The 72,089-nt window shown below is 44.0% G+C and overlaps 1 protein-coding gene across 1 annotated transcript; it reads left to right on the top strand.

The window, feature by feature from the left end:
- Window positions 1-32,348: 32,348 nt before the first annotated feature.
- Window positions 32,349-53,727, top strand: TMEM50B (transmembrane protein 50B). The gene is made up of 7 exons (XM_073670828.1): window positions 32,349-32,492; window positions 35,473-35,606; window positions 36,926-37,038; window positions 41,156-41,223; window positions 44,834-44,926; window positions 45,383-45,440; window positions 53,218-53,727. The coding sequence occupies exons 2-7, from the start codon at window positions 35,508-35,510 to the stop codon at window positions 53,261-53,263; spliced, it is 477 nt and encodes a 158-aa protein (XP_073526929.1). The 5' UTR covers window positions 32,349-32,492; window positions 35,473-35,507; the 3' UTR covers window positions 53,264-53,727.
- The last annotated feature ends 18,362 nt before the right edge of the window (window positions 53,728-72,089 follow it).

The following is a 72,089-nucleotide window of genomic DNA, read 5'->3' as shown; positions in this document are numbered from 1 at the left end:
GCACCTGGGGGTTCCAAGTGCTCACTATGCATCTAGATAGGTGCCTTGGGGGTCTAGTTTCCAAAATGGGTTCACTTGTGGGGAAGCTCCAATGTTTGGGCACACAGGGACTCTCCAAATGCAACATGGTATCCGCTAATAAATTGTCGGCTCAAATTGTTAGCGGACACCATGTTGCGTTTGGAGAGCCCCTGTGTGCCCAAACATTGGAGCTCCCCCACAAGCGACCCCATTTTGGAAACTAGACTCCCCAAGACACTTATCTAGATGCATAGTGAGCACTTGGAACCCCCAGGTGGTTCACAAATTGATTCATAAAAATGAAAAAGTGAAAAAAAAACTACTTTTTCATTTTTATGAATCAATTTGTGAAGCACCTGGGGGTTCCAAGTGCTCAATATGCATCTAGATAGGTGCCTTGGGGGGTCTAGTTTTCAAAATGGGGTCACTTGTGGGGGAGCTCCAATGTTTGGGCACACAGGGACTCTCCAAATGCAACATGGTATCCGCTAACAAATTGTCGGCTCAAATTGTTAGCGGACACCATGTTGCGTTTGGAGAGCCCCTGTGTGCCCAAACATTGGAGCTCCCCCACAAGTGACCCCATTTTGGAAACTAGACCCCCCAAGGCACCTATCTAGATGCATTGTGAGCACTTGGAACCCCCAGGTGCTTCACAAATTGATTCATAAAAATGAAAAAGTGAAAAAAAAAACACTTTTTAATTTTTATGAATCAATTTGTGAAGCACCTGGGGGTTCCAAGTGCTCACTATGCATCTAGATAGGTGCCTTGGGGGCTCTAGTTTCCAAAATGGGGTCACTTGTGGGGGAGCTCCAATGTTTGGGCACACAGGGACTCTTCAAATGCAACATGGTATCCGCTAACAAATTGTCGGCTCAAATTGTTAGCGGACACCATGTTGCGTTTGGAGAGCCCCTGTGTGCCCAAACATTGGAGCTCCCCCACAAGTGACCCCATTTTGGAAACTAGACTCCCCAAGACACTTATCTAGATGCATAGTGAGCACTTGGAACCCCCAGGTGCTTCACAAATTGATTCCTAAAAATGAAAAAGTGAAAAAAAAACTACTTTTTCATTTTTATGAATCAATTTGTGAAGCACCTGGGGGTTCCAAGTGCTCACTATGCATCTAGATAGGTGCCTTGGGGGGTCTAATTTCCAAAATGGGGTCACTTGTGGGGGAACTCCAATGTTTGGGCACACAGGGACTCTCCAAATGCAACATGGTATCCGCTAACAAATTGTCGGCTCAAATTGTTAGCGGACACCATGTTGCGTTTGGAGAGCCCCTGTGTGCCCAAACATTGGTGCTCCCCCACAAGTGACCCCATTTTGGAAACTAGACCCCCCAAGGCACCTATCTAGATGCATAGTGAGCACTTGGAACCCCCAGGTGCTTCACAAATTGATTCATAAAAATGAAAAAGTGAAAAAAAAAACACTTTTTCATTTTTATGAATCAATTTGTGAAGACCTGGGGGTTCCAAGTGCTCACTATGCATCTAGATAGGTGCCTTGGGGGGTCTAGTTTCCAAAATGGGGTCACTTATGGGGGAGCTCCAATGTTTTGGCACACAGGGACTCTCAAAATGCAACATGGTATCCGCTAACAAATTGTCGGCTCAAATTGTTAGCGGACACCATGTTGCGTTTGGAGAGCCCCTGTGTGCCCAAACATTGGAGCTCCCCCACAAGTGACCCCATTTTGGAAACTAGACTCCCCAAGACACTTATCTAGATGCATAGTGAGCACTTGGAACCACCAGGTGCTTCACAAATTGATTCATAAAAATGAAAAAGTGAAAAAAAAACTACTTTTTCATTTTTATGAATCAATTTGTGAAGCACCTGGGGGTTCCAAGTGCTCACTATGCATCTAGATAGGTGCCTTGGGGGCTCTAGTTTCCAAAATGGGGTCACTTGTGGGGGAGCTCCAATGTTTGGGCACACAGGGACTCTCCAAATGCAACATGGTATCCGCTAACAAATTGTCGGCTCAAATTGTTAGCGGACACCATGTTGCATTTGGAGAGCCCCTGTGTGCCCAAACATTGGAGCTCCCCTACAAGTGACCCCATTATGGAAACTAGACCCATCAAGGCACCTATCTAGATGCATAGTGAGCACTTGGAACCCCCAGGCGCTTCACAAATTGATTCATAAAAATGAAAAAGTGAAAAAAAAACTACTTTTTTATTTTTATGAATCAATTTGTGAAGCACCTGGGGGTTCCAAGTGCTCACTATGCATCTAGATAGGTGCCTTGTGGGGTCTAGTTTCCAAAATGGGGTCACTTGTGGGGGAGCGCCAATGTTTGGGCACACAGGGACTCTCCAAATGCAACATGGTATCCGCTAACAAATTGTCGGCTCAAATTGTTAGCGGACACCATGTTGCGTTTGGAGAGCCCCTGTGTGCCCAAACATTGGAGCTCCCCCAAAAGTGACCCCATTTTGGAAACTAGACCCCCCAAAGCACCTATCTAGATGCATAGTGAGCACTTGGAACCCCCAGGTGCTTCACAAATTGATTCATAAAAATGAAAAAGTGAAAAAAAAAACACTTTTTCATTTTTATGAATCAATTTGTGAAGCACCTGGGGGTTCCAAGTGCTCACTATGCATCTAGATTGGTGCCTTGGGGGGTCTAGTTTCCAAAATGGGGTCACTTGTGGGGGAGCTCCAATGTTTGGGCACCCAGGGGCTCTCCAAACGCAACATGGCGTCCGCTAACAATTTGAGCTGATTTTCCATTCAATTTGTTAGCGGACACCATGTCGCGTTTGGAGAGCCCGTGATGTGTCTAAACAGTGGAGCTCCCCCACAAGTGACCCCATCTTGGAAACTATACCCCTCAAGGATTTTATTAAGGTGTATAGTGAACATTTTGAACCCAGAGGTACGACACAGAATTTGTTTACATTAGGTCATCATATTGAATAAGTTGTCATTAGTCTTGAGCGCAAGTGCTCGCTACTTGAGTTTGCATCGGGTACTCAGGTATGCACCATGTACAGCGTGTGCTCGAGTGACATGCTTGAGTCCCTGCGCCGCATGTTTCACGGTTATTAGACACCCAAAAAAAAACATGCGGGGATCGCTCGTGCATTGGCAGGCAATCCCCGTAAAGTTTTTTTGGCCGCGAAGCATATGGGGCAGAGACTCGAGCATGTCACTCAAATACCCACGATACTCAATGCATACCAGAGCACCCAATGCAAACTCAAGTAGCGAGCACTTGCGCTCAACACTAGTCGCCATATCGTCATATTTTTTTCTTACTTTTGAAAAAAATCCCAACCCCATCACAACCCTAACCCCAACCCTAACCCCAACCCTAACCCCAACCCCAGCCCTAACCGTAGCGCAACCCTAACCCTAGCACAACCCTAACCCTAGCACAACCCTAACCCTAGCACAACCCCAACCCTAAACCCAGCCCTAACCCTAGCCCAATCCTAACCCAAGAGTTTATTTTTGACGCCGTTCCTCGTGCGGTATAAGTTATTAGACGACTTTATTCTTCGGGTCGGTGTGATTACAGCAATACCAGAATCATATGGGGTTTTTATGACTGACAGCTGTCACACACTAAAAGACGCATTTTTTGTAAATTTAGTTTTTGCATCGCCATATTTTGAGAGCTATAATTTTTCCAGATTTTGGCAGACAGTCATGTGACGGCTCGTTTTTTGCGGGATGAGTTGACGTTGTTATTGGTGCCATTTTCAGGCACGTGACATTTTTTGATCGCTTTCTATTCCGATTTTTGGGAGGCAGAATAAACAAAAACCAACAATTCAGGAATTGTTTTTTTTTTTTTTTTTTTATTCTGTTCCGCGTGTGGTAAATTTGATAAGGCAGCTTTATTCTTCGGGTCAGTACGTTTACAGCGGTACCATATTTATATCGTTTTTCTAAGTTTTGCACTTTTACATAATAAAAGCAATTTTATAGAAAAAAATATTTTTTAGCATAGCTTTATTCTGAGAGCTGTAACTTTTTTATTTTTTCGGCTGATGGAGCTGTATGTCGGCTTCTTTTTTGCGGAACGAGATGACGTTTTCAGCCGCACAATGTTTATTTATATTTGTCTTTTTGATCGCGTGTTATTCCATTTTTTGTTTGGCGGTATGGTGATAAAGCATTGTTTTTTGCTTAGTTTTTTTTTTTTTTTTTACCGTGTTCACTGAAGAGGTTAACTAGTGGGACAGTTTGATAGGTCAGGTTGTTCCGGACGCGACGATACCAAATATGTGTACTCTTATTGTTTTTTGCTTGTTTTTTTTTATAATAATATTTATTGATGGGTACATTATATTTTTATTTTTGGAGGATTTTTATTTTTATTTTTTTTTTAATATTTTTGCAATTTTTTTTTTTTCCACTTTCTGAAAGTTTATATACTTTTTTACTTTGTCCCACTGTGGGACTTTCACTTTTTTTATTGTGATCGCCTGCATGGCACAGAAATGCAGCACCATCCCTGTGCCATGCAGGCTGTCAGCGCTGGAAAGGGAGAAGATTGTTTGGAGATGCACTGCGCATGTCCAAACAATCTTCCTGCTGTCTGGTGACCCGGATGTTGTCATGACGACATCGGGTCGTCATGGCAACACCCGGGAAGCCTTTGCAGACAGCGCTGGAAGCCGGAAGAGGAGGTGAGTATCTGCGATCACCTCCCCTTGCTGTTATGTTCTGCTACCAGAGCTAAGGAAAGAGAGGAGATCTGTCCCTACGATAGAACTCAGCTGAATCCCTACGATGTAACAGGGGACCTGATCCTGCGATCAGACCTGCTAAAGTCCTAAGCTAGTCTGTACGGAGACCTATAGATGTGGGGAAGGAATCCCTACAAGTACTAAGGACTGGGAGGAAAATGGACACCTCCTAACAGAAATAGTAGCAGACAGACGAACAAACAAAATATATAGAACATAGAGGTCCGTAGACCAAGCAAACTAACAGAGTTAGATACAGAGCACAGGCTAGCTAGAAAGTAGTAATACAATGAAGTCCAGCAAAGCCAGAAGGGCGGAGCAGGATTAAATAGGCCAACAAGGTCATGTGACCAGTAAAGGAAAAAAAACCTAAGAGCAAGGTTCTAACAGTACCCCCCCTTCTAAGAGGATCCTCCGGATCCCCTAGGACCAGGCTTATCAGGAAATCTCCTGTGAAACGCTCTGATAAGTCTGGACGCGGAAACATCATCCGACCTCACCCAAGAGTTATCCTCGGGACCGAAACCTTTCCAGGCCACAAGATACTGCAAACTACCTCTATACCGTCTAGAGTTAAGGATGCGAGAAATTTCATATTCCCCGTCCTCCACCACCGGAGGAACAGAGGCAGAGGCGTCACAATCCGATACAACAGCTTTTTTCAACAGAGAGACATGAAATACCGGATTAATTCTCCAGGAGGTAGGAACCTCCAACCTAACAGCAGATTGGTTGACAACCTGAAGCACCTTAAAGGGCCCTACAAACTTGGGACCCAATTTCTTTGAAGGAATCCTCAACCGCAGATTCCTAGAGGACAACCAAACCATGTCACCAACAGCGAACAAAACCTCCTGTCATTTCCTATCAAAGTAGTCTTTAGATTTTCTGTTGGCCTCCTGAAGATTACCACGCACATCCGTCCAAACTCTCTCCAAATCACCGGAAAAATTCTCCTCCTCAGGCACGGCAGATCCCAACTTGGAGAACGACCCAAACGACGGATGTCTCCCAGAACAACAAAAAAAGGCGAACAACCAGCAGAAGAAGATGTATGATTGTTCAGAGCAAATTCAGCAAGTGGCAGAAACTCAGTCCACCCCTCTTGATTGTCTGCCACAAAACAAACTGTTATGTTCTGCTACCAGAGCTAAGGAAAGAGAGGAGATCTGTCCCTACGATAGAACTCAGCTGAATCCCTACGATGTAACAGGGGACCTGATCCTGCGATCAGACCTGCTAAAGTCCTAAGCTAGTCTGTACGGAGACCTATAGATGTGGGGAAGGAATCCCTACAAGTACTAAGGACTGGGAGGAAAATGGACACCTCCTAACAGAAATAGTAGCAGACAGACGAACAAACAAAATATATAGAACATAGAGGTCCGTAGATACAGAGCACAGGCTAGCTAGAAAGTAGTAATACAATGAAGTCCAGCAAAGCCAGAAGGGCGGAGCAGGATTAAATAGGCCAACAAGGTCATGTGACCAGTAAAGGAAAAAAAAACCTAAGAGCAAGGTTCTAACACTTGCCCCCGCAATGCTGCGATCGACTTTGCGGGGGTTAATGTGCTGGGAGCGGCGCAGGACCGCTTCCTGCACATAGTATCGGGTGTCAGCTGTCACAATCAGCTGACACCCGGCGGCGATCACGCCCTTACAGCCTGTGAGCGCGCGCGATCGCCATGACGTACTAATACGGGTCTGGCTCTTAAGTCCCAGGGCACAGACGCGTATTAGTACGTCAGATGTTGTTAAGGGGTTACTATGCTTTATACACAATAGTAGAAAGTTTGCCGATTCTGTAAATGTGGATAAGATCCGACTACACTGTAATTTGCATTATGTATTTCTCCGACCTTTTTCGTCTAAGTGGTCTAAAAGATTACTTTCAAAGATACATATGATAGACTGATGTCTGAAGTAGCCATTGCAGAGCTGTGTACAACATTCTTCTACTTTTCCTAAATTACTACCAAAACGCTGTTTTTTTTCTACCAAAATGGTAGAAAACACACCTATATTGGCGATGGAAAGGAGGCTTTGAGGGGATATGGAGGAGGCCTATGTTTTTTAACTTTATTTTTAGGTGTGCAATAGTTTGTTTGCTGATAACTTTGGAAAAGTAACTACAAATCAATGAAACTATCTATCATAAATGTTAATTTTAAAGATGTGGAATGTGTGAAAAAATGTTTTTTTTGTCTGTAATATGCTTTATACACAATAGTAGAAAGTTTGCCGATTCTGTAAATGTGGATAAGATCCGACTACACTGTAATTTGCATTATGTATTTCTCCGACCTTTTATGTCTAAGTGGTCTAAAAGATTTCTTTCAAAGATACATATGCTAGACAGATGTCTGAAGTAGACATTGCAGAGCTGTGTACGACATTCTTCTACTTTTCCTAAATTACTACCAAATCGCTGTTTTCTTTCTGCCAAAATGGTATAAAACACACCTATATTGGCGATGGAAAGGAGACTTTGAGGGGATATGGAGGAGGCCTATGTTTTTTAACTTTATTTTTAGGTGTGCAATAGTTTGTTTGCTGATAACTTTGGAAAAGTAGCTACAAATCAATGAAACTATCTATCATAATTGTTAATTTTAAAGGTGTGGAATGTGTGAAAAAATGTTTTGTCTGTAATATGCTTTATACACAATAGTAGAAAGTTTGCCGATTCTGTAAATGTGGATAAGATCCGACTACACTGTAATTTGCATTATGTATTTCTCCGACCTTTTTCGTCTAAGTGGTCTAAAAGATTACTTTCAAAGATTCATATGCTAGACAGATGTCTGAAGTAGACATTGCAGAGCTGTGTACAACATTCTTCTACTTTTCCTAAATTACTACCAAATCGCTGGTTTTCTTCTACCAAAATGGTAGAAAACACACCTATATTGCCGATGGAAAGGAGGCTTTGAGGGGATATGGAGGAGGCCTTTGTTTTTTAACTTTATTTTTAGGTGTGCAATAGTTTGTTTGCTGATAACTTTGGAAAAGTAGCTACAAATCAATGAAACTATCTATCATAATTGTCAATTTTTAACATGTGGACTGTGTGAAGAAATGATTTTTTTTTTGTCTTTAATATGCTTTATACACAATAGTAGAAGGTTTGCCGATTCTGTAAATGTGGATAAGATCCGACTACACTGTAATTTGCATTATGTATTTCTCCGACCTTTTTCGTCTAAGTGGTCTAAAAGATTACTTTCAAAGATACATATGCTAGACAGATGTCTGAAGTAGACATTGCAGAGCTGTGTACAACATTCTTCTACTTTTCCTAAATTACTACCAAATCGCTGTTTTTTTTCTACCAAAATGGTAGAAAACACACCTATATTGGCGATGGAAAGGAGGCTTTGAGGGGATATGGAAGAGGCCTATGTTTTTTAACTTTATTTTTAGGTGTGCAATAATCTGTTTGCTGGCAATTTTGGAAAAGTAGTTACAAATCAATTAAACTATCATAATTGTTAATTTTAAGGATGTGTAATGTGTGAAAATATGTTTTTTTTTCTGTAATATGCTTTATACACAATAGAAGAAATTTTGCCGATTCTGTAAATGTGGATAAGATCCGACTACACTGTAATTTGCATTATGTATTTCTCTGACCTTTTACGTCTAAGTGGTCTAAAAGATTTCTTTCAAAGATACATATGCTAGACTGATGTCTGAAGTAGACATTGCAGAGCTGTGTACAACATTCTTCTACTTTTCCTAAAATACTACCAAATCGCTGTTTTTTTTCTACCAAAATGGTAGAAAACACACCTATATTGGCGATGGAAAGGAGGCTTTGATGGGATATGGAGGAGGCCTATGTTTTTTAACTTTATTTTTAGGTGTGCAATAATCTGTTTGCTGGCAATTTTGGAAAAGCAGTTACAAATCAATGAAACTATCATAATTGTTAATTTTAAGGATGTGGAATGTGTGAAAATATGGTTTTTTGTCTGTAATATGCTTTATACACAATAGAAGAAATTTTGCCGATTCTGTAAATGTGGATAAGATCCGACTACACTGTAATTTGCATTATGTATTTCTCCAACCTTTTTCGTCTAAGTGGTTTAAAAGATTACTTTCAAAGATACATATGCTAGACAGATGTCTGAAGTAGACATTGCAGAGATCTATACAACATTCTTCTACTTTTCCTAAATTACTACCAAATCGCTGTTTTTTTTCTACCAAAATGATAGAAAACACACCTATATTGGCGATTGAAAGGAGGCTTTGAGGGGATATGGAGGAGGCCTATGTTTTTTAACTTTATTTTTAGGTGTGCAATAATTTGTTTGCTGTCAATTTTGGAAAAGCAGTTACAAATCAATGAAACTATCATAATTGTTAATTTTAAGGATGTGGAATGTGTGAAAATATGTTTTTTTGTCTGTAATATGCTTTATACACAATAGAAGAAATTTTGCCGATTCTGTAAATGTGGGTAAGATCCGACTACACTGTAATTTGCATTATGAATTTCTCCGACCTTTTTCGACTAAGTGGTCTAAAAGATTACTTTCAAAGATACATATGCTAGACAGATGTCTGAAGTAGACATTGCAGAGCTGTGTACAACATTCTTCTACTTTTCCTAAATTACTACCAAATTGCTGTTTTTTTTCTACCAAAATGGTAGAAAACACACCTATATTGGCGATGGAAAGGAGGCTTTGAGGGGATATGGAGGAGGCCTATGTTTTTTAACTTTATTTTTAGGTGTGCAATAGTTTGTTTGCTGATAACTTTGCAAAAGTAGCTACAAATCAATGAAACTATCATAATTGTTAATTTTAAAGATGTGAATGTGTGAAAATATATTTTTTTGTCAGTAATATGCTTTATAAACAATAGAAGAAATTTTGCCGATTCTGTAAATGTGGATAAGATCCGACTACACTGTAATTTGCATTATGTATTTCTCCGACCTTTTACGTCTAAGTGGTCTAAAAGATTACTTTCAAAGATACATATGCTAGACAGATGTCTGAAGTAGACATTGCAGAGCTGTGTACAACATTCTTCTACTTTTCCTAAATTACTACCAAATCGCTGTTTTTTTTCTACCAAAATGGTAGAAAACACACCTATATTGGCGATGGAAAGGAGGCTTTGAGGGGATATGGAGAAGGCCTATGTTTTTTAACTTTATTTTTAGGTTTTCAATAGTCTGTTTGCTGATAACTTTGGAAAAGTAGCTACAAATCAATGAAACTATCATAATTGTTAATTTTAAGGATGTGGAATGTGTGAACATATGTTTTTTTTTGTCTGTAATATGTTTTGTACACAATAGAAGAAATTTTGCCAATTCTGTAAATGTGGATAAGATCCGACTACACTGTAATTTGCATTATGTATTTCTCTGACCTTTTACGTCTAAGTGGTCTAAAAGATTACTTTCAAAGATACATATGCTAGACAGATGTCTGAAGTAGACATTGCAGAGCTGTGTACAAAATTCTTCTACTTTTCCTAAATTACTACCAAATCGCTGTTTTTTTTCTACCAAAATGGTAGAAAACACACCTATATTGGCGATGGAAAGGAGGCTTTGAGTGGATATGGAGGAGGCCTATGTTTTTTAACTTTATTTTTAGGTGTGCAATAGTTTGTTTGCTGATAACTTTGGAAAAGTAGCTACAGTAGATGCCTCCTGCCCTGCACCTGTCATTGCACACTCTCAAGTAGCAGCATCAGGAAACACTTGCACGTCCTTGTCCCAGCGCAGTGTTCAGTTGTCCCTACCCCAATCCTTGGAACGCAAGCGCAGATACATAGCTAACTCTTATGATCTGCAACAAGTACTAAGGAAAGAAAGGGGAAAGCTATCCCTACAGTAAGACTAAGCTGAATCCCTATGATGTAGCGGGCTGCCTGTTCCTAGCGAACAGACCCGCCTTAGTCCTCGGCTAGTCTGAACGAAGACCTAAAGCATAAAGGGGAGGGGTCCCTAAAAGAACTAAGGACTGGAACAAAAATGGGACACCTCCTAAACAGAGAAGTTGTTGCAGAACACAAAAAGATAAACTGACAAAAAGGTACTAGAGGTCCCAGAAGGACAAAGCGAACTGACAGAGAAAGGCACAGAAGCACCTGGCTAGCAAAACAGTCAAACAACACTGAAGTCCAGCACAGCCAAAAGGGCGGAGCTGGAATATAAAGGCAGATGGTCACGTGACCGCAAAACACAAGATGGAAAAAAACAAACAGGAGGGTTCTAACACTAACGCTCCACAGGCCACACTACTAATTTCACACATTTCGCGAATGCTTGCGCTCGAAATATTGCCTTTTAGGCTCGTGGAGACGGAAGCTTTCCACAACCTGATAGTGGCAGCCATCCCTCGGCACTCATCCCCAGCCGCCACTATTTCTCCTGGTGTGCCGTCCCCTCATTACCCCACAACATTAGCCGTGCCCTCAACAATGCAGGTACTGGGAAAGTCCACTTAACCACAGACACGTGGACAAGTGCTTGTGGGCAGGGACGGTACAATTTTGCTGACGGCACACTGGGTTAACATAGTGGAAGTCGGGACCCAGTCGGACCTTGGGTCGGAACACGTCCTCCCGACGCTGAGGATTGTGGGCCCTAGGTTAATCAGGGTTGCCCCTAAATTCTACAGCTCCTGCACCTCATCTTCCTCCTCCTCTTCAGCCTCCATCTCCAAAATGACCACGTCAGTCACAAGCTGGAAGCACTGCAGCACTGCCTCAGCCAAGCGGCAACAGGCTGTGCTGAAACTAATATGCTTAGGTAACAAACCGCACAATGCTGAAGCGAGCTCACACACGTACCATGCCTTACCCATGTGCTTAACCTTGTGGTTCAGCGGTTTCTCAAAACCTACTCGGATCTGCTTGTCAAAGTATGCTGCCTGTGTGCCAATTTTAGAAAGTCTGCTACAGCTTCCACCGCCCTTGCCGTGCTTCAGCAGCATTTGCAGCTGTCGGCTCACCGACTGGTGTGTGATGTCCCCACGCATTGGAACTCTACATTGCAGATGTTGGGAAGAATTTGTGAGCAGAAGAGGGCAGTTGTTGACTACCAGCATCCACAAGGTCATCGGTATTCAGGTCAGACTCCACACAAAAGATCTCAGGACTTCACCAAGATGGTGAGCGGCAATGATGCCATAACTAGCGTCACCATCCCGCTTCTCTGTCTTCTGAAACGCTCTCTGCTCTCAATTAAAGAGGATGCATTGCAGGCGGAGCACGATGAGATGGAGCAAGGAACCATACAGGGTGATTCCACACAGCCAGCCTCATCTTATCCCAATGTGGATGGGTGACAATGACGAAGAGGAGGAGGAAGCACAGGAGCTAGTTTCCTGCGCTATAGACGGTACTACCTGCACAACTGTCATACCAACTGTTCAGCGTGGATGGCCTGAGGACAGGGAGGAGGAAGAAGAGGAGGAGGATGAGGAGGAGAGCATGGTCAGTCGTCCTCTTGGTGAGGACAGGGAAGACTTGCCTCTTTGCAGTTTGGCACACATGGCTGAGTTTACGTGACCCTCGCGAAGTCCAAATTTTGGGTGACAGTCATTATTGGCTGGTGACGCTTCTAGACGCATGCTACAGGGAGAACTTTATGTCTCTTATTCCCTTGCAAGACAGGCCTAATAAAATGGTGCAGTATGAGAAGGCCCTTGTTGTGGAATTATTAAAAAAATTTCCATCTGAAAACGCTGGAGGCAGAGGTCACAATTCGTTGAACAACCAAGGCGTACAGGCGAGAGAGCCACAAATGCAGTCCAGCAGAGGCAGGGGAACACTGTCAAAGTTCTGGGACAGTTTTCTCAGACCCTCCCATTGCACAGGCCCTGTGGCACAGGGTACTCTCCCAAGAAGTGCAAAGTTTCGGAAGATGGTGAGGGAGTACCTTGCCAACCGTACCAATGTCCTCCGTCATTCCTCTGTGCCTTATAATTATTGGGTATTCAAGCTGGACACGTGGCATGAACTGGCTCTCTACGCCTTGGAGGTCCTGGCCTGCCCTGCCGCTAGCGTTTTGTCAGAGCGTGTTTTTAGCGCTGCAAGTGGAATTATAACCAATAGGTGCATCTGCCTGTCAACTGAAAATGCTGACAGGCTGACTCTTATAAAAATGAACAAGGGCTGTATTGGGCCAGACTTCTCATCATCACCGAATGATAGCAGCATAACATAAACTCAAATACAGTGTCTTTTTTGGGGAGGTCTAACTCTATTCCCATGCACCTCTGTCTTCACACCCAGACATGGGTATACTGATTTTGTCTATTTGCTCTTGTCCTCCTCCTTCTCCACATCTTCATCCTCCACCACCATATCACCACTATATGTACCATATCAACATATCTACATCTTTTGCAAGGGGCATTGAAGTTCCTCCAAATTTTTGGCAGCCATTGCTTCACTGCATAGGCAAACAGTATGGGAGACACACTTCCTAATAATGGGAGCATTTTTTGCAGGAGGCCCTCCGACCTCTACGTCTCTTGCAAGGGGCATTGGAGTTCCTTCAAATTTTTGGCAGCCGTTGCTTCACTGCATAGGTAAACAGTATGGGAGACACACTTCCTAATAATGGAAGCTTTTTTTGCAGGAGGCCCTCCGACATCTACGTCTCTTGCAGGGGGCATTGGAGTGCCTCCAAATTTTTGGCAGCCGTTGCTTCACTGAATAGGCAAACAGTATGGGAGACACACTTCCTAATAATGGGAACATTGTTTTCAGGAGGCCCTCCGACCTCTACGTCTCTTGCAAGGGGTATTGGAGTTCCTCCAAATTTTTGGCAGCCATTGCAGTCACTGCATACGCAATAACAGTATAGGAGACCCACTCATTAATAATGGGAACAACGAAGCATAGCCCACTGATGGCTCTCTAACAATAGTGAGGGCCGACTTCTGGCCCTTTAAGAATAGTACGGGCCGCCTGATGGCCCTATAAAAATAGTCTTTGTGACTTTCAGAGTCCCTCCATCATAAATGAAACAGGATGTGTCTGATGATGTGTCACACACCACATGGCCAGATAAGGTAGTAAAATGTTAAAATGACATTTCCTGGTGAATGCATTTGTCTTGGTTGAAAGCAATTCAAAAGTGCAAAAACGCATCAAACACGCTACGTGTGAACATAGCCCAAGGTGTGGAGGAGCATTTTTGTTTTTGATTATTTATTTTGCCTTATATACAAGTCATTACCCTGGAAAGGATGTTCCTTAACATATTTCCCAGGAAAATCCATTTTGGTTTAGTTTTTGTATGTTTTATTGTGAGTCCGTAAAAGTGGTGTAATACCTCTGATATTGTTGTTGACAGCAGTGACCTGGGAGTCAGAAATGCTTCCTGGGGTCTTCCATATGCTGTCCCCATGTCATTTGAGCACAGTTCCCATCGATTTGGGCAATTTTTAGGCCCTCTGCAGACAGCCCGGGGGGAGCCACCGGAAAAATGCTCGAGCTTCCCATAGACTTACATTGGGCTCATTACTTGGATCGAGCACCCAAGTATTCCAATTTGCTCGACTTGAACAACGAGTACCTGAGCATTTTAGTGCTCGCTCATCACTAGTTGTAACACATGTATGCTAAATCTTCCGCACTGGCTAAAAGTATTTCACTGTCCTAAGTCATGGTATTTCAGAAATGCATTTTTTCTCCCATTGGCAACTATTTTTGCATTGTGTTTATATGCATATTTTATTAATATGTCTAAATTCTTGCCTTACAAACTAATGTGAATGTGGCAAACAATGTCTTGAATCAAAATAATTAAAAACTGCTTATTCTTAGGGAAAAACAGTAACTGATTTGTAAAAGGACACATCCTGGGGTCATAGTAAATGCTGTGGAAATGCTGCCTTGCCAGGAGTTTGTGTGCTACTTAGGGAATCTGCCAACGCTTCCGGGAATTTTATAGGACTTTCCTTTTTCCAAAAGCCTTTATTGTCAAGTTAGGTTAATATATAATTTTGCATTATAGATATATAAACATTATCAGAAGTTAGTCAATGTCACACATTATTTCTCTTAGGATAAGTTACATCAACAATGGGTTGAAACTAATATCTGTAGGGCCATGCACACCACCAGATAAAATATAGTATAAAATATATTATACGTGTACATAAACAGATGGAGAAAAGTGACCCGGCTTTCCTCTATTAATAATATCCTACTAATATACAGCTATAGAAGTTATTAGGGCTTTGAAGATGACCAATAACTTGCTGACTATGATACTCGTGAACTGACTAGTTAACGTGATTTATGAGGACTCATTTTACTATTGATGAGTGATTGTTACTTATAGACTTGGAAAATTTATGGTGCACATCAAAATCCTACTGAGAATATTTAATATAGAAAAGTGGACAATTATGGGATGCATGTGACAGAAAGTACAAACAGGTTACGCACAGATACCTGAACACATAACCCATCAAATATGAAGTTCACAAAGCAAAATGCCACCCTCTCCCAGTAAGAGCTGTTTCCCTGAGCATACAGGATCCAGGTAAACAACATTCGAGAGGGCCTCAGATAAATACTGCCCCAATGCAGCAACTAACACCACCGTAAAACCAAATGACATCACTATACTGCAGCCTGCTGCCACATTTGCTTTCGGGATGTGTACTTAGTTACCCACCTACCATTTCTTGCTACGTTCTTTTTGGCAAGCGGTCAATAATTGGAGTTGAAAAGATTGGCAAAAGTTAATTACAGTGTTGTACAAAATGTATGGTAAAATAAAAGTCATCTCTATAGCTAAATAATACTACCATACAGTAATTAAATAGCACCACCTTACCATGACTGAATAAGACTACTACAGTGCTGGCCAAAAGTATTGGCACCCCTGCAATTCTGTCAGATAATACTCAGTTTCTTGCTGAAAATGATTGCAATCACAAATTCTTTGGTATTATTATCTTCATTTAATTTGCTTGCAAGGAAAAAACACAAAAGAGAATGAAGCAAAAATCAAATCATTGATCATTTCACACAAAACTTCAAAAATGGGCCGGACAAAAGTATTGGCACCCTCAGCCTAATACTTGGTTGCACAACCTTTAGCCAAAATAACTGCGAACAACCGCTTCCGGTAACCATCAATGAGTTTCTTACAATGCTCTGCTGGAATTGTAGACCATTCTTCTTTGGCAAACTGCTCCAGGTCCCTGATATTTGAAGGGTGCCTTCTCCAAACTGCCATTTTGAGATCTCTCCACAGGTGTTCTATGGGATTCAGGTCTGGACTCATTGCTGGCCACCTTAGAAGTCTCCAGTGCTTTCTCTCAAACCATTTTATAGTGCTTTTGGAAGTGTGTTTTGGGTCATTGTCCTGCTGCAAGACCCATGACCTCTGAGGGAGACCCAGCTTTCTCACACTGGGCCCTACATTATGCTGCAAAATTTGTTGGTAGTCTTCAGACTTCATAATGCCATGCACACGGTCAAGCAGTCCAGTGCCAGAGGCAGCAAAGCAACCCCAAAACATCAGGGAACCTCCGCCATGTTTGACTGTAGGGACCGTGTTCTTTTCTTTGAATGCCTCTTTTTCTTTTCCTGTACACTCTATGTTGATGCTTTTTCCCAAAAAGCTCTACTTTTGTCTCATCTGACCAGAGAACATTCTTCCAAAATGTTTTAGGCTTTCTCAGGTAAGTTTTGGCAAACTCCAGTCTGGCTTTTTTATGTCTCGGGGTAAGAAGTGGGATCTTCCTGGGTATCCTACCATACAGTCCCTTTTCATTCAGACATCGACGGATAGTACGGGTTGACACTGTTGTACCCTCGGACTGCAGGGCAGCTTAAACTTGTTGGGATGTTAGTCGAGGTTCTTTATCCACCATCCGCACAATCTTGCGTTGAAATCTCTCGTCAATTTTTCTTTTCCGTCCACATCTAGGGAGGTTAGCCACAGTGCCATGGGCTTTAAACTTCTTGATGACACTGCGCACGGAAGACACAGGAACATTCAGGTCTTTGGAGATGGACTTGTAGCCTTGAGATTGCTCATGCTTCCTCACAATTTGGTTTCTCAAGTCCTCAGACAGTTCTTTGGTCTTCTTTCTTTTCTCCATGCTCAATGTGGTACACACAAGGACACAGGACAGAGGTTTAGTCAACTTTAATCCATGTTAACTGGCTGCAAGTGTGATTTAGTTATTGCCAACACCAGTTAGGTGCCACAGGTAAGTTACAGGTGCTGTTAATTACACGAATTAGAGAAGTAACACATGATTTTTCAAAGGGTGCCAATACTTTTGTCCACTCCCTTTTTTAGGTTTGGCGTGGAATTATATCCAATTTGGCTTTAGGACAATTCTTTTTGTGTTTTTTTCATTGAAGACAAATTAAATGAAGAGAATAATACCAAAGAATTTGTGATTGCAATCATTTTCAGGAAGAAACTGAGTATTATCTGACAGAATTGCAGGGGAGCCAACACTTTTAGCCAGCACTGTATATGTAACTTTGTAACTTTTCCCCTAAGATGTTGCTTTGGTAACGGTCAGGTGACCATCCTGAGCTGGATCTCTCCATGTATAGAGAAAGACATGCTGCAGTTGTAAAAGCCATTTAATCTGCCACCTCAAAATCATCTTTGCTTCTGTCAGCAGGCCTGCATTGACCTGCTGACACAAAGCATAATGAGACCAGAGGCGCTCCGATCCGATGTACCGTTCGGGTGCTACGGCCCCTGGAATGGAGCACGTGCTGGGCTGTCAGAGCGCTGGGACTAGTCCCATGATGCAGCTCCTCCATTGAACTCAATGGAGGAAACCATGTGACTGGACTAAACCCGGCTCTGACAGCCAGCGTGTGCTCCGTTCCAGGGGCCGTAGAACCGGAACGGTACATCGGATCGGAGCGCCGCTGGTCTCACTATGCTCTGCGTCAGCAGGCCAATACAGGCCTACTGAGCACAGCACAGTGATCCCAGCCGCGCTCTGATCCGATGAGCTGTTTGGGTGCTACGGCCCCTGGAATGGAGCACATGCTGGCTGTGAGAGCCGAGATTAGTCCCAGGGACGGGGTCTCCTCCCATTGACTTGAATGGGGGAGCTACGTCACAGGACTAGTCCCAGCGCTGTGACAGCCCAGCACGCGCTCCGTTCCGGGGGCTGTAGCACCTGAACGGCTCATCGGATCGGAGCGCGGCTGGGATCACTGTGCTGTGCGGCAGCAGGTCAATGCAGGCCTGCTGAGCACAACACACGTGATTTGGCAGAGGCAGTCCCTTTAACAAAAAAGAAATTATTTTCATTTTTTTTTTGTGTGTTGTTTTTGTTTTTTGGTGTGTCTGTGGGAAAAAGATGAGGGTAACGTATACAGCACTTTGCCAACCAATTTACTGCTTTATCCAAACATCAAGGCGGCTGCCCAGGGCTCCCCTTTTCGACACAAAAAAGGGACAAAAGAGGACAGTAGAACATAAAAGAGAGGTAGGATGACACAAAAGGAGGATACACAGAGGGACAGAAGGATACAAGAGGGACAGGAAGACCCAAAGTGGGACAGCATGATACAAAGGGGGGGCATTTTATTCAGTTGTTTGAGTTATCCAAGTTTTTCACTAATCCAAGCACCCTCTGCTCCCGTTTAGCTTGGATAAAAGAGACTCTACTGGATATTTCTATCAGGTAAAGGATAAATATGGGAGTTGGGATTTGTAGCCATGTTATCCAAATCATAATCCCCATATAAATAAATATTGATAATAATCAATAATATAATCATCCACATCTGATGATCATATAACATTACATTTTATGTGAAGTTAGTGGGGTAAGGGGTTTGTTGGTTGACAGCACACGCTATGCACGATTGAGCAGCTAAGCATAAAATCTCACCAGGAAAACACAGGCTATTTTCAACTCGACGCCTTAAAGAGGACCTATCATCCCATTCAATGCCACCAAGCCGCAGCTATGGTGGCATAGTTGACAGGTCCAGCAGTGTGGAGAGACCTTTGTCCACCTCCCTGGTGCCTCCTCACTGAAATACTAAGCTTTATTGCCCCCCTGACGCGCGTAACGGGAATCAGGAAGTGGTCCTGTTGGTGTTTTGGAGTGTGAGCCAATCAGTGCTTGAGCCCTGCGCTGTGTCGCGTCATCAGTCGCTGGGCAGAAAAAAAATTCCTGCCCAGCAACTGATGACGCAGTGCATTGTAGATAGCGCAGATTTGTTCACACTCCATCGGACCGATACAGACACTTCATGCTTCCAGTGGTGCCCGCCGAGGGCAATAAAGTGTAATATTTTAGTGAGGAGGCACCAGGGAGGCGGATAGAGGGCTGTCCACACTGCTGGACCTGTCAGCTATGCCACCATAGCTGCGGGTTGGTGGCATTGAATGTGATGACATGGTCAGCTTTAAGCCATTTTTTCAGTACTGAAGATAAACAGTCAAAAGTCTCTTAAATCAGCCTTCATTTGCTTATTTCAGCAACATTGACGTACAACCACAAAATATATCAATAAAGTCACAAAAGCCATTTTCAAGTCAATGCTTCAGACAGTTTTCACAATCTTGAAAAAAGAAAAAAGAAAAAACTTTGTTAAACCCGTCTTTCCAGGCCTGTTTCACCATCGCTGAGCGTATAAACCCTGCAGATGTCCAGGAAATCAATGCGGATATTTTCACATTAATAGTTCAAACTGTTTTCGAAATATTAATGAAAAGCCGTCATATAGAGACAATAAACAGCCTATACTGGCTTATTACAGCGCCATTGAATGCAGTATTACCAAGCTTTAAAAGGAAATTACTTCGCCTATTTGACACTGTAATACAAATGACATATAGGTATTCATTTATTATGGAGCTTAGGTGCCCACAAGTTATTAAATATATTTTTTCAAACAAAGCTGCAAAATTATTTGGCCTCTGTAAATATAATATTTCACATTGAATTACCATGTAGGTGAATAATTATATGCATATTATTATGGGAAATTCATCAAATGTGGTAACGGGCATGACTATTTGGGATAAATATATATATATATATATATATATATATATATATATATATACAGTACAGACCAAAAGTTTGGACACACCTTCTCATTTAAAGATTTTTCAGCATTTTCATGAAGGCATCAAAACTATGAATTAACACATGTGGAATTATATACTTAACAAAAGAGTGTGAAACAACTGAAAATATGTCTTATATTCTAGGTTCTTCAAAGTAGCCACCTTTTGCTTTGATGACTGCTTTGCACACTCTTGGCATTCTCTTGATGAGCTTCAAGAGGTAGTCACCGGAAATGGTCTTCCAACAATCTTGAAGGAGTTCCCAGAGATGCTTAGCACTTGTTGGCCCTTTTGCCTTCACTCTGCAGTCCAGCTCATCCCAAACCATCTCGATTGGGTTCAGGTCTGGTGACTGTGGAGGCCAGGTCATCTGGCGTAGCACCCCATCACTCTCCTTCTTGGTCAAATAGCCCTTACACAGCCTGGAGGTGTGTTTGGGGTCATTGTCCTGTTGAAAAATAAATGATGGTCCAACTAAACGCAAACCGGATGGAATAGCATGCCGCTGCAAGATGCTGTGGTAGCCATGCTGGTTCAGTATGCCTTCAATTTTGAATAAATCCCCAACAGTGTCACCAGCACAGCACCCCCACACCATCACACCTCCTCCTCCATGCTTCACGGTGGGAACCAGGCATGTAGAGTCCATCCGTTCACCTTTTCTGCGTCGCACAAAGACACGGTGGTTGGAACCAAAGATCTCAAATTTGGACTCATCAGACCAAAGCACAGATTTCCACTGGTCTAATGTCCATTCCTTGTGTTCTTTAGCCCAAACAAGTCTCTTCTGCTTGTTGCCTGTCCTTAGCAGTGGTTTCCTAGCAGCTATTTTACCATGAAGTCCTGCTGCACAAAGTCTCCTCTTAACAGTTGTTGTAGAGATGTGTCTGCTGCTAGAACTCTAAATGGCATTGACCTGGTCTCTAACCTGAGCTGCTGTTAACCTGCGATTTCTGACTCTTGGTCTTCCTTTCCTGGGGCGGTCCTCATGTGAAAAAGTTTCTTTGTAGCGCTTGATGGTTTTTGCAACTGCACTTGGGGACACTTTCAAATTTTGCCCAATTTTTCAGACTGACTGACCTTCATTTCTTAACCCCTTAAGCCCCGGAGCATTTTCATGTTTTGCATTTTCGTTTTTGCTCCCCTTGTTCCCAGAGCCACAGTGTTTTTATTTTTTGGTCAATATGGCCATGTGAGGGCTTATTTTTTGTGGGACGAGTTGTACTTTTCAACGCCATTACTAGTTTTACCATATCCTGTACGGGAAAACGGGGAAAAAATTCCAAGTGCGGTAAAATTGCAAAAAAAGTGCAATACCACAGTTGTTTTTTATTTATTTTTTTTACCACGTTCACTGAATGCTAAAACTGACCTGCCCTTCTTATTCTACAGGTCATTACGAGTTCATAGACACCAAACATGTATAGGTTCTTTTATATTTAAGTGGTGAAAAAAAATTCAAAAATTTGGTAAAAATAAAAATAAAAAAATAGCGCCATTTTCTAAGACCCGTAGCGTCTCCATTTTTCGTGATCTGGGGCTGGTTGATGACTTATTTTTTGCGCACCGGGCAAACGTTTTTATTGATAACAGTTGGGGTAGATCTGATGTTTTGATCGCCCGTTATTGCATTTTATTGCAATTTTGCGGCGACCAAAAAAAGTAATTCTGGCGTTTAGAATTTTTTTCTCGTTACGCCGTTTACCGATCGGATTAATTCTTTTTTTATATTGATAGATCGGGCGATTCTGAACGCGGCGATACCAAATATGTGTATGTGGGTTTTTTTTATATATATTTTATTTTGAATGGGGCGAAAGGGGGGTGATTTAAACTTTTATATTTTTTTTTTTTCTTTTTATATTTTTAAAAACTTTTTTTTTTTACTCTTTGCATGCTTCTATAGTCTCCATAGGAGACTAGAAGCAGCAACTATCCGATCGCCTCTGCTACATACAGGGGACGAGCAGGTCCCCTGCATGCAGCAGAAATGGTCCTGTGCTATGAGCGCCGACCACTAGGTGGCGCTCATAGCGACAAGATCATGACAACCACAGGCTGCAGACCCTGGGTTGTCATGCACGCCCATCGGCGACCCGCGATCACGTGACGGGGTCGCCGGTGGGCGGGGCTTATGACGCGCTACTCGGAAGCGCGCGTTAAATGCTGCTGTCGGAGATTGACAGCGGCATTTAACATGTTAACAGCCGCGCATGGATCGCGATTCCACCCGGGGCTGTTGCGGGCACATGTCAGCTGTAAGAATCAGCTGACATGTGCTCCGTTCAGTGAGGGCTCAGCGCAGCAGCCCTCACTGAACGGGCAGTACGCAAATATGCGTACTAATACGTCCCCGGTAAGTAAGGGGTTAAAGTAATGATGGCCACTCGTTTTTCTTTACTTAGTTGCTTTTTTCTTGCCATAATACAAATTCTAACAGTCTATTCAGTAGGACTATCAGCTGTGTATCCACCAGACTTCTGCACAACACAACTGATGGTCCCAACCCCATTTATAAGGCAAGAAATCCCACTTATTAAACCTGACAGGGCACACCTGTGAAGTGAAAACCATTTCCGGTGACTACCTCTTGAAGCTCATCAAGAGAATGCCAAGAGTGTGCAAAGCAGTCATCAAAGCAAAAGGTGGCTACTGTGAAGAACCTAGAATATAAGGAATATTTTCAGTTGTTTCACACTTTTTTGTTAAGTATATAATTCCACATGTGTTAATTCATAGTTTTGATGCCTTCAGTGTGAATGTACAATTTTCATAGTCATGAAAATACAGAAAAATCTTTAAATAATAGTTATACCCATATTCCTATGAGAAGTACATGAAATTTGTTCTTTGGCATGTGCATTTGTGATATTTCACCCATAATCCCCATACAGAACAACAGTTCTACTCATATTACTATCAGAAGTAGATGAAGTATGTTCCTGGGCAGGTGTATTTGTGATATTTCACCCATAATCCCCATACAGAACAATAGTTATACCCATATTCCTATGAGAAGTAGATGAAATATGTTCCTGGGCATGTGTATTTGTGATATTTCACCCATAATCCCCATACAGAACAATAGTTATACCCATATTCCTATGAGAAGTAGATGAAGTATGTTCCTGGGCATGTGTATTTGTGATATTTCACCCATAATCCCCATACATAACAATAGTTATACACATATTCCTATTGAATGTAGATGAAATATGTTCCTGGGTGTTATGCACACGCCCGGGCTAAGCGGCGTGTGCGTGGGATTGGTAGTGATTCCACTGGACCGTGCCGGAGAGTGAATGCCTGGAGGGGCGTGACTAAGTATTCACCCGATCCGACCAGGGTCGCACGACGGCATACGACGCCAGTGCACCAAGGAGGAACCGAGCAGAGGGACCAGGTGCTACTCCAGGACAGACCCCGGACACGGCTGTTGACCCACACAGGGGAATACAGGAACAGGCTGGTAGGCTGGCACACAGACTGGAGGGTATAGGCAGGCACGACTGGTATGCAGGCAGGCGGGTATGCAGGCAGGGGGGTAAAGGCAAGCACAGCTAGAGTGCAGACAGGGAGGCACTAGCAGGTAGGAACACAGGCGGGATAGGACCCAGTACACACCGGGACTCAGGAACAATACAGGCAGAGGGTTACAGGCAAGCACTGCTAGAGTGCAGACAAGGCTGAGCAGGGAGGACAGGGCTCTGTTCACACGGAACAGACAGGAAGGGAAAGACAGAGCCAGATACTCACACAGTACTTGCAGAGAAAACAAGCAGGAGTTAGGTACGAGTTCAGACTCTGCAGAAAAAGGAAGGGAACGGACATAGAGGCAAAACAGGTAAAGGACAGGAGAGTGTTCAGACTGGAACTGAGTGTACGGAGGAGACCGACACTGCAGCGGGATACAGGAGCGGGTCTGGGAATACGGCCCCCAGAGAGGCGGAACGAACAGGCAAGGAGCGTGTTTAGACAGGACAGACCAGAAACAGGAGCAGGTCTAGGAAATCGACCACTAGAAGGCGGAACGAACAGGCAAGGAGCGTGTTCAGACAGGACAGACAAGAGAACACAGAAAGGACTCAGTTCAGACACGGGAACTAATACCGCAAAGCAGGAGACATACAGGACTTAGTTCAGACACGGGAGCTGATACCGCAAAGCAGGAGACATACAGGACTCAGTTCAGACACGGGAACTGATACAAAAAGCAGGAGACATACAGGACTCAGTTCAGACACGGGAACTGAAACAAAAAGCAGGAGACATACAGGACTAAGTTCAGACAGGCCTGGAAATACAGCCTCCAGGAAAGGCAGACAAGGAAACAAAGACGGGACCTGGCACCTTCAGAGTGCAAGCACACACTGAAGGAAAACACTATGCTCAGGCAGGGATAGAAGGGAGCTGCTGAGCTATATACCAAGTGTCAGACAGCAATAGGCTGAGGACGCACAAGGGGTGTGACCCACAGCAGGTACAAAAAGCAGGAAGTGATCGGGCGCCGCCCTTAAGCAGCAGAGACAGACACAAACAGACAGCATGGAGGGAAGCCAGAGAGACATTCCGGACAGGAGATCAAGTGCGCGCTCCTGCACAGTGGGAAATGGACCACTATGCAAGGACGCCGCCAGGTATGTTACAGTACCTCCCCCCTTACGCCCCCTCTTCTTCAGGCCTGCCAGAATCTTCCGCAGGGAATTCGAGGGCCAGTCGTTCACTGGGTTGGAGGGGGACAGAGACTTAAGGGTAATCTCTGCTTCGAGGTACATCTTGTCAAGCTCACAGGAAGAAATAGACGGGTTATCACGTACATAATGAGGAAAAGTCACTGTCTCTTTGTTATCTGGTGGTATCCCGGAGGATTCAGGAAACAACTGGAGGTCCTCCGCCGGGTCAGAAGAGTGCAGAGGCTCAGAGAAAACAACTGCTTCAGAGTACACTAGGTCGGACTCACTGGAGGAAGCAGGCGAGGTATCGGGTACCGAGTATAGGAAAGTCTCTGTCCATTCACCACCAGGTGGCACCCCGAAGGGTTCTGGAGACAGCTGGCGGTCCTCCGCCTGGTCAGAGGGGTGTAGAGACTCACGGGTAACCTCTGCTTCAGAGTACACTAGGTCGGACTCACTGGAGGAAGCAGGCGAGGTATCGGGTACCGAGTATAGGAAAGTCTCTGTCCATTCACCACCAGGTGGCACCCCGAAGGGTTCTGAACACAACTGGAGGTCCTCCGCCTGGTCGGAGGGGTGTAGAGACTCGGGAGTAACCTCTGCTTCGGAGTACACTAGGTTGGACTCACTGGAGGAAGCAGGCGAGGTATCGGGTACCGAGTATAGGAAAGTCTCTGTCCATTCACCACCAGGTGGCACCCCGAAGGGTTCTGAACACAACTGGAGGTCCTCCGCCTGGTCGGAGGGGTGTAGAGACTCGGGAGTAACTTCTGCTTCGGAGTACACTAGGTTGGACTCACTGGACGAAGCGAGCGAGGTATCAGGTACAGAGTATAGGAGAGTCTCTGTCCTTTCGTTACCAGGTAGCACCCCGAAGGGTTCAGGAGACAACTGGAGATCCTCCGCCTGGTCGGAGGGGTGTAGAGACTCGGAGGTAACTACCACTTTGGGGTACTCATTGTCAGGCTCACAGGACGAAGCGGACAAAGTATTGAGTACCGGGTGTAGAGAAGTCTCTCTCCATTTGTCATCGAGTGGTATCCCGGAGGATTCAGGAGGCAACAGGGGATCCTCCGCCAGGTAGTAGAGGTGCACAGACTCAGAGGTAACCACAGCTTTGGAGCATCCTTGGACATGCACACCGGTTAAAGAGAGAGAAGCATCTGATGCCGGGTGCAGGAAGTTCTCCTGTGTGGAGTCTGGATGGGCAGAAGTCTCTTCGGGCAGGAGAACTGGTGCACTACCCACGCACATTACCCATTGGGGTTTCTCCGGGATACAGGGAGATGAAGCTTCAGTAGGGACTTCAAGGTTGGGGTCAGGAGGTCTCAGGGAGGACAGACCCTGGCGTGACGGCTTGCCTCTACGTCTAGCACGTCTGGACTGCCTCTTGAGGTTGAGAGAAGTATTCCGGAAAGCGTAGTCACCCTGTGAGGATTCTGGGTGGGCAGTAGTCTCATTGGGCTGGAGGACTATTGCGCTACCCACACACATTACCCATCGGGGCTGCTCCGGGATATTGGGAGGTGAAGCTTCAGCAGGAGCCTCCGGGTTAGGATCATCGAAGACCATTAGAAAGGCCACCAGGAAGGCCATTAGGTCCCGGAGGATCGGATCCTGTGTTTCATATAGGGGGTTGATCCATTCCAAGGCATCACCCGCCAGGTAAGACATCATAAAGGCCACTTTAGCCCAATCGGAAGGAAAGTAGAGAGGGTAGGCCTTAAAGTGTAGCATGCATTGCTCCACAAATGCACGACACTGTCTTGGATCCCCATAGTAACGTGGCGGATCCGCAGGAACGAGAGCTGATAGATCCATCTGGACGGTGCGTAATTCGCCTGGAACTCAGCTAAGGGAAAAAAAAATTATTTATTTATTTTAATGCATATATTCGCTGGAAAACTTCTCAGAGGGCGAAGGCCGTGGGGCTCAACGGGAACCATGGCCTGAGCATGCTGTTATGCACACGCCCGGGCTAAGCGGCGTGTGCGTGGGATTGGTAGTGATTCCACTGGACCGTGCCGGAGAGTGAATGCCTGGAGGGGCGTGACTAAGTATTCACCCGATCCGACCAGGGTCGCACGACGGCATACGACGCCAGTGCACCAAGGAGGAACCGAGCAGAGGGACCAGGTGCTACTCCAGGACAGACCCCGGACACGGCTGTTGACCCACACAGGGGAATACAGGAACAGGCTGGTAGGCTGGCACACAGACTGGAGGGTATAGGCAGGCACGACTGGTATGCAGGCAGGCGGGTATGCAGGCAGGGGGGTAAAGGCAAGCACAGCTAGAGTGCAGACAGGGAGGCACTAGCAGGTAGGAACACAGGCGGGATAGGACCCAGTACACACCGGGACTCAGGAACAATACAGGCAGAGGGTTACAGGCAAGCACTGCTAGAGTGCAGACAAGGCTGAGCAGGGAGGACAGGGCTCTGTTCACACGGAACAGACAGGAAGGGAAAGACAGAGCCAGATACTCACACAGTACTTGCAGAGAAAACAAGCAGGAGTTAGGTACGAGTTCAGACTCTGCAGAAAAAGGAAGGGAACGGACATAGAGGCAAAACAGGTAAAGGACAGGAGAGTGTTCAGACTGGAACTGAGTGTACGGAGGAGACCGACACTGCAGCGGGATACAGGAGCGGGTCTGGGAATACGGCCCCCAGAGAGGCGGAACGAACAGGCAAGGAGCGTGTTCAGACAGGACAGACCAGAAACAGGAGCAGGTCTAGGAAATCGGCCACTAGAAGGCGGAACGAACAGGCAAGGAGCGTGTTCAGACAGGACAGACAAGAGAACACAGAAAGGACTCAGTTCAGACACGGGAACTAATACCGCAAAGCAGGAGACATACAGGACTTAGTTCAGACACGGGAACTAATACCGCAAAGCAGGAGACATACAGGACACAGTTCAGACACGGGAGCTGATACCGCAAAGCAGGAGACATACAGGACTCAGTTCAGACACGGGAACTGATACAAAAAGCAGGAGACATACAGGACTCAGTTCAGACACGGGAACTGAAACAAAAAGCAGGAGACATACAGGACTAAGTTCAGACAGGCCTGGAAATACAGCCTCCAGGAAAGGCAGACAAGGAAACAAAGACGGGACCTGGCACCTTCAGAGTGCAAGCACACACTGAAGGAAAACACTATGCTCAGGCAGGGATAGAAGGGAGCTGCTGAGCTATATACCAAGTGTCAGACAGCAATAGGCTGAGGACGCACAAGGGGTGTGACCCACAGCAGGTACAAAAAGCAGGAAGTGATCGGGCGCCGCCCTTAAGCAGCAGAGACAGACACAAACAGACAGCATGGAGGGAAGCCAGAGAGACATTCCGGACAGGAGATCAAGTGCGCGCTCCTGCACAGTGGGAAATGGACCACTATGCAAGGACGCCGCCAGGTATGTTACACTGGGCATGTGTATTTGTGATATTTCACCCATAATCCCCATACATAACAATAGTTATACACATATTCCTATTGAATGTAGATGAAATATGTTCCTGGGCATGTGTATTTGTGATATTTCACCCATAATCCCCATACATAACAATAGTTATACCCATATTCCTATTGAATGTAGATGAAATATGTTCCTGGGCATGTGTATTTGTGATATTTCACCTATAATCCCCATACAGAACAATAGTTATACTCATATTCCTATCAGAAGTAGATGAAGTATGTTCCTTGGCTTGTGTATTTGTGATATTTCACCCATAATCCCCATACAGAACAATAGTTATATCGATATTCCTATGAGAAGTAGATGAAATATGTTCCTGGGCATGTGTATTTGTGATATTTCATCCATAATCCCCATACAGAACAATAGTTATACACATATTCCTATTGAATGTAGATGAAATATGTTCCTGGGCATGTGTATTTGTGATATTTCACCCATAATCCCCATACAGAACAATAGTTATACCCATATTCCTATGAGAAGTAGATGAAGTATGTTCCTGGGCATGTGTATTTGTGATATTTCACCCATAATCCCCATACATAACAATAGTTATACACATATTCCTATTGAATGTAGATGAAATATGTTCCTGGGCATGTGTATTTGTGATATTTCACCCATAATCCCCATACATAACAATAGTTATACACATATTCCTATTGAATGTAGATGAAATATGTTCCTGGGCATGTGTATTTGTGATATTTCACCCATAATCCCCATACATAACAATAGTTATACCCATATTCCTATTGAATGTAGATGAAATATGTTCCTGGGCATGTGTATTTGTGATATTTCACCTATAATCCCCATACAGAACAATAGTTATACTCATATTCCTATCAGAAGTAGATGAAGTATGTTCCTTGGCTTGTGTATTTGTGATATTTCACCCATAATCCCCGTACAGAACAATAGTTATATCGATATTCCTATGAGAAGTAGATGAAATATGTTCCTGGGCATGTGTATTTGTGATATTTCATCCATAATCCCCATACAGAACAATAGTTATATCCATATTCCTATGAGAAGTAGATGAAATCTTTTCCTGGGCATGTGTATTTGTGATATTTCACCCATAATCCCCATACAGAACAATAGTTATACCCATATTCCTATGAGAAGTAGATGAAGTATGCTCCTTGGCATGTACATTTGTGATATTTCACCCATAATCCCCATACAGAACAATAGTTATACCCATATTCCTATGAGAAGTAGATGAAATATGTTTCTGTACATGTGTATTTGTGATATTTCACCCATAATCCCCATACAGAACAATAGTTATACCCATATTCCTATGAGAAGTAGATGAAATATGTTCCTTGGCATGTGCATTTGTGATATTTCACCCATAATCCCCATACAGAACAATAGTTATACCCATATTCCTATGAGAAGTAGATGAAATATGTTCCTGGGCATGTGTATTTGTGATATTTCACCCATAATCCCCATACAGAACAATAGTTATACACATATTCCTATTGAATGTAGATGAAATATGTTCCTGGGCATGTGTATTTGTGATATTTCACCAATAATCCCCATACAGAACAATAGTTATACACATATTCCTATTGAATGTAGCTGAAATATGTTCCTGGGCATGTGTATTTGTGATATTTCACCCATAATCCCCATACAGAACAATAGTTATACCCATATTCCTATGAGAAGTAGATGAAATATGTTCCTGGGCATGTGTATTTGTGATATTTCACCCATAATCCCCATGCAGAACAATAGTTATACCCATATTCCTATTGAATGTAGATGAAATATCTTCCTGGGCATGAGTATTTGTGATATTTCACCCATAATCCCCATACAGAACAATAGTTATACCCATATTCCTATGAGAAGTGGATGAAGTATGTTCCTAGGCATGTGTTTTTCTGATATTTCACCCATAATCTCCATACAGAACAATAGTTATACACATATTCCTATTGAATGTAGATGAAATATGTTCCTGGGCATGTGTATTTGTGATATTTTAGCCATAATCCCCATAAGGAACAATAGTTATACCCATATTCCTATGAGAAGTAGATGAAGTATGCTCCTTGGCATGTACATTTGTGATATTTCACCCATAATCCCCATACAGAACAATAGTTATACCCATATTCCTATGAGAAGTAGATGAAATATGTTTCTGTACATGTGTATTTGTGATATTTCACCCATAATCCCCATACAGAACAATAGTTATACCCATATTCCTATGAGAAGTAGATGAAATATGTTCCTTGGCATGTGCATTTGTGATATTTCACCCATAATCCCCATACAGAACAATAGTTATACCCATATTCCTATGAGAAGTAGATGAAATATGTTCCTGGGCATGTGTATTTGTGATATTTCACCCATAATCCCCATACAGAACAATAGTTATACACATATTCCTATTGAATGTAGATGAAATATGTTCCTGGGCATGTGTATTTGTGATATTTCACCAATAATCCCCATACAGAACAATAGTTATACACATATTCCTATTGAATGTAGCTGAAATATGTTCCTGGGCATGTGTATTTGTGATATTTCACCCATAATCCCCATACAGAACAATAGTTATACCCATATTCCTATGAGAAGTAGATGAAATATGTTCCTGGGCATGTGTATTTGTGATATTTCACCCATAATCCCCATGCAGAACAATAGTTATACCCATATTCCTATTGAATGTAGATGAAATATCTTCCTGGGCATGAGTATTTGTGATATTTCACCCATAATCCCCATACAGAACAATAGTTATACCCATATTCCTATGAGAAGTGGATGAAGTATGTTCCTAGGCATGTGTTTTTCTGATATTTCACCCATAATCTCCATACAGAACAATAGTTATACACATATTCCTATTGAATGTAGATGAAATATGTTCCTGGGCATGTGTATTTGTGATATTTTAGCCATAATCCCCATAAGGAACAATAGTTATACCCATATTCCTATGAGAAGTAGATGAAATATGTTCCTGGGCATGTGTATTTGTGATATTTCACCCATAATCCCCATACAGAACAATAGTTATACACATATTCCTATTGAATGTAGCTGAAATATGTTCCTGGGCATGTGTATTTGTGATATTTCACCCATAATCCCCATACAGAACAATAGTTATACCCATATTCCTATTGAATGTAGATGAAATATGTTCCTGGGCATGTGTATTTGTGACATTTCACCCATAATCCCCATACAGAACAATAGTTGTACACATATTCCTATTGAATGTAGATGAAATATGTTCCTGGGCATGTGTATTTGTGATATTTCACCCATAATCCCCATACAGAACAATAGTTATACCCATATTCCTATTGAATGTAGATGAAGTATGTTCCTGGGCATGTGTATTTGTGACATTTCACCCATAATCCCCATACAGAACAATAGTTATACTCATATTCCTATCAGAAGTAGATGAAATATGTTCCTGGGCATGTGTATTTGTGTTATTTTAGCCTTAATCCCCATACAGAACAATAATTATACCTATATTCCTATGAGATGTTGATGAGATATATCACCAGGCATTTGTAACCCCGATACTCTACACTTAATCCCAAACAGTTACAATCTGTTTTCCCTGGTTCTATTAATAAACTTTAATCCAGCCGTGTGGATGTTCTGATTCATTTTAGTATTTCCATTGAATTCCCTCTGATTTCTTTCTATATTACAGGTCAAGAGTTAAAAACTGCTGCTTCTTCTTAACCAGTATCAAAGCCAGAAGGCATTTCCTGGTCTGCATTTGAAAAATGTGCTGCCATCTAGTGGTCGAGTCTAGCATTGCAGCCCATCATCCCATCATCCCAATATGCAGTTTAGTACGTCCCTATTTTCAGTCCCATCTATCAAAATATATAACGATGATTTCATCCGTACAGTAAACGCCATAAGGAGAAGAAAAAAAAATCTGCTACCATAATTTTTCAGCAGTTGCATTTCCCAAAAAGAATCATGTTGCCAAATAGTTTCTTACTGCATGCACTATGAAACAGAAAACCTCAAAAGTGCCAGCATTGCATTTTTTTCACCATTACACCCCATCACCACCTTTTTTCCAGTATGTTTTCAAGACTGTTACAAAAATAGTAAAAAAAAAAATCGTGTATATAAAAAAAAACTATTTAGAACCTCCTGTATTGTCTGTTTGTATAGTATTGTCCATAACTAATAAAGCTTTAAAAAAAAAAAAAGTCCTTCCGGCTACTGTGTTGAGTACTCATGTGCCAATCACAGCAAATAAAGCTTGACGAAGACAAAAAAAAAAAAAAAAAAAAGTTCCTTCCTGTTACTGTGTTGAGTGCGCGTGTGCCAAACACAAGATGGCCGCCGCGCGCAGGCGTAGTACGCAGGTAATGATTGATCAGCGTAAGTTACGCCCTCTCGACGTCGTGACGTTGAGCTAGTAGGATCCCTGCCCCAGATGGAAGTAGTGTAGTGTGAGCCGAGCGGCCGGACTGCGGAGGGTAAGTGTCACACCCCTTCACTGCCGGCCATCGCTGCTGCTCCCATCCTTCATGCGCAGCTGCTGGAGGACTACAAGTCTAAGCGTTTTGGTGGCAACTGTTGAGTCTTGGAGTTCCAGAACTGAGCTGTCATTGTTGGTATTATTATACTGTGACCTTTCCTAATGATATGGTGGCACTTTACTGAACCTGGGCACAGGGTTGCTGTGATGGTGCTCTGGGAAACCGTCAGCAGGTTGCACACCTGCATTCTGACCGATACAAGCGGCCATAAATCAGGCTGCAAAACACTCAACACTAGTTAGATTCCCCAGAGAAGTGAATGGAGAGTGGTGGGTCCCAGAGGTGCAACATTTCAGGGGCCACATGTGCACAGCAGTACAGCACAGCGCCGTGCACTCTAGTGGTTGCTTCCAGGTAGTGCAGCTCAGCTACTACTCACTTCGTACATTGTGCACACTGTCAGCATTCTCAGGTGCTGAGACCGAGTGGTCGTGTGACTGCAAGTGTGCGATATGCATACTCCTGGTCACTTTTCGACTAGGCATGCCTGGCCTCGCTCACTTCATTTGTATTGAGCGAGGCTGCGCACGTCTAGTCGGAATGTGGCCTGGATTATGCATATCGCACACTTGCAGTCACATGGCTGCTCTGTCTCGCCGAGTGAGGATTGACAGGTCTCATAGAGTGACTGCTGACTTTTGTGATAAGTCTAGACAACCCCTTTAAATCATTTCTGGCTGCCTTACTAGAGTAGATGGTACAAGGAGAAAACAAAGTTTTATTCTCCCTGCAATCACTCGCTTCCAGTCATTGGGGCGGTGCAGAGAGCAGTTACAATCACCGCTCATTATACTGTCAGCGTGCTGCAAACACTCCCCCTGCACCTTGACTGACAGCCTGCTGCACACGCACACTGCACAGCAAGCTGTCAATCAATGTACCGGGGAGCGGCGCCTGTCACGGCTCCCTGCACCTCTACAATACCTGGGAAGCAAGCTGCTGCAGGGAGGATAGGACATCCGAGTCGAGAGCAGAGATCTGCACCACATTGTTCTTCTATTATTCTCCATTGTAATTCTGGACCCCCTGTATTCTAGTCCTGGAGGATCCCACCATTTCTCTATGAGCCGGACAGCCCCACGCCGCACTACTTACATCTACCGTTGTCAGATTTTCTTCCTGCCAAAAGCAGAACCCTGATGGCTCGGCAGGAATGACCATCCAAAAAATGGGAGACATTAAGGGGCATTCCAGAGCCCGTTTCTTGAGATTAGTGGGGATTCCATCAGTCGGACCCCCACTGATCAGAAAGTTTACCATCCAGTGTTGGGGAATAAGGCTATGTTCACACCATGAGTTTTTATTTTCTTGGATCATGTTTTGGAAGAGTTTTTCCCTGATTCATTCTTTGCAGCCGGTTGATTGGACTGCGTCTTGTTTGGAGCCGAATCCATCATTTTCTTTGTTCTTCCAGACGTTTTTCAAAACCTTTTATGGGGAAAAAAAAAGCTCAAAACTCCTGAAACAGCAAAGTGGATTTCCTATAGAAATGAATAGGAATATATACCAATTTGTTTTTGCATCAGTATTTGAGGAGGATTATGGAGTGGATCTACTCTTGGGGAAAAAAAAAAAATCTGTGTGTGAACATAGTCTTACTCCTTAAAGGGTTTGTCTGGTACCTTAAGATCGATGGCCTATCATTAGGATAGGTCATCAATATCAGATCGGTATAGGTGCGACATCCGGCACCCCCAGTGATCAGCTGTTCCCTGTGCCTGCGGCGGGTGGATGTGATCAGATAAGGAGCGGCACAGCTCCTTCAATTGTCTAGTAGCCGCGGCCGGGTACTACACATCTGCTCCTATTTGAATGATAAAGCTGTGCTCTTCCGCTTTGCACCAGGAATAGCTGATCAGTGCGGGCGCCGAGTGTCCCACCCCCACCAATCTGGTATTTAAGTACCAGACAAAGAGTATTCCCATCTTTAAAATCCTACCCCAATATGTAGTAGGTGTAGTAATAATAATATTAGCAAATACCTCCAATTAGAAATGTAGTATTTCTTCTGATTCGCCATGTCATTTACCCCATGTGCTGGGCATTGTATTAGCTTAAGCATCAATGGTAACGACCACTCATATAGTGACAGTTGGCTAGTTGCTAGTGGTCGTAACCATGGATACCTAACTGTCACTATATGAGTGGTCATAACCATGGAAACCTAAACTACTGCAATGCCCTGTACATGGGGTAAGTGACATAGCGAATCAGAAGAACTATACTACATTTCAAATTGGAGGAATTTGCTAATATTATTATTATTACACCCACTACATATTGGGATAGGATCTTGGAGATGGGAATATCACTTTGACTTGGTCTCTTATATAGTCAGTAATGAGGAGATGCTTGGTACTTGAAGTGAGCTGTAATATGAGCAGTTACCTGCTGTTATTTTTGCAGTTGCTCATCATCATTAGAGATTCCTACCTACCCCTCTCTTCCCCCTCCACCCCGGGGCGGCTGGAGTTCAGTATTGTTGCCGCCCCCTGTTTGTCGGTGTGTACAGCTGCCTGTCCCTTCTCTATGTTATTGTCACACTGTATGTGTTTGTTCACATGCTGCATTTTTTTCATTTTTTTTTTTTTGGTTAGCGGTAATGCCACATCTTACAGTAGCAGCAAAATGAATGCGATTTTTAAAATCTCAATCACATTTTCCATTTTATTTTTTTTTTAACGCAGCACTGTCAATTTTTTTCAGCAATTAAGCTAGTTTTTTTTCCCCCACATTGAGGCCAATGAGTCTTACAAATAAAGCATCGTTTTCTGCATAAAACCGGAGAGAAAATGCAAGATTTAATTTAGATTTTCTACAGTTTTTTTTTTTCCTGCACAAAAATGCTGTGTGTGAACGTACCCAAATAGTAACAGATATAAACCTCGTTCATCAGTAATGGCTCCTTTCTTTCCAGTTGATGACACAGCCTCTCACGGGCAGCTGGTGAACATGGCCGGATTTCTGGATAATTTCCGATGGCCGCCATGTGAGTGCATCGACTGGGGTGAGAAGAGGAACACAATTGCGTCCGTGGTGGCCGGCGTCCTGGTAGGTGATTGCAGACAGGTCGCGCTTCATCATTTACAGAGTCTAATCACAGTCAGTTCAATATCGAGTCCAGCTGCACTGCCCAAATATTCCAGAGGGAGCGCTGTTGCTGTCACATCAGCAGCGCAACGACACTGGGAGCCGCAGCGGCTTCCACTGATGTTACATCGACAGAGCAACGGCTTCTTTTCCACTATCCTCTGATGAGGGGCTTGACTGCTGACGTCATGCTGATTGACAGCTGGCTCCCCACTACCTAATTGCAGGGAGCCAACGATCAATCAGTATGACATCGACAGAGAAGAGCTGCTCTACTGACATGGAGCAGCTGAATGGTTGGGAGGAGCGGTCGGTCGGTGACTGCTCTGAGCCGGTGGAGGAAGTTAAAAAAAAAAAAACAGTAATTCCACCATTTTTTCTACTGTGCACCAAGTAAATATTTAACTTTATTCTATGGTTGCAGCCCATTGCAGTATGTATTATTTATGGTGAACTACTAAAAGAATTATTAAACTTTTTTTTTTTCTTTAATAAGTGAACATTTTTTTTGTCCTACGTGATTCAGCGTAGACTATTAATTATTAGTCTATAATAATAAATATATATATATACACTCATGTTTGTTTTTTTCTCAGCTGTTTGCTGGCTGCATCCTCTAATGCCCAAAATTTCAACTTTCAAGTGATTTAAAGGGTTTGTTCATTTTAGGGACCTTTTTTTTTTCCCTTAAATGCATGTGTTTGGGGCTAGAAATCATTTTTGGAACTTGGTTTTATTAAAAAAAAATTGCATTGTTTGGCTTTTACATACTCTTTGTTTCCCTGCACATTCAACTCTGATGTGATCATAAATCAACAAAGAGGAGGCAGGAAATTCAGATAACTCCCCCATTAAACCTCCATAGCGAGTTCACTGACAGATTCTCTGTTAACTCATGTTGCAGCCAGCAACAGAAAGTGTTGAAGTTGCAGTTGGGCATGGGACCCTCCGCTCCAGTCATTCTCTATGGGCTGGCGGAGTACTGCACCGCTCTGTCTCCGGCAGTCACATGATTGGTGATGCCCATGGTCAAACGTCTCTCTGGTCAGACCCCACACTGCCCATTTTCAGGATTGGAGCAGTTCTCCTACACACCCTACAATGTAAACTCATTGTGAACCTGCAAAGTCTTGCGGTTTATTCATTATACTTACGTAGCGTTTGCAGAAATGATCATCGCTGTCCTCATTGGATACCGGATCTCCCCAACACGGCAAAGCAACACTGCTAACCACTGAGCCACCATGCTGGTTGTACTTATTACGTTGCTTCTGGTTCAGTTTTTTTCAGGGTGGTGGATTATGATCGATGCTGCGGTGGTGTATCCTAATCAAGAGGATCTGAATCACGCTTTCCACACTTGTGGGGTCTTCTCGACGGTGGCGTTCTTCATGTAAGTTGGAGGTATAATCCTATTCATAGGGTGGAGGATAACTTGCTGATCTGGGCGTCTGACCACTGGAACCTCCTCCAATCTTGAGGCCAGGGTTCTGGAACCCGAAAAATTCCATTCATTGTCTATGGGACTGCCGTAGAAAGCTGAGCGCTGTGCTTGATTATTTCTGTAAGACCCCTGGACAATAAATTGAGTAGATGCCAAGCCATGTACACCTCCTCTCCATTCAGTAAAGCCCTGTTCTTGACTCTAGAACCCGTTCTTGGGATTGCTGGGGGGGGGACCCCATTGCTCAGCAAGTTATCCCTTATTCTTTTTATTTATTTTTTTGGGGCCTGGAGGGGGCGCTGGTAAAGGGGATAACCCTTGAAATATTGTACAAAAGAATTGAATTGTTAAATGACCTATTAAGGTCCCATATTATGTAAGAAAAATATCATATATGAGAAAAAAAATTGTAATAAAATTGAAAAAGTCAATTCCACTACAAAAAATACTATTTTTAATGTAAAATAAATTGACTTGTACAAACATTACTTAAAAACAAAAACCTACAGCTTTTAGGTGTCCACACAAAGAATTAATGATTCAATGCATCATTTATTGTAAAATGTGACTAAGTTTAAAAAAATTAACAAATTTCAAAAATTGCTTTTTTTCCCTTTATTTGCATTACAAACCATTACCGTACTCTGTCATTTAGATGCATCTCTCGACAGTGCCGAGAAATAAGACCAGTTCTCGCTCGACAGTGCCGCGAAATAAGCCCAGTTTTTGTCAAGTGAGAGAATTTCTCGCTCTACCGTGCCGAAAAGTGAGACCATTTTTACTCTATAGAACATAGGGAAATACACACCTTACTGATCACATAAGCATAATGTTTTTAAGTTCATTTTATCCGCTGGCAAGTGCTCAGAGGACGTCCCCCATCTTGCAAATGGATCTGCTTCCCTGTTTTTTCACAATGCTTAATCTGTATCTGGCCAGAAATGTGTGTTTTATCTGGTATATTACTGTTATATCCAGCACTGTAATTACCTAAGTGACCATAAAGCTGAGGACAGACCAACCGGGGAGCAAGGGGTTAAAAATTGAGAAGGAATAATGAATGGGGCATTTGTCCCGAGGCTTCTGCTGCTCTTGGAAATAGAAATTAGCAATGTCAGCTCTACGTTTCCATGTGGAAACACAAGTACATGGCACCCCACAAAATCCTGTAGTCATCGGGCAAAAAATTTCATACCGTAAAGTTAATTCACTGCTAGAAAGAGCTCAGCTTTATTCTGCAAGTGTTCAGTTTCTCTACAGCTCACCCGCAGGTAAAAAGAAGTATTACATGAGAAAATAAAATTGTAAACCATGTAAAATTAAAAAACAATTCCAATTTATTAAAAAAAAATATCCATTCAGTAAGATTAAAATGGGGAATGAAAAAACATTTAAATGTGATGGAGCGGGTCCTCTTTGTAGCTCATTGATGAAGTTCCTCATTCAGGACCTATTAAGGGAATTATATAGAGCCTCTCACTTCTGCATCTGGAGGTTTGAGATGCTACTGATGTTGCACCTATTATTGGGTCTCCTGCAAGGGTTGACATTGGAGTGTATTGGTAGGATATGCCTAATAAAGGCTGGTCCCACCGATGGGACGGGCACCTAATCTCAAGACTGGGACCCCAACAAATTCTGGAATGGAAAAATGGCCATCGCCTCGATTCTTTATTTTTATGAAAGATTTGGATTGTCATTAATTGGACATTGGACTAGATTCGCACGATCCTGATCCACCGGCTAAGTCAGTGGTCCATGGCCACCAGACCACAGCCCTGCGTACCGCCTCCCACGTCCTGACCTCCCCGGGTGTCTCTTCTGTTGCACACCCACGACATTAGTAGTCTGTGGCTTTTAGATCAGGGTCATGCAGATTTTTCTGTTTCACTTATTTCTAATTTATCCTATTTATGTGTCATCATTGTTCAAGATTGGAAAATCTCTTTAAGTGAAAACTTAAAGGGTTATTCCCATCTCAAAGAACCTATCCCAATATGTAGTAGGTGTAATAATATTAGAAAATACCTCCAATTAGAAATGTAGTATAGTTCTTCTGATTAGCTATGTTGCTTACCCCATGTGCAGGGCATTGCAGTAGCTTGGGGATCCATAGTTACGGCCACTAACAATTAACTGTTACTATATGAGTGGTCATAACCATGTATACCTAAGATACTGCAATGCCCTGCACATGGGGTAAGCGACATTTCTAATTGGAGGTTAGTTCTTCTGATTAGCTATGTAGTAATTTGCTAATATTATTACACCTACTACATATTGGGATAGGATCTTGGAGATGGAAATACCACTTTAAAGCAACAGTTACGAATGATCACGTCCCTCATACTGGGAGGTGGTCCGAAAGCTGAGATATTGCTTTTGTCCTCAGCTGGTAGTCGCCGCTGACTTTACCGAGTGCTGCATATTCTCAGTTAATGTTCAGCTCTCTGTGAATTAAACTGGACCCTATATCTCAGCTTCCTGGACCCTCATGGAGGCAGGGAGGGGTATAGACTGCTACATAGTTAGATCTAACACTTCAAGGTTGGTAAAGGCGTCTTGAACTGTGAGTTATTACATGCAATTATCAGAAATTACTCTGTGGCCATAAATACCGTCATTAGGTGCAATCATAACACCGTACAGTGCACGGTCAGGATCTTCAGTATGACATGCTTTCACTGTAAACCTTTCTATACGGTAATGACCTTGCTTTTCCCTGCACCACTTCTCCAGGTGGACTTTACCAGAAGAGCCTTGATATCCCGCTACTGACAGAGCAGATAACTGAGTAATGATCCCTGGAATCCAGATATGCTGGAAAGTCTCTGCTCCTGCCAGATAAAGGGGCAGCACTGCCTCACATCTAGGGGGGGGTGGCCACTTTACCTTTATTTTCACAAAGTATAGGAGGACATGATTTTGTGGCACTTACTAATATATTAGCTTAAAGGGGTATTTCCATCTCCAAGATCCTATCCCAATATGTAGTAGGTGTAATAATATTAGCAAATACTTCCAATTAGAAATATAGTATAGTTCTTCTGCTTAGCTATGTCGATTTCCTCATGTGCAGGGCATTGCAATAGCTTAAATATCAATGGTAATGACCACTCATATATTGACGGTTAGCTAGTTGCTAGTGGCCGTAACCATGGATACCTAACTGTCACTATATGAGTGGTCGTAACCATAAATACCTAAGCTACTGCAATGCCCTGCACATGGGGTAAGCAACATAGCGAATCAGAAGAACTATACATTTCTAATTTGAGGAATTTTCTAATATTATTAATAATAATAATAATATTATTACACCTACTACATATTGGGATAGGATCTTGGAGATGGAAATACCCTTTAAGCACTAGGTTATGTTTACACCACGCTTTTGCCACATGTCTCGCCTGAAAAACAAGATTCGGGCCTATCCACCACCGAGGCTATCGAGTTTAATGAAGCAGATGGAGTCACTTTCAGGAGTATCTGGCTTTTTCAGGCCGGCACAAAAAAACGTGATCGACTGCGTTTTTGGAGGACAGGTCCGGCCGCGTGGTTCTCCATCAAGGGCCTTTTTCTGGCCCCGTAGATTTGTGAAGTCTGTGAGTAAGGAGGAGGAGACGCTTCATCTTAGTACGTGCCACAATATCATGTCCCCTCATTTTGTTTTTTGTTTTTTTACCTTGAAAAAGGCACCAAAACGCGTTGGCTAATAGAAACCTTTTATTTTATACCATCAAGCATTCTTCATTTCTGACGTTGGGGGGAGGTCGGGATCACAATCTCCGGTCTTGTTGTTGGATGGGGCTGAGGTCCGGGCTCTTGTCATGTTTTTCCCCTCCATGTCTGTATGGACCTTGTGCACTGAGCACAGTCATGGGGAGCACAAAAGGGGACTTGCCCAAAACCTAGGAGCTCATGCTCTAACATGTTGCATCTCAAATTGCCGTGATTCATGGGTGAAGTATGTTTTGCCAGAGGCAACAATCAGGTTCAGTAAGTTCTCCCCCGCACCTGCGTCTCGGACTGATTTCCTGTAACCGACTTGTCTCTGTCCTCGCAGGATAAACGCTGTATCCAATGCCCAGGTACGAGGTGACGGCTACAGTGATGGCTGCCTGGGCCGCACAGGTCAGTAATATAAAAAGTCCTATTTTTCTCCCCATACATAGGAATGACAACCACCACGAATCAGTATCTATCCCGCGGCATAATATGACGCTTATAAACCCTGATGCAAACTCTCCAACTATCATTATCTATAAGAGTATTGGTCTTCTCATATGGGCCCTTTGGACTCTCCTAAGCTCCAGGGGGCCAGATGTGTCTACAACCGCTGCACCCACTATAGGAACACCTCTGTCCCCATCGTTACAGGGTTGTCTAGTATTAGGAAATCATGGCTACTTTTTCCAAAATTAGCGCAACACCTGCCTTGTTCTATGTCATATTGTAGCTCAGCCCCTATTTACTTCAATGGAGCCAAGCTGCAATACCGGACGCGCCCATGGACAGGTGTGATGCTGTGTCTACAGTAAAGCAGCAGTGTCTTTAGCACTGGACAACCCTTTGTTAATGCTAGCAGTGCAGATTTGCATGCAGAAATCCACTATGTAATACAGAACTAGATATACAGATGAAAGTTCACGCATATAAATTGACCTGCGATGCAGATTTTGAAACCCTCTCTGCACATTATTAAAGTACAGCCTGTGTGATCTGCACTCCCTGAAGACTTGGATGCTTTTCCCTCAACACACTCTGACCTACACTACACATCTTCCTCCAATGCTGCCATCGGTAAAACTGAAAATAAGGCCAGTTTTTGGTCAGTATTCGGTTAGTATTTTTTCTCAGGCGTGGGAGTCAAAACCAGGTGAGGAACAATCAGAGAAAAGGTATAATAGAAACAAGTCACCAATTCTGCATTTATCACCCACTCCTGGTTTTGCCTCCCACTTCTGAGAAAAAATACTGACCAAATACTGGTAGTGGGGCCGTGGCCTAAGCAAGGGAATAGCAGAGAACGGAAACAGCCAGAAGCAGAGAGCTTCCAGATCTATGTCAGATGCAGGCAATACAGACAGCTACAGTGGCATGTAAAAGTTTTGGCACCCCTGGTCAAAATTACTGTTATTGTGGACAGTAATCAAGTTGAAGATGAAATGACCTCTAAAAGGCCTAAAGTCCTTCTCTATGAACTGCTCCAATATTTACGGCCACAGCTGTTTATCCCCTCTCCTATACTCAAAGTTCTGCTTCATGTCACTTGTCTCATCTATTGCATTTTTTCTGTGTCCTATTGTGTATAAATATGTGATTCTTCAGATTTCATGTTATTCTATGCCTGATGAAGAGGCCTGAGTAGTCTCGAAAGCTTGCAATTTGTTACTATCTTTTCAGTTAGCCATTAAAAGGTATCAATCACTGAGGACTCTTAAATCTAAATATTTTTCTATCTACTGGCTAACACGGTACAAATATACAGGGTGGTCCAAAAGTAGGTGGACAGAAAGTATAATAAGGTTATGAAGGGGGAGATTTATCCAACATGGTGTAAAGTGAAACTGGCTCAGTTGCCCTTGGCAACCAATCAGATTCCACTTTTCATTCCTCACAGACTCTTTGGAAAATGAAAGGTGGAATCTGATTGGTTGCTAAGGGCAACTGAGCCAGTTTCACAGATCTAGTTTTCACAGATAGATCTCCCCCAAATCTGTTTTCTTTTCAGATAACACATAATGGCAAATAAGTTAAATACAGATCAAAGAAAATGGATTTTAACAGAGTATTGGAAATCTCAAAATGCTGAAACCGTTAGAGCAAATTGGGTTGAAACATTTGGTACTCAAGCCCCAAAGAGACAAACCATTTACCGCATTCGTGACAAATTCCATGCCACTTGCTCAATCCTTAATGCTCCAAAAACTGCTCGACCCAAAACAGTCTGTACAGAAGATAAGAAACAACTTGTTGCTGAAACATTTGTTCAGAGTCCAAAAAAGTCCCCAGAAGAAGAGCCTCTCTGGAATTGGGGATTTCACGAGCTTCTATCATGCGAATCCTGAAATCGTCCACATCTAATTCATGGTTTATTGGAGGATGATCCAGACAGGCGGCTGCAATTTAGTGAGATTATGCTTAACGAAACTGAAGAAAATCCAGTAATTTTAGATGACATTATGTGGAGTGATGAAGCTTCTTTCACATTCTCCGGCCATATTAACAGACATAATTGTATTTACTGGTATAATGAGAACATGCATTTAACATTAGAGCAACAACTAAATGAGCCTGGTGTCAATGTTTGGGGTGGTATTTCAAGTTTTGGTGTTTTAGGACCAATATTTTTTGATGGAGCAGTCACAGGAGATAAGTATCTGGAAATACTAATGAATCAAGTTGTTCCCCAGTTACAGCAACAGCCTAATTCACATGACCTTTATTTCCAACAAGATGGGGCCCCTCCACATTATTGAAGAGTGGTCCACGAGTATCCTGATGAAACATTTCCTAACAAATGGATTGTCCGAAGAGGCCCACTTGATTGGCCGGCACGTTCACCAGACTTGACCCCAATGGATTTTTTCTTTTGGGGAGTACTCAAGGACAAAGTTTATAGTTGAAAACCAAAAAGTGTCAGTGATATGAAAAATTACATAAGAGATGCATTTCAAGGAATTAATACCCAAAGAGACTTGTGCAAAAAAGTTTGTCGAAGCGTAAGAGGCGACTTCAAAGCTGTGCAAATTGTAATGGAAAACAGTTTGAGCACCTGCGCTGATAAAATTTAAGGGCTTTTGTATTATTATTCAGAATAAAAATTTAATTGTCAATGTTATGCTTGTGTTGGTAAACATCATTTTATATATAAATCAAAATAAATGTTATTATTTTCTGGCCACCTACTTATGGACTACCCTGTATATATTCTCCCTGTATGAAATTTCAACTAATTCTTGATGCAAACCTAACAACACCATCTGTAAAAAGCTGAAGCTGAAAAGAGGATGGCTTCTACAAATGGATAATGATCCTAAACACACGTCACAATCCACAATAAACTACCTCAAAAGGCACAAGCTGAAGGTTTTACAATGACCCTCACAGTCCACTGATCTGAACCTCATTGAAAATCTGTGGCTAGATCTCAAAATAGTAGAACAAGCAAGACGCCCCAGGAATCTCACCGAACTGGAAGAATTCTCCATGGAAGAATGGATGAAAATCCCTCTAACAAAAATTGAAAGACTCTTGGCTGGCTACAAAATGCGTTTACAAGCTGTGATACTTTCAAAAGGGGGCGCTACTAGTACTAACCATGCCGGGTGGCCAAACTTTTGCATCAGCCCATTTTCCTTTTTGTATTTTTTAAAATGTAAAAGATGAAAATATATTTATTTTATTTGTTTTGCCTAAAATACAAAGGAAATGTGTCATCTGTAACTTCAGGCCTTTTAGAGATCATTTCATCTTCAACTTGCTTAACTGTTCACCATAACAGTAATATTGACCAGGGGTGCCCAAACTTTTACATGCCACTGTATGTACAGGAGATGCACAGATTCTGCAGCATGAAAATGGATGAGAATGTTTCTTATTTTTGCATTTAAGAAGCAAATGAACAATAAAAAATAAGTGTATGGATGCCTATAGCCTTAAAAGGAGCATGTGTCCTTAAAGGTGTATTTTTTGGCCACGAAAATGGGACTAACTACACCAATTTTACTCTGTTGTGCAGGTGCCCGGATCTGGCTCTTCATTGGCTTTATGATGATGTTTGGATCACTCATTGCCTCCATGTGGATCCTTTTTGGAGCTTTTGTCACACAAAGTAAGTTTCCTGTTGTACCTTAACCTAGAAATGACATTTATCAAATCTATTGTAGCTGTCCAAAATTTGCATTGCTGCTCCTTATGACTTTCTTTATTTTCCATACTGCCAGCTGAAGTTTCTCTTACCCCCATATAGTTGTATGGAGTCTTAGTGTGCATGCTCGGACACCGCTCCATACAACTCAGTGCTGCCCTCTGGTGTGGAGGAGCAGTGGATCACTTCATTCTAGTGTTCGGACCCTCCCCGATATTGCATATCCCACATACTGGTGATACATGTAAACAGCTGGATATGAGCTGTTACATCTATAGCAGGGTTACCATCTGCTGCTTCAGTTTGTGTAGTATGAATTCTTCTCCCGTTTCCAAACTTTTGTGCCAGTTTTTCCAAACTGATTGCACCACTTTACCTAAAATCTTCATCCGTAATCATCCTTATTTGCTGCTTCTCTAGATGTCAATGTCTACCCTGGTCTGGCTGTATTTTTCCAGAATGCTCTGATATTTTTTAGGTAAGTTACCTTTATATTATTCAGTACACATTACTCTGTTCAGTTATAGGCTGAAAAGCTATGTCCACTTTCGCAACCATTTTATTTCTCCAGTGCATAAATTTGTAATTTTGCAAATAAATTTTACTTAACCCCTTCACGTCATGTCCATTTTCTGTTTTTTTTTGTTGTTTTTTTGTTTTTTCTCGTGTTTTCCTCCGTTCTTCCCAGAGCCATAACTTTTTTTTTTTTTTTTCCAGCCATATAGCAGTATGATTGCTTGTATTTTGCAGTATGAGTTGTACTTTTGAATGACAGCACATGGTGTACTTGAAACGGGAAAAAAATTCCAAGTGCTGTGAAACTGCAAAAAAAGTGCAATTCCACAATCTGTTTTTTTTATGTATCATGTTCACTATATGGTAAAACTGACCTGCCAATATGATTCTCCAGGTCAGTACGATTACGCAGATACCAAACATTGATAGATAGATGATAGATACATACATACATACATACATACATTTTTTTTTTTTTTAATTTAAGGAAAATTTGGGGGGAAATTTGTAAGAAAAAAAAAGTAGCTTTTGTCACCATTTTCCGAGATCTGTAAGTCAGATTTTTTTTTTATTGCAAGCGGTTTTGTGTTTTTTTTTTTCAAGTGGTTAAACAAAAAAAAAATCTATTTAAATGTGGTATCCTCATGACTGTACTGACCCATAGAACAAAGTTACCTGGTCATTTTTACTGGAATGTGAATGTCGTAAAAATGCTTTAATACAACCCCTGGCAAAAATTATGGAATCACCGGGCTCGGAGGATGTTCATTCCGTTGTAGCAGATCACAGACATGGCACAAAACTAAAGTAATTTCAAATGGCAACTTTAGGGCTTTAACCGGTTCAGGACCGCCCACTGTACATAAACGTCGGCGCTGCCTGGGCTCTGTGCAGCGCCGACGTTTAAAAACGGTGGGTGGTCCCGCAGCGCTCAGGACCCCCAGGGTCCTGCTAGCGCTGCAGTACCGGTTCAGAGCGATAGCTCTGACATGTGGCATCATGGGGACCTGATTGGATCAGGTCCCCATGATGTTAACCTGTTCCTATCTTCTAGATGCTGCGATCCATAGCGATCGCGGCATTTAAAAGATAGGGACAGCCGGTGGTCGGCGATCGGGACCCCCCACATACCTGTCAGCGGCGGGGATCCCGGTGCTGTGACCTCTGACATCATCGAGACCTGATTGGCTCAGGTCTCGATGATGTCAGCGTCACACCAGCCAATCAGAGAGATCACCAGGGAAGTTTGTTTTAGCAACAAACTTTCCCGGGCGATCTGCCTGATAAATGCAGTTTCTCCTCCGATCTCAGTGAGAGAGCAGAGGAGAAACAGTGTGACAAGAGCTGTCAGCCTTGCCACTGTGAAAGTAAAAAAAATAAAAAAGAAAGTAAGAGTTAGGGTTAGTGAGTCTGTCAGATCAGTCAGTCCTGTCAGATCAGTCCAGTCGGATCTGTCAGTCCTGTCAGATCTGTCAGTCCTGTCAGATCTGTCAGTCAGTCCTGTCAGATCTGTCAGTCAGTCCTGTCAGATCTGTCAGTCAGTCAGTCCTGTCAGATCTGTCAGTCAGTCAGTCCTGTCAGATCTGTCAGTCAGTCAGTCCTGTCAGATCTGTCAGTCAGTCAGTCCTGTCAGATCTGTCAGTCAGTCAGTCCTGTCAGTCAGTCAGTCCTGTCAGTCAGTCAGTCCTGTCAGTCAGTCAGTCAGTCAGTCCTGTCAGATCAGTCAGTCCGTCCTGTCAGATCTGTCAGTCAGTCAGTCCTGTCAGATCTGTCAGTCAGTCAGTCCTGTCAGATCTGTCAGTCAGTCAGTCCTGTCAGATCTGTCAGTCAGTCAGTCCTGTCAGATCAGTCAGTCCTGTCAGATCTGTCAGTCAGTCAGTCCTGTCAGATCTGTCAGTCAGTCCTGTCAGATCTGTCAGTCAGTCCTGTCAGATCTGTCAGTCAGTCCTGTCAGATCTGTCAGTCAGTCCTGTCAGATCTGTCAGTCAGTCCTGTCAGATCTGTCAGTCAGTCCTGTCACATCAGTCAGTCAGTCAGTCCTGTCACATCAGTCAGTCAGTCAGTCCTGTCACATCAGTCAGTCAGTCAGTCCTGTCACATCAGTCAGTCAGTCAGTCCTGTCACATCAGTCAGTCAGTCAGTCCTGTCACATCAGTCAGTCAGTCAGTCCTGTCACATCAGTCAGTCAGTCAGTCCTGTCACATCAGTCAGTCAGTCAGTCCTGTCACATCAGTCAGTCAGTCAGTCCTGTCACATCAGTCAGTCAGTCAGTCCTGTCACATCAGTCAGTCAGTCAGTCCTGTCACATCAGTCAGTCAGTCAGTCCTGTCACATCAGTCAGTCAGTCAGTCCTGTCACATCAGTCAGTCAGTCAGTCCTGTCACATCAGTCTGGTCAGTCCAGTCCGGTCCCATCCTTTCAGTCCAGTCAAAAAATATAAAAATAAAATGGCCCGTCAGACTTATACCGCAGAGGAGGTGTATGCCCTGCTGTGTTCTGACACTGATGACAGCGCAATCTCAGATGGAGATATGGATTTTGAGGGCTTTAGTAGCGGCGACACAGAGCTCAGAAATGAGCAGTGATTCTGGTCCATCCTCAAGTCCAAGGACCAGTACAGCAATAGGGGCAAATAGCGCTACTGGAGAAATGTCTCCAAATCAGGGAACACTGCCCAGTACAAGCGCTGTCCCTGCTACTAGTGAATTGGCGCACGCCAGTGTACAAGGGGCTTTGCCACATGATCTAGCATTTCCCAGATGGGAGGCTTCAGATTCGGCTGCTCCATTCAGCCCTGATTTCAACGCCATTCCTGGTATAAATGTGGAGGTGGAAGATTTTGGACCAATTCATTTTTTTAATTTGTTTTTTTACAGACAGCTTGCTAGAGCATATTGTCGTGCAAACAAATTTATACGCGTCCCAATTCATAAGCCAGAATCCCCGATCTTACTATGCTAGGGCAAATTTATGGACACCAACTAATGTCCCGGAAATAAAAAAATTTTTATGACTTACATTTGCCATGGGGCTGGTTAAAAAACCGAGCATTCGATCCTACTGGTCCAACCACCCTGTTCAAGCCACCCCTATGTTTTCAGTCGTTCTGCCTAGGACCCGTTATGAAATGCTCATGCGGTTTTGGCATTTTAACGACAATAGTCAATGCCTGCCCAGAAATGCCCCAGAACATGACAGGTTATATAAAATTAGACCCATCATTGAAAATTTGTCAGAAAAATTCTTAAGCCTCTACACCCCAACACAAAATATTTCTATAGACGTGTCCCTTGTAAAATTCAAAGGAAGACTGCACCTCAAGCAATTTATCCCATCTAAAAGAGCAAGGTTTGGAATAAAGATCTATAAAATGTGCGAAAGTTCAACCGGATACACATCCGCTTTCCGCATATATGAGGGGAAAGATAGCCAACTAAACCCACCAGGATGCCCTACTTATCTGGGGACATCTGGAAAAATTGTTTGGGAGCTGATAAGTCCATTTTTTCAAAAAGGCTACAATCTATATGTGGACAATTATTACACCAGCATACCCCTATTTAAAAGTCTGGTTGAACACAACATCGGGGCTTGTGGGACCATCCGTAAAAACCGTCAGAGGTTTCCACAACCATTGGTCAACCAAAAGTTTCAAAAGGGGCAGTCAGGGGCTGTACGCAACGGAGAGCTGCTTGCCCTGAAATATAGGGATAAGAGGGATATTTTTGTCCTCAGCTCGATCCACACAGATGCCACAAGGGCCACTGTAGAACTAGGATCCACCACTCCGAAGCAAAAACCTGTGTCAGTCATTGACTACAACAAACACATGGGGGGTGTGGACCTTGCAGACCAGGTTCTACAGCCATACCAGGTATCAAGAAAGTCCTATACCTGGTATAAAAAGTTGGTTATCTATTTGTTTCAGGTGGCCACATACAATTCTTTTGTGTTGTACAAAAAAGCAGGAAATTCAGATCCTTTTCTTGATTATCAAGAAAAGGTAATTGAAAATCTTGTCTTTCAAAGTGTTAGCCCCGCTCATCCATTAGAATCTGAGGATGTGAAAAGACTCACTGAGCGACATTTTATTGCACTTATTCCAGCAACGGAAACAAGAAGGAACCCCCAGAAAAGATGTCGTGTATGTACTAAGAGAGGAATGAGGCGTGATACCCGCTACTATTGCCCACAATGCCCATCATTGCCAGCCTTATGCGTCACTGACAGCTTTAAAATCTTCCACACAGAACCACGTTTTTAAACTGTAATAATGTATCTCATTATGTCATTCAAACATTTGGTTCATTTAGTGAATGACACATTCGAGTAGAGCTCACTTAATTTCCAGGGGGGGTTCTCCAGAATCTAAACCTTCCATTGCGTGCTTGTTTCTGGAAATCATCCATTGAGTTAAAATGGTCACTAAACCCATAGATGAATTCCCAGAGGGGTTTCATTTCCAAAATGGGGTCACTTCAGGGGGGATTCTTTAGCTCTGGTACTCTGAAAAGTGCCAGAACAGCATAATCCCCCCTGAAGTGACCCCATTATAGAAATGACACCTCTGTGGGAATTCATCTATGGGTTTAGTGACCATTTACCTATCTACTTATTTTCCCACCACTAGATTAATTTATACAGAGGAGTAGATTGTAAAATTCGGTCACTTGTTGTGGGTTTCCTCTGTTTAGGCACCTCAGGGGCTCTCCAAATGCAACATGGCGTCCGCTATCCATTCCAGTCAAATTTCCATTCCAAAAGTCAAATGGCGCTCCTTACCTTCCAAGCCATGCCGTGCGCCCAAACAGTGGCTTTGCACCACATATGGGGTATCAGCGTGCTCAGGAGAAATTGCACAACACATTTTGGGGTCCATTTTTTCTGGCTGCCCTTATGAAAATTAAAAATTTGAGGCTAAAGTAGCAGTTTTGTGTTAAAAATGTGTTTTTTTATTTTCACACTTCAACATTATAAAATTCTGTGAAGCCCCTGGGGGTTCAAGGTGCTCACCACACATCTAGATAAGTTCCTTGAGGGGTCTAGTTTCCAAAATGGGGTCACTTGTTGGGGGTTTCCTCTGTTTAGACACCTCTGGGGCTCTCCAAATGCAACATGGCGTCCGCTATCCATTCCAGTCAAATTTCCATTCCAAAAGTCAAATGGCGCTCCTTACCTTCCAAGCCATGCCGTGCACCCAAACAGTGGCTTTGCACCACATATGGGGTATCAGCGTGCTCAGGATAAATTACACAACACATTTTGGGGTCCATTTTTTCTGGCTGCCCTTGTGAAAATTAAAAATTTGAGGTTAAAGTAGCAGTTTTGTGAAAAAAAGTTAAATGTTCATTGTTTTCTTCCACATTCCAAAAATTCCTGTGAAGCACCTGAAGGGTTAATAAACTTCTTGAATGTGGTTTTGAGTACCTTGAGGGGTGCAGTTTTTAGAATGGTATCACTTTTGGGTATTTTCTGTCATAAAGGCTCCTCAAAGTCACTTCAAATAAGATGTGGTCCCTAAAAAAAATGTTTTTGTAAATTTTGTTGTAAAAATGAGAAATCGCTGGTCAACTTTTAACCCTTATAGCTTCCTAACAAAAAAAAATTTTGGTTCCAAAATTGTGCTGATGTGAAGTAGACATGTGGGCAATGTTATTTATTAACTATTTTGTGTGATATATCTCTCTGATTAAAGGGCATGAAAATTCAAAGTTTGAAAATTGCAAAATTTTCAAAATTTTCGCCAAATTTCCAATTTTTTCACAATCAAACGCAAGTGATATCAAAGAAATTTTACCACTATCATGAAGTACAATATGTCACAAAAAAACTGTCTCAGAATCAGGGGGATCCGTTGAAGCGTTCCAGAGTAATTACCTCATAAAGTGACAGTGGTCAGAATTGAAAAAATTGGCCCGGTCACGAAGGCAAAAACAGGCTCTGGCGCGAAGTGGTTAAGAAACACTAAAAGAAATCAAGAAATAAAATGTTGTAACTCGGTAAGGGTAATTTTTTTTCAGACCAAGCAGAGGGGGAAAAATTATGGAATCACTCAATTCTGAGGAAAAAAATATGGAATCATGAAAAACAAACACACAAAAGAACACTCCAATACATCACTAGTATTTTGTTGCACCACCTCTAGCTTTAATAACAGCTTGCAGTCTCCGAGGCATGGACTTAATGAGTGACAAACAGTACTCTTCATCAATCTGGCTCCAACTTTCTCTGATTGCTGTTGCCAGATCAGCTTTGCAGGTTGGAGCCTTGTCATGGACCATTTTCTTCAACTTCCACTAAAGATTTTCAATTGGATTGAGATCCAGACTGTTTGCAGGCCGTGACATTGACCTTATGTCTTCTTTCAAGGAATGTTTTCACAGTTTTTGCTCTATGGCTGGATGCATTATCATCTTGAAAAATGATGTCATCATCCCCAAACATCCTTTCAATTGATGGGATAAGAAAACTGTCCAAAATAACAATGTAAATGTGGGCATTTACTGAAGATGTAATGACAGCCATCTCCCCAGTGCCTTTACCTGACATGCAGCTCCATATCATCAATGACTGTGGAAATTTGCATGTTCTCTTCATGCAGTCATCTTTAGAAATCTCACTGGAACGGCACCAAACAAAAGTTCCAGCATCATCACCTTGCCCAATGCAGATTCGCGATTCATCACTGAATATGACTTTCATCCAGTCATCCACAGTCCGCGATTGCTTTTCCTTAGCCCATGTAACCTTGTTTTTTTCTGTTTAGGTGTTAATGATGGCTTATGTTTAGCTTTTCTGTATGTAAATCCCACTTCCTTTAGGCGGTTTCTTACAGTTCGGTCACAGACATTGACTCCAGCTTTAAGTTTCCGGTCTTGACGCTTTGATGTCTTCCTTGGTCTACCATGTTTGCCTTTAACAACCTTCCCATGTTGTTTGTATTTGGTCCAGATTTTAGACACAGCTGACTGTGAACAACCAACATCTTTTGCAACATTGCGTGATGATTTACCTTCTTTTAAGAGTTTGATAATCCTCTCCTTTGCTTCAATTGACATTTCTCGTGTTTGAGCCATGATTCATGTCAGTCCACTTGGTGCAACAGCGCTCCAAGGTGTGATCACTCCTTTTTAGATGCAGACTAACGAGCAGATCTAATTTGATGCAGGTGTTAGTTTTGGAAATGAAAATTTACAGGGTGATTCCATAATTTTTTTTCTCAGAATTGAGTGATTCCATATTTTTTCCCTCTGCTTGGTCTGAAAAAATTACCCTTACTGAGTACCACATTTTTTTTATTGATTTCTTTTAGTGTTTCTTAAAGCCATAAAGTTGCCATTTGAAATTACTTTAGTTTTGTGCCATGTCTGTGATCTGCTTTTTTTCAACAACATTAAACAACTGAATGAACATCCTCCGAGCCCGGTGATTCCATAATTTTTTCCAGGGGTTGTAATATGGCAAACTCGTCCTGCCAAAAAAAAACAACCCTTTTTGCTATATTGATAAAAAAATTGAAACAGTTATTTCTCTTGAAAAAAGAATGGTCCGGGTTAGTATTGTATGTTGCCTTTGGTAACCTATAATATGGAAGAGCAAGACGCACAGCTTGCTGACTGTTTCCCTGCCTGTATGACATATCATAGTAGGATGTGTAGAACAAAGTTGTTGAGATGAGACGATGCTTTCCAACACTTGTATCTGTGCAATGAACTTTCTTCTTTCTCTATGGTCTGCAGCACTCTCATCTACAAGTTTGGAAGAACTGAAGAACTCTGGTCCTGAAGCCGCCGTCCGCCATGTTGTCTCCCGTTTTCCCATATGTTTTATACAATCACATTTCCACCTACAGTCTCCAGTATTGAGAAGATCTCATCTTCACAGCACCGGCTGATACATTCACAATGAAGTCTATTGTGACTATGCTGCCTCTCTCCCAATCAGTGGGGTCGCCTACATGAGGCATGTAGGGTCATCCCGAATTTTTAATGGGAAAAGTCCGCAATTTCTTTTATCATTAATACAGATTTACCATGAACAGTTGTTTTGTGTCTACTGTCGCTATAGCAACAGACTACAAACAAACCCTGTGTAGTCTGATCCTGGCATCCTATTGCTATTTGTTCCTAACCTACCAAAATATGATGGTAAGAAGTTGCGGACAGAGGAGAGAGGGAACATAGTAGGATCAGATTACGTGGAGCCTATACACACGTGTGTGTGTGTGTATGTGTGTATATATATATATATAATATGTATGTGTGTATATATATGTGTGTGTGTGTGTGTATATATATATATATATATATATATATATATATATATATATATATATATATATATATATATATATATATACAATACACACACAGTCTGCATAGGAGACGTAAACACAAAACACTTATTTTTTTTAAAAGATGGTTTGCAAAGTTCCTATTTTGTTTATTTTTAGATACATTGAAATAATAGTTAAAAAAAAAAAAAAAGTTTGAAATTGGAGCTTTCCTTTATTTTTAGGAAGGTTGCATTCCCAGTTTGTGGCTGTCCAGATATTGCAAAAAATCTGGATGCACAGCCCCTCTCTTAACTGCATGTATTGGGTATTCTTTGTCTTTACTTTGCTTTTTTTTCAAGCAAATAAATTATTACTCTCAAAATAAGGCAAATTGCTGTGAACCCCTTGTAGTGGCCGCCTGTCATGCTGCGTTGTAATACATCAGCAATGGGGGGGCATGCAGTTCTCATACAGTAAGGGCAAAGCCTCCATGATAATACATTGTGCTGCGCAGTTCATGAACTACTTATAGTAGTGCAGCTCACTATTGCTTTCGAAAGGCAGGAAAGCTTTTCTTGCATTTTGTCCTGTACCCAAGCTTATAGGGTTTGTCCAGAATTAGAAAAAAATAAAAGATTTTTCTAATCTTAGACGGCCTTCCCTTTAATACCTGGTCGAGTGACCTCACATTTTATAGGAAAACGTTGCGCCAATAAATGCTGCATAGTCAATCCCAATAGCCATATATAGTGCGATACGTCGGGAAGAGACGGTTCTCCGCGTATTTACTGTCCAAGCGGGTGCGATCGGCTGCTTTTCATGTCTCCCTTACTTGACTGCTGCTATGAAGTCACCGTGTCGCACGTCTTATGTTATCATTTGTATTGCCTCGTACTGAATGTCGACATTGCGTCACACTGTCATCCTACTGATTAGGTCGTTGCACGTTGTATTTATAGCATAGCCATAATGTTGGGCCCCTCTGCGGGTGTCACCCACCTGTTTAAGGATAGATTCACACTGATGCGTTTTTAGTACATTTTCATCCCTAGTCTGATTGGTAGAGCCGATGATGGATCCCATCAGTAGAATAGGAGTAGTTAAAGGGAATTTGTCACCAGGTTATCTGAGAGCACCATAATGTAAGAGCAGAGACCCTGATTCCAGCGATGTATCACTTGCTGGTCTGCTTGCTGTCATTTTGATGCAATCGGTCCTACTTATTTAAAGGGTCTGTGCCAGCGGGTTTTGCTATGGAATCTGAGAGCTGCATGATGTAGGGGCTGAGAACCTGATTCCAGCGATGTATCACTTACTGGACAGCTCGGTATAGTTTTGATTGAATCCTTGTTTTCTCTGCTGTAGATGTAGCAGTGCTCAGAATGCTGAGAGGTATAACCCCCCCCGCCCACACCCCTGATTGGCAGCTTCCGATGTACACTGTCAGCAAACTGCCAATCAGTGGTGGGGGCGGGGATACACAGATTAGCTGGACTGGTTTGCACATGACACGTAGTCCTGCAATGATAATGTCCTGCTGATATAACACTGATTGTGTTGAAACTACAGTACACAGCCTAATAAGTGACATATCACTGAACTCAGGCTCTCTGCCCCTACATTATGCTGCTCTCAGACTAAATAGAAACAAACCTGCTGATTGATTCCCTTTAATGATTTTTTTAGTCCAAAATACATGCACTTTGTAAAAAAAAAAAAGCCCTAAAAGGTGGACAACCCCATTTTCTTATGTTATGTGACTGTCAAAGACTTTCTCATTGAGTGTTAAACAAGCTTTATCTATGTGAACACACTGGATTTTGCACATGGTTGGGAATAACGTGTGCAGCATATTCTGGATTCTCGTTATTGTCTGGTAATTTATGTAAATTAGTAAAATATTCAGTAAGAGATTAGGGGAGATTTATTAAAACTACTGCAGAGGAGTTACCCAGAGCGACCAATCAGAGTCAGTCTTACATTTTAAAAAAGGCTTTTGAAAAATGAGAGGTGGAATCTGATTGGTTGCTATGGGCAACCTGTTGCTTTGCTCCCATGTTTTAAATACTGTCCTCCTTTTTATGGTTTTAGTTTTCTTCTTCTGAAGTCTGGGATTTATGTACAATAAACTGTTCTATATATGATGTTCAGCAATTGAAGTGGTTTCCAACTAAATTTATAAAATAATAAGTGTAATTGGTAGCATGGCCTTGTTTCAGGGTCGATATCACGGCTACAGGAAGAGGTTTTAATGCACCAAACTGAGGTTTAACTGTGAAATGTCCTAAATTGAAGCACTGTAACAGTGGCCGTTAGGACAACCCCTGACTATATGTGCGGTGTATGAATATATCGGACCACCCTGAAAAGCAGCAACTCTAACCCCCCCAAATAACACTGCTCAGGGGCTGGACCTTTACGCCTTTTAAATTAAGGGTTGTCTGTGCTGAAACAATCCCTTAATGGCACAACATGACGTCTGCCAAGCTGTTTTTCCACTTGCTTGTCAAACCTTTGATTGTCAGATTGGTTGCTATGGATTAGCCCATAACAACCAGTCTGTCTTGGTTACTAAGCAGAAGGTAGAGCAACAGAAAAGGGGCTTGGTTCCTATATGGACTTAAATTGGGTATTCTTATCTCCTAGATCCTATCCCAGTTTGTAGTAGGTGTAATAATAATATTAGCAAATATCTCCAATTAGAAAAGTAGTATAGTTCTTCTGATAAGCCATGTTGCTTACCCCATGTGCAGGGCATTGCAGTAACTTAGGTGTTCATGGTTACGACCACTCATATAGTGACAGTAAGTTACTTAGCTGTTAGTGGTTGTATCCATGTATACCTGAACTACTGCAATGCCCTGCACATGGGGTAAGCAACATAGCGAATCAGAAGAACTATACTATTTGCTAATATTATTATTACACATTGGGATAGGATCTTGGAGATGGGAATACCCCTTTAGGTCCGTATAGCCAATTTCAGACGGCAGCAGCTGGTATATAAATTTCCTGTATCCAGTTACTTCTATTTATTGCTTGTGGGATATTTTAGGAGCCAGGTCGTCTACTATTCTAGAGTTGGCTGCCCACGACCCTGATTATTCCACGGCACCGGCATTGAGCTGACTATACAGACTACTGATTCGTTGATCTAGTGCAGGGACGTGTGGCCCGGTCTAGGTTCAGTATTTACTATGCATTTATGATGGAGTCAGAGACACAGGATATGAAGCCGGGACGTGGATACCTGTGATCTGGAGCCATCTTTGTACCCCACCTTAAATCTATTGTACACGAATGGAAATGAATGCGTCGGCTTTGGTACAGTAGCATCGTATATTCTAGAAAAATATCATTGTATCTTACTGCCTGAACTGTAATAAAAGCCGCCTGTCTATTATACAAATGTGTTTTTGATATTTTTTATTTTTTTTTCCAGTTTTCCATTATAGTGGTCCTATCTGCATTTTGCTGTCATGCTATGAAAGCGTTCACTGTTGCATGCCGGTACCTGTATGGTGACATATTGCAGATCACGGACATACATGTTATAGCTCTGCATAGTTAAAAAACAGGAAAAAATATCATAAAGGGATTTATACATTATAGTTTATTCTCCCACAATGAGTTTTTGACTCTGTGTATTTTCAATGCACAAAGTCTTACCGCCCCCCCCGTCAAAATGGATGTGATTTATACAAATCTCTTGGAATCTGCTTTTTTTTAATCTCTTTTACTGTGAAAACTGACCTGCGGTGCGCTTTTAACTCCTTCACCCTTTGGCGATTTTTCATTTTCACTTTTTTCTCCCAAGAGCCATAATTTATTTTTATTTTTCCAGCCATATAGCAGTACGATGACTTGTTTTCTGTGAGAAGAGTTGTACTTTTGAATGACACCATTCATTCTGCAACATAGTGTACTGGAAAAGGGGAAAAAAATTCCCAATGCGGTGAAATTGCAAAAAAAAGTGCAATTCCACAATGTTTTTTTTCTATTTACACTATATGGTAATTTTGCCGATAAAAATTTCACTTTTCTCGCCATTTTCCAAGATCCGTAACGTTCTCATTTTTCGGGATAATGCCCCCTGAGCTGACTTTTTTATTTATACCATTTTGGGGTAGATACGATGTTTTGATCGTCCATTATTGCATTTTATTGCAATGTTGCGGCGACCAAAAAAAATGTAATTCTGGCATTTTGATTTTTTTTTCTCGTTACGCAGTTTACCGATTAGACTAATTTTTTATATTTTGATTGGACGTTTCTGAACACAGTGATACCAAAGAAGTGTATTTTTTTTTTTCAATTGTGTTTTTTTTTTTAATAGGGTGATTTTAACTTTTTTTTTTTTTTCATTAATACTTTATAAAACTTATTTTACTTTTTACTGTATTTTACTGTATTTCCCTTAGGAAACTTGAAGATGTGATTGTACGATCGACTGTGCTATACATAGCAGTGCATCAGTACTGCTATGTATAGCAGAAATTAAGATCTCCTATTTCTTAAATGTACATCATCGGTCGTGGAGGAATTAAAAATTCACAACATGTCAATATCTCTTGTGGGTAGCTAAGTTTTATCTGCTGATTTATTTATTTATCCCCCCCCCATAGAATTGCCATAAGCACGGAAAATCCACAGGTAAAAAGAAATACATGTATGTATTCTACACATGACTATCAGTAAAGTTTGGACAAAGTGAAGTATCAGAAAGTATCAAAAGCAAAGAAGCTTTTTTTTTCAAAAACATGACATACCGAAAAGTGATAAAAACTTATGTGAAAAAACACAAGTAACATAATTTATCCAATAGGTGCAGAAGTTCAACATCAAATACTCATGGTAGGAATTGAGCCATAAGGTTACTTTGGTCTTTAAGGCCCTGATTCATCATTTGTGGGGGGGGTTTAAGTCCCTTTTCTTTTTTGTCTGGTGATATTGTTCGCCATTTCAAGAGCCAAATTCATCAAAGTGGCGAATGTGGTTCATGAATTTGGCTGTAAAAAAAAAAAAGGGGCTTTTTTTTCCTATCGTGACTTCTGCATGGGGGCAGAGGGGGATTGGAGTGAAGTTGCAACAGGTTTTGCCACTTTTTAAAAAGTAACAGTTGATGAATCAGGTGAAAGTATTTGGTTTTGTTTTTCGCTCATAAAGCTGAAAACAAACAAAAAAGGCGAGCACAAATACCATAGACTTTAAAAAATTCGCAAATAGAATAATGAATTGGGTGCAAACAAAAAAAGGCACAAAACTAGACAAAAAACCGAAGCAAAGGCAATGCTGAACAGGGCCTACCCATGTGCAGTAAAATCCCTTTCTGTAGTGAAATGGAAAGTTTTGCAATGATTATGATAATACTTGGACATGAGAATTGTAGGGCTGTGAACCAATTACTGACAAGTTCTGGATTAGTCTTCAGAGTAGATACAGACCATTCCCAATATTCTGGAACTTCGACTTCATCTAGGAAGACTCTGCAGCATCTAATAGACATTGTGTGCACATAGCCTAAGGGAATGTTAGCGGAGTTTTTTAAGTGGATTTTGAAGCAGATCGGCGCCAAAAATCCATATCGAAACCTGCTTCAAATAAACTTTCAATTGAATGTGCAATTCATGTATGCAGTGAGGTTTTTTTTTTCCCTGATGGTGTTTTTGAAACTATGCACAAAAAAAAAAGGAACGTCGTACTTTTTTGATGCAGATTTCTTGCGCAATTCCGCAACAAACTTGACACACCAAAAGACTGCAATAAAAAAAGTTTGGAGCAAAGTTTGCTTTTTTTTTTTTTAAAAAAAAAAGTTCTTACGACTAGCTTATATATAATGCTGGACGCGTCCTTCTGTCCGAAGGCGGGATGGGCGGCTCCTGCACAGTGTGGCGCCGGAGTCAGCACGTATGAATACTGCACTACAGCACCATTTTATTGAAGACCGTGTATGTGAATTCGCAGACACACTGTCTTCAACAAAATGCAGGATGGTGCTGAATGAGCCATTTCAAAATCCACATCAAAGTTTTTGATTGGATCTGGAATCGGATCTTTGCCGTCTATGCAACCACTCAGTATTGAACCCCCCCTCCAACCCATGTACCTCCTGATGAAAAACTATTTGGGCAGAGGTTTTTAAAAGAAATTTGGAACGCAACAGTGACTGGGTCAACAAAAGGCAGATGAGATTTAGGGGCTATAGTTGGACCTTGAGGTTTCCAATCCTTACAGACGAGCAGGATGACAGAAATGTGACAAATGTCAGAAGATGGCGGTGATTATAAAAGTCAAAGAACAACTCTGTGCCAATCATTCTACAGGTAATGTCACTTTATGGAATCTGAGTACATGTGTGCATGATCTCATATCTATCGATTAACTCTGGATTTATTTACTTTTTATGAAAGTTCAAACAAAATCTTATTAAAAAAAAAAGTTATTAAAGAATGTTAAAATAAATCTAATAAAAATGTCAATTACGGTATTCTTCTGCCTGGTTGCGTGAGCTGAAAACAATTCTTGGTATGAAATGTTCAGTGATGTTTTCAGAGAATCAGAATGATTCTTGCCCGTGACCACCATTTGTCACTTGTCACATGGTTTAATAAGGATGTGGTTCGCCCACATGGTTTTGCTAAGAATTTAGAGAATAAAATACATTGGAAATGAGTAATTATAACATATTACCCAGGAGGTGTAATAATATAATGACCTACACATATAAAGGTATATTCACACAGTCACCCACATTTGTGTCCCTAAGACGGTTATTGGAAAAATGATACGTTGTATGTAATATACATGGACTTTCGTGCTAAGCAGCTGGGTCTGCTGTGGAAGAGTCTCTGAAGTCAAATAGGAACATTTTGTGGGATTTTTATCACAACTGAAGTGACTTGTGTACAACAGGCAAGTTAATGCATTGCATGTAAGCGCTGTTCAAGTCATGTGCAAAGTATACAGTATATTCGGTGTGTACACCTGAAAAAGTTCTGGATGTGTACGATTGTATTGTAACGGGTTTATAATTTGTAAGATTGTTATGGATAAAAGAAATGATTTGCACTAAATGAGTGATCAATTATTATTTTCCACTCACCCATAACAGCACACCTTGAGAGAGGGATCCGCCCCATCACGGACAGGAAACCATCTGAAATAAAAGAGCGGTACCTCTCCCTCGCTTCAGTTGGTTTCCTGTCCTTGATGGGAACCTGTCTGGAAAAGAACACTTACCTGGGTCTGTTCCGGTGTGGAAGAGCGGGCCCTGGCCTGTGCACCGGGTTCCAGCCTCCAGAAGCGCTGTCCGCAGCTCCTTTGGGTCCTGCGTCCGAGCGGGCGCACACGGTGAGGCAGGCTCCGGCTTCCCGTAGACCGCTGCGCCGCCCTCCGCCTGCCGCATCTGTCGGCCGCGTTCCGGAGCGGCAACTTCCGGGTATGACGTGCCTGACGTCACGGCGCGTGGCACGCTGGGAGAGGCGTGCCGGGTGACGTCAGGAGGCGGCGGCCGAACCAAGATGGTGGCGCTCTGTAAAGCTCTCCCGGGCCGTTTTTTTCTGTGAGGCTCGGCCTGGGAAGGAAGGGAAGGGCCCTTGAACCGGAGGAGGTTCTGGATGGCCCTATATTATGGGGAGGGGGGTTATCCTGGGAGCGTGGCACGCTTCTGCAAGATGGAGGATAGTCCAGAGCAGCAGCTAACCCCCCCCCCCCCCCCACCTCAGCAAGACGCCTCTCACACAGACAGCCGCTCGAGCAATCGCAGTGGCAGCCGCAGGAGCAAGGTATCAAACACCTCTGGACCATCCAGAAAGGAATCATCGCGTGTTCCGCTACAGCCTCCGAGTCCGGTACCCGTATGTGACTTCAGTGGTGAGTGATCTTCGTGAATGTCACCTTTTAGTAATGAAAAGTCTCTTATGTGCTTCCTTCTGTAGGAGCCTAAGAAGAGTAGCGCCGAGCAAAAGCACAGGATTTGAGCCCTATGTCAAACTTCCCTTCCCATAGATTGGCAAAAGCCGCTTTGCCCGAACTGCATTGATAAAACTATAGCTGAAAATTCTCTGGATTTCGCATCCAATCTGAAATCCATAGTACACGCAGAGGCTCAGGGGTCCCTGAAGGGGTTGTTTAGAGGGAAGAAAAGATGCCTTAGAGATGTCTCCTCCAACTCTGATTCCTCCCAGTTCGAGGATTTATGGCTGAGTGATTTGTGACACCCCAGGGGTCTGGTTGCCACAGTAATAGAGATATTATGTCTGAGAACAAGTGGGAGGTTTCTCTGGTCAGGAGCCCTAAACATGCAACACGGCCCACCCAGACCTGGGAGGGGAGGAATCTGCCCTTATAAACTGGGTCTGGGGCGGGATTAGAGAGTCAGAGCCTGGAGTGAAGTTCCAGACACAGGGAAAGCAAGAACAGGAGCTCTGTAGGAGCAGTAGCAGAAGTCCAGGGGCTGGAGCTGAGCAGAGTTCGCCCTGGACGAAGATACTAAAGCCGGACACAGGAGTCCGAGGCTGTGGGGACTGATATACACCCAGCAGCAGAAACCAGCCGGCAGGGGATTCCAGGTCCTCTGGCCATAGAAGCCCGGAGGCTCAGTCACAGAGAAGGGACCAGCGCCGCCATCCAGGAGCGGAGGCTAACAGAAGGCCCCAAGTCACCAGCCATACGGGTGAGCACCACACGGTATACTCAGGGACGTGGGCTGCTTGTAACCGCTGACAGCAAGGTAGCCAGGAAGAGTGCAGATTAACGGGGAGGCCTACAACTCCACCTGGCCAGGGGAACTCCTGCTTGCTCGCAGACTGACCAGGCCCCTTATACTAGCCAGTACTCCCGGGAGGGTCTGCCTTGTACCATCAGTAAAGACCCTGAACTGCACCACACGTCTCTGTGATTCCTTGTCGCACCAGCACCATCAGCACTGGGACCCTCACACCATCACTCCCATCATCTCTCACATTAGCTGCCCTGAGGCAATTACTCCTCCCGTGGGGAGTTATCCCATACTCGGCTGCGCAACCAACATCAGCCTCAGCGGTCGGCAGCGCAGCGGCGGTCCCCACTGACCGCAATCCACGGGTGGCGTAGTCGGACACTTATTACAACATTTAGACTGCCACTGGTTTGACCGCCCTGGGCACGGACCGGGTCACCGCCACGGAGAACTACAACCCCCAGCGATCCGGCTCCGGGTATTCCCCCTGCACAGCAGCAGCAGCACAGGCCCAGGGGGCGCGTCAACTTTGGCGTAGTCGGCAGGATTTTGTGCCCGCAACCACCGGGTACTGCTTGCCTGAAAAAGAGACTTTTATACTTACCTGTGGTGAAGTTTCCCGCCGTCCAGAGACGATTTCCGCCATCAGACGCCATCTTGGACCGTTTCCCGCCGTCTTCTGCCTTCTTCCCGCCATCCGCAGCTGCTTCCCGCCATCGGACGCCATCTTCGGGACGCCGAGCAGGAAGAAGAGGGGCGTGGACGCCGAAAGCGCGCGGGATCCGAAGCTCCGCCCCACACAGTGACGCTGCGCAAGGTCCTGGAAGGGAGGAAGAGCGACGCTGACGTCATCGGAGCGCGACGCCAGGTCCTCAACCCCGACGATCGACTGCGGAGCCGCGGCCTACGGAAGAAGAGCATCGCAAGGTAGGCCACGGTCCACTAGGGGGGAGGAGGATGCCGGACACCGAGGGGAGCTCCACTGCCAGCGCAACCGCTGCAACAGTCATGCCATTCACCATGCCCTATATCCCGGGGGCAGCCTGGCTACCCCAGTACTCAGGGGAGTCACATACCCTAAATGACTTTAGAGAAAGACTGGATAGCCTCTTCCAGGTTTACCCCCTCACAGAAGAGCAAAAAGTGAGCATCCTGGTGGCCCAATTAATCGGGGCAGCCCAAAGGGAGGTAAAGTCCTGGCCACCTGGGAGGAAGAGGACTGTCAGAGACATACTAACCCGGCTGAAAGACACATTTGATACCCGCACCTCAGCCGAAATAAAACTAAGATTTTATGGGTGCAAACAACGGGCACATGAGAGTATAAGAGACTATGCTTTAAACCTACAAGAGGCCCTGAGAGCCATTAAGCAGGCAGACCCTGACAGCGTGGGAAATGAAGATAAGCTGTTGACTGAACAATTTATTGAAGGTCTACTGTGCAATGCCCACCGAACCCAGTTGCGGGCAATGGCCTTACAGGACCCTGACCTGGACTTTGCACAGTTCAAGGACAGAGCCATCCGGGTGCTCCGAGAACCGGCACCAGGTGGCGCTGTGACCCACAGGCGCCCCGCTATCACTTACCACCACGAGACGGCGCCCTTGTCTGCAGGGCCTGTGGGAGCTGATGCGCAGGCTTTAAACAGTGACCCGGCTACAGACCTGCACCATCAGGTCCAAGAGCTGACTAAGAGCGTTGCCGCGCTAACCAGAACTGTGCAGTCTTTACAGGTCTCTTCTCCAGAAAAGATCCAGCTGGCATCCGGACCGGAGGACGTCCCGTGGCACCGACTGAGGAGGACCCCACCGGCCAGAGGAAGACCCAGCGACAGATACAACGAAGACGGACGACCCATCTGCCGCCGCTGCAATCAACCCGGACATGTAGCAAGGTACTGTCATTTAAACGGGCACAACCTGGGGTAGAGGGCCAACCCCCAGGCATAAGACCAGCAGGCCCATCAAACTGGCGTGATAAATACGTAGGGGGACGTCCAATCTTGCCTGTGGTACTGGATGGCATTCCTATGAGTGCCCTACTAGACACCGGGTCACAGGTCACCACCATCCTGTACGTGCTCTTCAAGCAGTACTGGAATGACTCGGACATAACCCGCTACCCAGATGACGACCTGAGCATTATCGCCAGCAATGGTCAGCCCGTGCCGCAGATGGGATTCAAAGAGGTGACCATTAAGATCGGTAAAGTCAAACTGGCGGCACAAGGACTGATAATAGTGGACATAGACCGTCATGAGAGTCACCCTAGAATAACCTTGGGAACTAATGTGATTGACACCTCTGTGTCTTGCAGAGGTGATTCTCATTTTACAGCAGGTTGCCAAGAACGCCAGTTCCGGCCAGCAGCGTGTGCTCCAAAAAGAGATCCGGGCACTGATGAAGCGGCAACAGGTGGAACTATCTGGTGGTGAGATAGGTAGCGTGAGAATGTGTGACCCGTTCCCTATTGCCATGCCCCCAAAAAGTGAGATGATGATTTGGTGCCGGGCAGCTATTGGTCTAAGAGGTAGAGACTACCAAGCAATGGTAGAACCCGTCTACTCAGACAGTAGGCCCACCATTTTGACAGCACGGGGGGTGGTCGATGTACGCCATGGGAGGGTGCCCGTTCGCATCATAAATATCGGGGAGAGAGAAGTATACCTGCCCCGGTATGCCACGCTAGCCAAATTGTTCACCATAAACCAGAATTCTGTACAGGCCGTGGAACCCTTGCCTCCATCTCAACCAGAGGAAGGTAACGGCTCTAAGAAACCAATGGAGGACTGGTGTCAGCAACTGCATTTGGGTACTGACTCCACTCCCTCACACCAGAAACAGGGAGTCTATCGGGTGGTTCGAGAGTACGAGAGAGTGTTTAGTAAACACCCGCTAGACTTCGGGCGAGTAAAGGGGGTAGAACACCACATCCCCACGGGAGACCATCCTCCCATAAAGGAGAGATACCGACCCGTACCCCCGGCACACTACCAACACGCCAAGGGGATGCTTAGAGACATGAAGGAGGCTGGGGTAATCAGGGACAGCTGTAGCCCCTGGGCAGCTCCACTAGTCTTAGTGAAAAAGAAAGACAACACTATGAGAATGTGTGTAGACTACAGGAAGGTCAACCGTATCACACACAAAGATGCGTACCCGTTACCAAGGATAGAAGAGTCCTTAGCTGCATTAAAATCTGCTAACTTCTTCTCTACTTTGGATCTCACTAGCAGGTACTGGCAGGTTCCTGTAGCAGAGGCGGACCGGGAGAAGACCACATTCACCACCCCGATGGGTCTCAGTGAATTTAACTGCATGCCGTTCGGGCTCTGCAACGCACCAGGAACCTTCCAACGGTTGATGGAATGCTGTCTGGGACACCGGAACTTCGAGACGGTCCTGTTATACCTGGACGATGTCATCGTCTATTCCAAGACCTACGAGGACCACCTGAAACACCTGGCAGAAGTGTTTGAAGCTCTGGCAAACTACGGCCTAAAGGTGAAACCCTCCAAGTGTCACCTCCTGAAACCAAAGGCGCAATACCTAGGACACGTGGTGAGTGCTGACGGAGTGGCTCCTGACCCTGATAAGATCACCGTGATTAAGGACTGGCCAAGACCCTCCAGCATAAAGGAAGTGCGGCAGTTCCTCGGGTTGGTAGGCTACTACCGAAGATTCATTCCCGGTTTCACCAAAATGGCAGCCCCTATGCAGGACCTCCTGATAGGTCAATCTCGGAAAGCCAAAAACCAGAAGCCGCCCTTCAGGTGGGAAAAGCTGGAAGAGGAGTCCTTCTGCCAGCTGAAGATGGCCCTCACGGGGGATGAAATCCTGGCATATCCAGACTACAGCCAGCCCTTTATCCTCCACACGGACGCAAGCAACATCGGGCTAGAAGCCGTACTGTCCCAGATCCAGCAAGGGAAAGAACGGGTAATCGCTTACGCCAGCTGAAAGCTACGGCCCACGGAGAGGAACCCTGAGAATTATAGCTCATTCAAGCTGGAGTTCCTGGCAGTAGTGTGGGCAGTGACCGAACGTTTCAAGCATTACCTTGCCTCCTCCAAATTCACCGTGTACACGGATAACAACCCGTTGACACACCTGGACACTGCAAGGCTCGGTGCCCTGGAACAGAGATGGATGGCCCGCCTGTCCAACTTTGAATTCACCATCAAATACCGGGCAGGACGCTCAAATGCCAACGCGGATGCCCTGTCTAGAATGCCGAACTTACCGGACGTAGGGGAAGATCCAGAAGATCTGGAAGAAGTTGAGCTCCCTGCGTTCCATCGTCATGGGATTACCCTGTATTCCCACCGTGTGAAGGACAGGCGCTCCGTGACGTTCAATCCCTTGCCCCACTACAACTGGGCGGAGACGCAAGACAGTGATCCCGCAGTCCATTTGGTGAAGGAAATGCTGACCCAGGCCGATGCCCGTCTTGACCCAGATGCTCCAGAGGAGACCAAGCAACTGTGGAAGGAGAAAAGTAAGCTGTTCCTCTACAGGGAGAAGCTGTGCCGGAGAATGGTTAACTCTCGAACGCATGAGTTGACCTGGCAGGTAGTGGTCCCAAGACGAGACGCGGCTATGGTTCTGGAGGCATACCACAACGGAGCAGGGCATTTTGGATGGAAGAAGCTGGAGTTCTTGTTGCGTGAACGGTTCTACTGGGTAGGCATGAGAGGAGCCATCGAGAGGTGGTGCAGAGACTGTGGCCCGTGCCACCTGAGAAGAAAGGACCGTGCTAGCCAGAAGACTCCCTTGCAGCCCATCATCACCAGACAGCCACTGGAACTGGTAGCCCTGGACTATGTGAAACTGGCTCCAAGCAGATCTGGGTATGTCTACGCCCTCACAATCGTAGATCATTACTCCCGGTTCCTGGTGGTGGTCCCGGTCAAGGACTTAACGGCTCAAACAGCAGCTAGAGCCTTCCAGCAGCACTTCTGCCATCCACACGGGTACCCGGACCAAGTGTTGACAGACCAAGGACCAGCCTTCGAAGCGGAGGTCTTCCAGGAGTTCTTGTCACGCTGTCTCTGTATACTGGAGGTAGGGGGCCTAAGCTGACCCTAAGCTGGGGCCCTGACTAATCCCTCAACCTGGAGGTACTGTTAAAGGTACAGAGGTCCAGGCCGCCAGCGTAACCCCTACCTCCTGAAGATCCCTGCACCTCAGTAATCTAGTCCTGAGAAGGACCCCGATCACAACCAAAGGGAACAAGAAATAATATGCCCAAACACAGTATTTAGACGAACGAGACAGTACAAGGGAAAAACCAAAACCACCTTGCATACAAACAACTTCTCAACTACAACAGAGGGAAAACCAACGGGAAAGGAGATAAATGATAAAGCGAGGAAAGGGAAAAAACACTTCCAAATACACTTATCTCAGCAACTCCAAACACCACGATCCGCTCTGTCAGTCTGAATGAAATGCTTTCACCGACACCTCCCAAACAGACCAGCAGGTATATGAAGGAGTCTCACTACAGAAGTATTGATTGCAGCTGGGCGAGGCTGGACCTCATCTAGCCCAGAGAGAGAGAGAGAATTAACTCCCTCACTGCCGAGAAACACAAAGCACCAACAAGTCAGCTGCGAGAAGTCAGGCTGTGTACTCGTGACGATCTTCGTGGCAACACACCCGTGACAGTACCCCCCCTTCTACGAGGGGCCTCCGGACCCTCAGGGCCAGGTTTATCCGGGTGAGTCGTGTGGAAGGCCCGAACTAATCGGTCTGCGTTAATATCCGACGCAGGAACCCACATCCTCTCCTCAGGACCATACCCCTTCCAATGAACCAGGTACTGAAGGGACCGGCGATTAAAGCGTGAATCAATGACCCTCGATACCTGGAACTCCAAGTTACCATTGACAACCACTGGAGGGGGAGGTAAAAGTGACGGTACCACCGGCGCCACATTCCTCTTAAGCAATGATCTGTGAAGTACGTTGTGAATTTTAAACGTAGGGGGGAGGTCAAGACGGAATGCCACCGGATTAATAATAGAACTGATTCTGTACGGCCCGATGAACCTGGGACCCAGTTTCCAGGAGGGAACCTTAAGTTTTATATTCCTGGTAGACAACCATACCCGATCGTTCACACTTAGGTCCGGACCAGACACTCTCCTCCTATCAGCCATACGTTTGTATCGGTTCCCCATAGTATTCAGATTCTTCAGCACCCCTCTCCATACTGAAGCGAGTGATGAGGAAAATCGTTCCTCCTCAGGAACCCCCGAAGAGCCCCCCCCACTGAAAGTACAAAACTGGGGGTGAAAACCATATGCCCCAAAAAACGGGGACTTACCAGTGGACTCGCTCCGCCTATTATTAAGAGCAAACTCTGCCAGAGGTAAGAAAGAAGCCCAGTCCTCCTGGTTCTCTGACACAAAACACCGGAGATATGTCTCCAAGCTCTGGTTCATACGTTCCGTCTGACCATTGGTCTGAGGATGAAAAGCCGATGAGAATGACAACTGCATCCCCCGCCGTGCACAAAACGCCTTCCAGAACTTAGACACAAACTGAGACCCCCGATCAGACACCACCTCGGAGGGTACCCCGTGAAGCCTCACAATCTCCCCAATGAACACCTGCGCAAGAGTTTTAGCATTAGGGAGAGCCGGAAGAGCGATAAAATGTGCCATCTTGCTGAACCTGTCCACTACAACGAGTATGACCATTTTACCCGAAGACGGAGGGAGGTTCGTAATAAAGTCCATAGACAGATGAGTCCAAGGACGCTCCGGGATCTTCAAAGGTAAGAGGGCCCCAGACGGACGGGTATGTGAGGTCTTAGAGCGCGCACAAACCCCACAGGACGCGACAAAAGTTACCACCTCCTTATGTAAATTAGGCCACCAAAACCGACGCGAGAGGAGATCCACAGTTGCTTTACTCCCCGGGTGTCCTGCAAAAACTGAGTTATGGTGTGCCTCGATCACCTTTTGTCGCAACTGATCTGGAACAAACAATCTCCCTGGAGGTCCAACAGGGGCGTCCCCCTGAGCCTCCAATACCTCCTCCTCCAGCTCAGAGCATACTGCCGAAACCACCACCCCCTCCTGAAGGATAGGAATCGGGTCGTCCGTATTCCCGGCCCCCGGGAAACTACGAGATAAGGCATCCGCCTTTACATTTTTTGACCCAGGACGATATGTAACGACAAAATTAAACCTGGTAAAAAACAATGACCACCTAGCTTGTCTGGGATTCAGACGTTTCGCGGACTCCAGATATAGCAGGTTCTTGTGATCGGTGATGACGGTGACCGGATGAACTGCCCCCTCCAGAAAATGGCGCCACTCCTCAAAAGCTAACTTAATGGCCAAGAGTTCCCTATTGCCGACATCGTAATTCCTCTCAGCGGACGACAATTTTTTAGAGAAAAAGGCGCACGGATGCCACTTACCAGGGGACGAACCCTGTGACAATACTGCTCCCACCCCTACCTCGGAAGCGTCTACCTCTACAATGAATGGCTGAGACGCATCAGGTTGAATGAGTATGGGCGCCGAGGCAAAACATTTTTTCAAAGAGGAGAATGCTTGACAAGCCTTGTCAGACCACCTAGAAAAATCCGTCCCCTTTTTAGTCATGTCAGTGAGAGGCTTAACCATGGACGAGAAATTACGAATGAACTTTCGGTAATAATTAGCAAACCCCAGGAAACGTTGTAGTGCCTTAAGATTCTCTGGCCGATCCCACTCAAGAACTGCCCGCACTTTCCCAGGGTCCATACGAAAACCGGACGCTGAAACCAGGAAGCCTAAAAACTGGAGTTCCTGTACGGCGAACACACACTTTTCCCACTTGGCATACAGTTTATTATCCCGCAAGATCTGTAACACCTGCCTAACGTGCTCCTGATGAGACACCAGATCCGGCGAGTAAATTAGGATATCATCCAGATATATGACAACAAACTGTCCCACCAAACGGCGAAAAATGTCATTAACAAAGTGTTGGAACACCGCCGGGGCATTAGTCAGACCGAATGGCATGACAAGGTTCTCATAATGCCCCTCCGGAGTGTTAAACGCCGTCTTCCACTCATCCCCCTCCTTCATCCTAATCAGATTGTACGCCCCCCTGAGATCCAACTTAGAAAACCATTTGGCGCCCACGATCTGATTAAAGAGATCGGGAATAAGTGGGAGCGGATACGGATCTCGGACCGTAATCCGATTAAGTTCACGGAAATCCAGGCAAGGGCGTAGGCCTCCATCTTTCTTCTTAACAAAGAAGAACCCCGCAGCCACCGGTGAAGATGAAGGTCTAATATGCCCCTTAGCCAGACTTTCTGAAATATAATCCTTCATGGCCTGCCTCTCAGGACCAGAAAGGTTATACAACCTAGCTTTAGGTAACTTGGCCTCAGGGAGCAGTTTTACAGAACAGTCATACACGCGATGAGGAGGTAGTTCCTGACACCCTTTCTCCGAGAATACATCCTCAAAGTCCGCCAGAAATGGAGGTAAGACCCAAGGAGTAACCGCACCAATAACCGTGTTCATGCAGTTTTTATTACAGAATTTACTCCATTGGCTTATCTCCCTGGTTTGCCAATTAATAACCGGGTTATGCTTAGCTAACCAAGGAAGGCCCAACACCATAGGAGTGGGAAGACCCTCCAACACGTAGCAAGACAACAGTTCTTTATGTATTGCCCCCACTTGAAGTTTTACATCATGCACAACTTGCAAAAAACTTCCCTGCCCGAGAGGCCTGGCATCGATCGAGAATATGGGGATGGGTTTAGCCAACTCACTCAACCGCATACCTTGAACCCGGGCAAACCGAGCATCAACCAGATTAGCCCCGGCCCCACTATCCAGAAGAACAGATATCCTCTCAGTTCTCGTACCCACCACCACCTCCGCCGGTACGAGAAACTGAGACGAACCTAGGGACGAAATACCTACTCCCAGATTGCCGTCCACCACACAACCTGGGATCAACAGTTTTCCGACGACTCTTCACTCTGCAAGGGACGGGATGGACACCCCCCAATAAAATGTCCCTTTCTCCCGCAGAAGAAACACCTTCCTGCCTTATGGCGCACCACCGGTCCCCTCCCCCGAAATGATGTCCCTCCTAATTGCATAGGCTCCTCTGGACTGACCAGGGGAACCACCATATGAGGGGACCTTGTAGGAGGTGGAGTCATCACAGGGGGTAGAGTTATCCCGCACCTCTCCCGAAGCCGTCTGTCCACGCGAATAGCGAGGGCCATAGCGGCTTCCAGAGACACGGGAGAGTCATACTGTGCCAACACATCCTGTAATTTGTCGGATAAACCATGACAAAACTGGCTCCTAAGAGCCGGGTCATTCCACTGGGTGTCCGTGGCCCACCTACGGAACTCCGAACAGAATTCCTCCGCCGGACGATCTCCCTGCTGGATCCTACGTAACTTAGACTCAGCAAGGGAGATCCGATCTGGGTCATCATATACGAGTCCCAGGGCAGCGAAAAACCTATCCACTGACTGGAGAGCCGGGGAACCCGGGGGAAGAGAGAACGCCCAAGATTGTGGGTCCCCTTGTAGGAGCGAGATGACAATTCCCACCCTTTGTTCTTCACTCCCCGATG

Source organism: Phyllobates terribilis, unplaced genomic scaffold (genome assembly GCF_046119375.1).
Source record: "Phyllobates terribilis strain yellow unplaced genomic scaffold, ASM4611937v1 Scaffold_2__4_contigs__length_985480577, whole genome shotgun sequence".
Taxonomy (NCBI): Eukaryota; Metazoa; Chordata; class Amphibia; order Anura; family Dendrobatidae; genus Phyllobates; species Phyllobates terribilis.
The sequence above is the reverse complement of the archived record's forward strand: the minus strand, read 5'-3'. Positions and strand labels throughout refer to the sequence as shown.

What these genes read in the sequence shown, in the direction of transcription:
- TMEM50B (XM_073670828.1), top strand. Translation starts at nt 35,508, where the DNA reads ATGGCCGGATTTCTGGATAATTTCCGATGGCCGCCATGTGAGTGCATC. An exon ending in CCGTGGTGGCCGGCGTCCTG is followed by an intron (nt 35,607 to 36,925) that starts GTAGGTGATTGC and finishes CTTCTGGTTCAG; the next exon opens with TTTTTTTCAGGGTGGTGGAT. An exon ending in TGGAGCTTTTGTCACACAAA is followed by an intron (nt 44,927 to 45,382) that starts GTAAGTTTCCTG and finishes CTGCTTCTCTAG; the next exon opens with ATGTCAATGTCTACCCTGGT.